At 45.2% G+C, this 57,634-nt stretch overlaps 2 protein-coding genes across 4 annotated transcripts; one reads left to right on the forward strand and one right to left on the reverse strand.

Annotated features, from left to right (window-relative positions):
* Positions 1-1,366: 1,366 nt before the first annotated feature.
* Positions 1,367-25,479, reverse strand: WDR91 (WD repeat domain 91). The gene is given in 21 exon segments (XM_038401583.2): positions 1,367-1,912; positions 2,563-2,760; positions 4,665-4,777; positions 6,749-6,857; positions 7,851-8,019; positions 8,916-8,958; positions 8,961-9,010; positions 11,129-11,247; positions 11,249-11,285; positions 11,656-11,681; positions 11,684-11,763; positions 11,766-11,813; positions 11,816-11,855; positions 13,958-14,116; positions 14,384-14,415; positions 14,418-14,560; positions 17,050-17,182; positions 18,999-19,079; positions 20,908-21,115; positions 21,988-22,167; positions 25,257-25,479. Coding segments are annotated over 21 exon segments (2,256 nt in total). The 5' UTR covers positions 25,380-25,479; the 3' UTR covers positions 1,367-1,747.
* A 2,260-nt stretch (positions 25,480-27,739) lies between these two features.
* On the forward strand, positions 27,740-55,111 carry STRA8 (stimulated by retinoic acid 8). Of its 3 annotated transcripts, none has more exons than XM_043491312.1 (10): positions 27,740-28,135; positions 30,382-30,579; positions 32,462-32,537; positions 34,009-34,096; positions 34,546-34,698; positions 43,567-43,837; positions 46,216-46,295; positions 49,561-49,672; positions 52,675-52,736; positions 54,258-55,111. In XM_043491312.1, the coding sequence occupies exons 2-10, from the start codon at positions 30,388-30,390 to the stop codon at positions 54,289-54,291; spliced, it is 1,068 nt and encodes a 355-aa protein (XP_043347247.1). In that variant the 5' UTR covers positions 27,740-28,135; positions 30,382-30,387; the 3' UTR covers positions 54,292-55,111. The 3 variants fall into 3 exon arrangements, with proteins under 3 accessions (XP_043347247.1, XP_038257525.1, XP_043347254.1); XM_038401597.2 differs by lacking the exon at positions 27,740-28,135 and adding an exon at positions 28,144-28,344 and having other exon boundaries at positions 34,012-34,096; XM_043491319.1 differs by lacking the exon at positions 27,740-28,135 and adding an exon at positions 28,392-28,758.
* Positions 55,112-57,634: the final 2,523 nt, after the last annotated feature.

Here is a 57,634-nt window from a genome sequence, read left to right on the forward strand (position 1 = left end):
GGGCTGGTCTCTGGGCCTCAATTTCTGTGTCTTTTAACTCCAGTGTTTGCTGGTGTGCAGCCCTTTTTTTTGTCAGCCGCCAGCTGTCTGAGTTCCAGAGCTAACCTCTGGGTTTCCCTGGCTCTTTTGTGAGCAGCTTTTTCCCTGGCAATCTGTGCATCAATCTCCATTTGTCTTAATTCCATCTGTCTTTTATGTTCATTTTCCTTCTCAATCATCTGCAACCTGTGCAGTTCTTGCTTCTTCTGAGCTTCACTCTCACTCATTGTTAATTTTCTGCCTCAATTTCCTTTATCTTAAATAAGCAAACAGAAAACAACAAACCAGTAACCACTTTGTTTGTTCTCCAGCCATCAACTTAAACCTCATGTAAAATTATTGCCAATGTCTCAAAGCAATTAGCTGTGCATACATCCTGTTCGACTACGCCATTGTGACGGGTTCGGTCACAAAGACCCCCTTGGGACTGTCACCTGATGTGCTGAAATTACCTCTGAGCCCATTTTTAGAGGAATATGCACAGCTGTTCGCTCCCCTAGGTATCAATCACTTACTCTGGCTTTATTAATAAACAAAAAATATTTCATTAAGTATAAAAAGTAGGATTTAAATGGTTTCAAGTACTAACAGACAGAACAAAGTAAGTCACCAAGCAAAATAAAACAAAACACGCAAATCTAAGCCCAATACATTAAGAAACTGATTACAGGTAATATCTCACCCTCAGAGATGTCCCAATAAGCTTCTTTCACAGACTAGACTCCTTCCTAGTCTGGGCCCAATCCCTTCCCCGGTACAGTCCTTGTTAGTTCCAGCAGACACCTTATGTGGAAGCAGGGGTTTTCTCATGACTGGAAGCCATGGTGTTCTGTTCCACCCCCTTTTATAGCTTTGGCACAAGGCAGGAATCTTTTGTCTCTGGGTCCCCATCCCTCCTTCTAAATGGTAAAGTACCAGATTTAAGATGGATTCCAGTATCATGTGACATTCTTCATTATCCACGGGCTGGCCCACATGTACATAGGAAGGCTTGCAGGTAAATAAATCCATTCACAACCAACTGTCCTAGTCAATGGGAGCCATCAAGATTGCAAGCCACCATTAATGGCCCACACTTTGCATAATTACAATAGGACCTCAGAGTTGCACTTCATATTTCTAGCTTCAGATACAAGAATGCTACAGACATACAAAGAGGAGGAATATATTCATTAGGTTATAACCTTTGTTATGATACCTTACAAGAGACCTTTTGAATAAAGCATATTCCAGTTGTCATATTCATACTTATAAGCATATGTCCCTAAACATATGGAGTGCAACATCACAGTATGAATCTATTGCAGCAATAAGTACACAAGTCAAATGCAAGTGAACAGTTTATTTTAAGAAAAAGATTACATACAGAATACTGTGAGTTTCACGCAGGCATTTTCAGCTGGAGCCATCGTGTTAAAATGCAATTCAGCATTCAGTTTACATTTGTAAGTAACCTCAACCTGCCCTACCCAAACCACATAGAGCTTGAGGCTCTGCAGCTGCCAAAACAGGTCATCTTAGAGTGTCGGTTCTTCAGTGCACCCGCTGTTCCTGTAACTGAACAGGTTCCTATCTGCAGTGATTTGCTGTTTGTAAAAAAGTTTTGGTCCAGGTAATTCGCCTTCTTCTCTTCCATGTAGTTTGTTCCTCTACAGTTAATGCTGAATTTCATAACACATCTGGTTCTTTTCTATCAGTGCTGCTCATTTTAAGGTTTCTGAGCAAGTAAGGTTGTTAGTTTGATCTTCCCATCCATTGAAGCAGTGAGGCAGGTCCCACAATCCATGGCTGTGCACCAGTCCACGGTGACTACTGGGGCTCTGTGTCCTCCTAGGGAGAGGCAGCTCTCCAGGATCTTCTCGTCACTATTCAGCTGCAACAGGGGTTGGGAAGACAGATCACAAGAACTTATTAAAGCAGGTTTCTGCAGCAGAAGCAGCTTGCTCAACTGGGAATCTAAAGCCTGACACAACCTAGGTGCCCCAATAGGCACGTCCTTCAGTTGTATCAGGGACAAGTCTGGGCTTTAGGTAGATATGTGGAGGAGGGAAAAGGACATTTTTCTTCCTTAAAGTACTTTAAAAAGGCACCCAGTAGAAGGAAATTCATACTAGATCCAGCAAAAGCGTGCACAGAGCACATCAGGTAGAGCAAAGGGGCAAAATTAGCCAGCAAAATGCAACTTTGATTGTGAGTTTGGCACTAAGCTATCCTGAGCCTGTAGAAGTCTATCCCATCCAACACAGATTGGATTCTTCCTAGGCATTTACAGAAAGGAAAACTGCTTCAAATGGAGCTTTTGTAACAAAACAATCTACCTGCTGTGCACCCTGTATCCACTATGCACCCACAAAAAAAAAATCAGACTTACCTGTGAGCTCAGCAGGTGCTACACGTTGGTGGTGGCCCTTTACTGGCTCAAAGCACTAACGGATTCTTGCAAAAGGCTGCAATTTCAGCCTCTGGATAAGGAAGCTTTTTGTATCAGTTCCAACAACCCCCTATTGTTTTTCATACCCTTACCTTGTAGATGATGCCCCCAGTGGAGGAACAGGTCAGCATGTAGTTTCCCTCAGAGTCAAAAGCAAAAAGCCTTCCTCGCGGGACCTGAACTTGCTTATATCCGCTGTATCCTGAGAGCACGAAAGGGCCCGTGGCATCCATGGGAAGGGCATACTCAGACACTTTTGAGCCACTTTTGTGAATATTCCACTGAATAAACTAGGACAGCAAAAGAAGGGATAAAAGTTTCCAGTGAAATAGATTCATGGTAGAGGTATCACAGAGTTCAGTACTATTCATAGAGTTTAAGACCAGAAGGAAACATTATGATCTAATCTGATCTGCATAACACAGCCCATAGAATCTGACCCAGTGAGCCCTTTATCATACCTTTAATTTTTGGATGAGATGGAGCAAATCTTGTAAAATGACACCCGAGTGATGGGGAATCCAGCCCATCCCTAGGGTAAGTTGTTCCAATAGGTAATTGCCATCACTGGAACCTGCCTCGCCCCTTAGGCCGTCCTTCCACAACGGAGATCCATGCAGGTCCTCTAAGTGGAACCCTCCATCATACAATAGAGGGAGCTGTTGGCAGAGTGCTCTCTGCAGAGGGTTCCTGGCTCTGGAACTCGCTCCGCATTGGTCAGGCAGCCCTGCAGTGCATTGGCCTTCAGGGCATGTTACAAGGTTTACTTTGATGAAGGGTCTTGGGCAGGGGAATGCTGCTTCAGGCATGGGTTTGAGGCATGAATCATAGAATATCAGGGTTGGAAGGGACCTCAGGAAGCCATCTAGTCCAACCCCCTGCTCAAAGCAGGACCAATCCCCAACTAAATCACCCCAGCCAGGGCTTTGTCAAGCCTGACCTTAAAAACCTCAAAGAAAGGAGATTCCACCACCACCCTACGTAACCCATTCCAGTGCTTCATCACCTTCCAAGTGAAAAAGTTTTTCCTAATATCCAACCTAAACCTCCCCCACTGCAACTTGAGACCATTACTCCCGATTCTGTCATCTGCTACCACTGAGAACAATCTAGATCCATCCTCTTTAGAACCCCCTTTCAGGTAGTTGAAAGCAGCTATCAAATCCCCCCTCATTCTTCTCTTCCGCAGACTAAACAATCCCAGATCCCTCAGCCTCTCCTCATAAGTCCCCTAATCATTTTTGTTGCCCTCCGCTGGACGTTTTCCAGTTTTCCACAAATTGGTCCATTTTCTCTTTGTTTTAGGTTAAACTAGCCATTGCTGTTATATGGTCCAGGTTGTTGCTGGCCTCTATTTATGGTTATTAGTGGCTTTAAATAATGGTTGGACACAATCAGTGTATGATGGCACCTTAGGCCTGGGCAGCCAATATCTTTAGTCTCATAAACCCAAATACAGCGACTAAGACGCTTCCCAGCTTGGGGTCTTCCCTGGGTTAGCCATCCCAAAAGCCACCTGACTTGTTTGGATATTTAACATATACACTGGAAGGAAGATGGGGTTTGGTTGGTGTCTTAGCAGCACAGCGACAAGCATCAGCATTTGTCCATCACTGATCCAATCTCAATTAAAGGAGTATTCCAAGGGGTGGGCAGAGGGGGGATAGGAGCTCTCCACGCTGGGGAAGACATTCAGGTTTAGTGTAGGAAGATACTGAAATCAGATTTTAAGCTCCTTGGGGCAAGGACTGTGTTATACCTCTTTACAGCGCCTGGCACACTGCATGCATTCAATACACAGTGGGATGAACAACTCTTCACCCACCTCTTCTCTTCAGTTGATCAACTACTCCCTCCTCAAACCCACTCATCACTACCTCCTTATTACAATACTTGCTTCACAGCACTTGCACCCACCAGAAATTGCTCCCAGTGTGTATCAGAGGTAAGTGTTCCCCCCCCCCCTTGAACCTCCTTCTCCCGTGTGGACTGGCCTGCCTGTCAAGAGAGAGAAACGGCCCCAGGGATGGAATTGTCAATACACAATAAGAGAGCCTGTCCACTCTAGCTGTGCAGGAAGGAACAGCAAGTAGTACAAAGACAACACAGCTGATGAACAGGGAGAACATGTCACTACCACACCTGTGTAGGATCTCGCTACCTTCTCCTCACCGTGAGGTCACGCAGAGCCTACCTTCCCATCTTCTCCTATGCTGTAAACTGTGTTTTCATCATAGCTGAACTCGACAGAGTAGACCTCCCCATCATGCGCTATCCAGCTCAGAGCACACTCATGCTGCTGCATATCTGAGGGGAGAGCAATCCCTGAACAGTCACTATGCACAGAGGTGGGAAACAGAGAAAGGGCTCTTAAAACTGAAGGCACGGTGTCTTGTGCCTTCCCTCCACGTCGTCCCCCATTCTCCAGCCATGCCAATTTCCCTTCCACCCACCCCCGCCCAAGGATCCCTCACGTGTATTGCTCTTCTATTATACCCAAAGGCCCTGTATCCAAGCCCACTTCCTCTGGCTTTATAGGGCTGTACACCCATTGCTCTGAGCATCACCAGATGAGACAAGAGGCTGCCAATGGCAGCCCAATGGCTTCTCTAGGCAATCCCCTGTCCAGTAGTACAACACACCAGGACAGACCACCCCAGAGAGTGTTATTTAGGAAAACAGGACAGCATTTTTCCTGGCAATTTTCTTATGCAGGAAGATACTAGGTTCTATCACAGAATGTAGTGGTCTTAAATGCCTCTCTTCAGCTAGAGGAAGGTTCTTCCCTGGAGTGTGGAGGGGAAGTGAAACACGAGGAGAGGTAGAACTACCTCTTGTGGAGGGGTAAGGTGCAATGAGGAAAGCTGTGGCGAAGGCTGCAGCCTACCATAACAGCCCACCTGGCTGTCTACACAAATTTGTCACTAGAGCAAAGACACTTGAGAGCATCAAATGCAATTTTGCCTTCCTTTTTAACCTCCAAACTCATTTGGACAGGGAAGGAAGATTGTGCATGCCAACCGCCTGACGCGGAGCCACACTGAGCCAGAGAACAAGTGACCTCCCTCAGAGAGGCCACAGTGCGTTCAGAAGACGATGGCACTCAGTCCTTTTAAACGATCATTTCCGTTATTCTAGGATCCTCACTTCTGCCTAGCATGAGTGACTGACGGTCTCTCAGCACATCAGTCTGAAGGCTTAGCTAGACAAGTGCAAGTCCAATGCTGACAGAGGAGAGAACACTGAGCAGGGTGCGGGGCTTCCACACACACAGGTATAGGCTAAAGCATACAGAGAGAATGAGCTGGAAACAGCCGACGGGAAGGGGAGAGAACAGCTCGCTCGCAGTACTCATCTTTGAACCAGATGGTCATGAACTGATGCCCTACTCCAGAGCCTTCCAAGGGAAGCAGTGGGGGCAAAGACCTATCTGGCTTCAAGATTAAACTCGATAAGTTTATGGAGGAGATGGTATGATGGGATAACATGATTTTGGCAATTAATTGATCTTTAACTATTCATGGTAAATAGGACCAATGGCCTGTGATGGGATGTTAGATGGGGTGGGATCTGAGTTTCTACAGAGAATTCTTTCCTGGGTATCTGGCTGGTGAATCTTGCCCAAATGCTCAGGGTTCAGCTGATCACCATATTTGGGGTCAGGAAGGAATTTTCCTCCAGGGCAGATTGGAAGAGGCCCTGGGGGTTTTTCACCTTCCTCTGTAGCATGGGGCATGGGTCGCTTGCTGGAGGATTCTCTGTACTTTGAAGTCTTTAAACCATGATTTGAGGACTTTAATAGCTCAGACATAGGCGAGAGGTTTATTGCAGGAGTGAGTGGGTGAGATTCTGTGGCCTGCATTGTGCAGAAGGTCAGACCAGATGATCATAATGATCCCTTCTGACCTTACTATCTATGAGTCTATGAGCCTGGGCTCACACCAATGTGATTTTGGTGCTGTGTTAGGGGTAACTGCACTGCTTGAAGTGCCATTCGCCAGATGAGAGTTAAGCTGAGCTTCCACCTGTTCTTAGGGGCCAGAGGGAAGGAGAAGAATCCTACGACATTTCAAGGAGCATCCAACTTTCCCCCCTAAAAACTGGTTCCAATAAATCATGCTTGCCCTGAGCAATAGCTCCCAGACTAGGGGCTGCCACCTCTGCCTTTAGTCACGGCACTAACGATGTGTACCTCATCATGCTGAGGAGCACTCTGGGGACAGTTCAGCTAGGAAAGGCGACACAGGACCCAAGTTGTCATCTGAGACCTCCGCTTACCAAAGAGACGAATTATTCCATCCGCTGCTCCAGTGACCAACAGGTTGCCGTTGTGGTTAAAGGCTGTGCAGTTTGTGGCAATGGGCTCAGGTTCAAGAGAAAACTGGAGCTAAAAGGTAAAGTCACCATTAGTGGATTTCACTCTGTGCTTATGTCCTTACAAACCTCTTCTATGGGGCAGATACCACCAAGGTATCCAGTTTGTTTAGCCAGACTTCAGAGTGACAGCCCTCCCTCCACAATCTGGAATCCCACCCCCTCACTTTCACCCTACCTACGCACCCTATGACCGCCTCTAACTGCAACCCTGGATGGTAGCTGCATTTCATCAGGACGTGTTAGTTGACAGAACCAACTGTTCAGATTGGCTGAGTCAGAACTTTCTTGGTCACGGCTCCAAGACCGCAGAACCAACTTCTGCCAGTTATTAGACAGAGTCTGAACATAGCCTGCTCAGACTGGTCATAAGGACAGGATGACAGGGCCCATGACTCCCCTTTGAGTCTTACCCTTCCATATAAAAAGCTAGGAAACAGACAAGCCAGGAGAGCTATATCCCCTCTGGGAGGCTTTCCCTTACACAAATACATCAATAAATGCACCCAGATGCTACAGGCACTTTAGAAATAAAAAGAATAATGCGTTGTATATTGATCCCTTTATGTTCAGTCTGATGACTAACATGACCGGCCAAGGCTGTGGCACTGAGCGTTCATAACACTGTGGTTTGCTCAGCTACCTCAGCATCAGTGCTAAGTGGAAAACGTGAACCTTGAACGTGTCCCTCACATACTAACCAGGCAGCACAGGGGGTGGCAGGAGCAACCTTACTCTGCTAAAAATACCTCAGATTGGGACAATGGAAGCTGGAGAAAGCAACATTCAACCATGTAAGCCCTCGCAAGGGCTAGGGAAGAGAAGAAAACAAGGGGCTGGGGTATTCTGAAGGAACCCACAAAAATAAGCCTGATTAGTTACTCAGTTGTGGTTTTATTTGGGAAGTGGAGGAGAGTGAGATTACTAATTAAAGAGGGGGCTTGGAGAAAAAATGCTTCCTTGTTCTTAGTGAGCAGATTCAAAGAGTGAAGACACGAGACAATACCTGCTGCTTCATGGTTTTAGTGTCCCACAGAAGCAGCTTCCCTGGAACTTGGTTCATGCCTCTCCCTCCAGTATCAGAGGCTGCGAGGTCCAGCTGGGTTATCAGGCTTGGCGCTGCAGCGGAACAGACAAAGGAAGCGCCACCTGGGCTGCACGCAAGTGAGAGGATCCTGAAATACACAGTACCCACAGTCAGCTTGGTCCCTCTGGATAAGAAACCCAAAGAGGAAGCCCAAAGTGGGCACCATTCCTAGCTCTCCCCCTCATCCAGGTAGAAATCCCCCCTCAAAAGGCTGCTTTGGCAAGGCCTTCAGAGCAGCAGCAGCCGGTGGCCATGCAGGATTAGGACCTATATGTTTCATGACAGCCTGACATGGTAACCACTCCACATCCCCAACCCAAGACAATTCTTGCTGCTAGCAAAAACAATCTGTGCTGAGGGGGTTTGGTGCTGCTAGCCAGAACGCACACACATTAACATGTCTTCAACAGCATATGCTCACCCACTAGAGGAGGGGGTTGTTTCCGTGTTGGGATAGAACTTGATATTGTGCATAAAAAACACAATTTAGAGTGCTGTGCATTAGTCATGGCAGAATAGGGTGGCCACCAGGGTTAGTACTAGTTAAAGGTAATTCATACTGGCCTAATTAAAAGTAGCACAAAAGTTGCCAGACTTCTCAATTTAGGGATATTAAAGCCCACTAACACACTTCGGATTACAATAAGTGTCCTGCTTGTCTGCTGCTAGACTAGACCACATGCAGAGTTGATTTGTCACTTCAATGATATGTCCATCTTCCCGGCAAACATCTATGTGATGGCTCAGAGACTTAATAAGCATCCTGAAAAAACTCTACAGAGGACTAGAAGCAGGTTGCTATCAAGAAGTAGTGTGCAATGCAACAATTCCTGTTACACAAGGCAGTTGTTTCACACAGGACCAGACAGAGACTGCCTTCGGAAATAGGGACTGAGTAACAGAGTCATATGAATGCAGGAGGAAACTTTAAAAGCCCATCTACTCTTCAACACACAGAGGAATGCAAGAGCTTTTCAGGATTACCTGGGCATGTCTTCATCAATGTTAATTTCACAGAGATTCTTCTGGCTTCGGTGTCATAGAGACGAACCGTCCCAACCCCGCTGCCCCAGCAACAGCTTGAAACCAAGCATGAGGGAGAGAAATGAAAAGTAAGGAACTGAGGATGATGGCTCTGCCCCCAACCGCCACACCACATGGGAAGTCTTCTCTTTAGGACACTCACTTCTGACTACATATCAGTCAGAAAGTTTCCTATCCCTTGTAGATATCCACAGGAGACTGGCTATATTCCAAGGGAGTTTACTCTTAGAAAGCCCCTAAAGAGTGGTGTAGTGAGAGGGGTAAGTTTGTGACCACTTTGGAAACAGGACTCGGTTAGGACCCTGGGGAGGAACAAGTCATCTTCCAGAAGCAGGATATACACTGCAGGGTGGTGTGTGGGGAGGAAGAAGAAATGGTGTCAGATTAAGAGTAGAGATCTGGCGTAGAGCAAAAAACGGTCATGGAGCCAACAGAATGAGGGGGGAGACCTAGGGAGACAGGGATGCTTCTTTTGTTCAGGGGAAGGAGAAATATAAATTAATGAGCCAAGTATATACACATCAGCATGTTAATGCATCTGTCCCTGCTTTTATTAAGAAAAAACAGTAATTCGGCTTTGGACTTTCATCTTCTCATGCCGCTGAATCCCACTGGATGTGAACCCATTACTTTTAAAATCCTCAGGCCACAATTATCAGTTGGGGAATAAGCAGGAGAGACTTCTAAGCAAGAAGATTACATTGCATGAAAAGTCTCAGTAAGAACAAGGGAAGTAAAACACCCAAACAGCAGAAACTAGCTGTAATTGGACAGCATTTCAAACCGAGCAGCGAGACATTAGAAACTCCTAATATGAACAACTTTCCCCTGTCACAGGACCATTTCCCTCCCACTTTGCCCAACTGAGATGATGTAAAATCCTATTACTGTGTCCCATAGAATTACAGACAATAAAAGTTACTCAGGTGAATGGACTGCTCAGAAATTAAGCCTTGTCCTATATCCAGTAAGATAAGGAGTAGTGCTCTTCACTTCCACAGGGCCTGTCTTCTGAAAGTCTCAAGCCACTTAATGAAAATTAAATAAGCTTTAGCGTCCCCATGAGAAAGCTGTTATCCACCCAACTCTGGAAAGGGGATAACTGAATTGGCCAAGGCCACACAGCAAGTCAGGAACAGGAGCCAGCACCCCAACTTCCGTCCTTTGGTCTACCTACTAAAGCAGGCAGCATTGAATTTCTGCTGAGTTGTTCCAGAGATACTCCCACCTCCCACTCTTCCCTCTGTTTCAGCTCTTCATCCCCTAAATTTAAAACTCCCTTCAGTGTCATAGATTTCAAGACCAGAAGGGGCATTTGTGATCATCTCCTCTGACCTCTTCTAGAACTCAGGCCAGAGAACTGCCCCAAAATAATTCCAGGAGCAGATCTTTTAGGAGAACATCCAATCTGATTTAAAAACTGTCAATGATGGAGAATTCACCCCTGGTAAATTCTTCCAATGGTTAATTACTCTCAGCTTTAAAAAAAGTACACCATACGTCCAGTCTGAATAGGTTCATATTATACTTTTCACTACTACATTGAAGAGCCCATTATAAATATTTTTTCCCCCATGATTACAGTCCATAAGTACCTGCAAGTTACCCTTTAACCTTCTCTTTGAGTCTATTTAGCTTAACAAAGAGCACAATCTGTCACTATAAGCATGTTTTCTAAGACTCTAATCAGTCTTGTGGCTCTTCTCTGAGCCCTCTCCAATTTATAAACATCCTTCTTGCACCGTCGGCACTAGAATGGGACACAAAGTTTCAGCTGTGGTTACACCAGTGCCAAATATAGAGGTTAAAATAACATCTTTAGTCCTACCTGAGATTCCCGTTTATGCATTCCAGAATCGCATTAGCCCTTTTGGTCACAGTGTACACTTGGAGCTAACATTCAGCTGAATACACCACCACCCCCAAATCTTTTCAGAGTCACTGCTTCCAAGGACAGAGTCCCCCATCCTGTAAGTATGGCCTACATTATTTGTTCCTACATGTATATGTTGACATGTGACATTATCCTGATTTTATTTTAAGTTCAGTTAGCATGGATACCATATGATATACAGCAGAACATGCCCATGGATGCATAACCCCTATTTGCTAGGCATCAGTAGCAACTCCGTAGTACACAATAGATGTGCTACTCACCAGCCTGTCCCGTTTTGGTTGCCCATTCTAAAGAGAGCAGCGGAGATTTGGAAATAGATGAAGCTTGGGTCTGCATCATGGGATTAAAAGACCACACCTTGATGACCCCGTCTACGGTCCAAGCTGGCCACCCTCCGCCCAGAGCAATCCACCCTATGCACAGAAGAAAACATCAATGAGCATTCTCCTTTTTATGCTCATGGTTAGAACATTCTCCCTCTAAACACAGTTCAACAGTCTTCCTTTGCTAGAGCGACATGCACCCATTTAACTGAAGGTGCTGAGATATCAGGTGCAGTACAAGAATCTGAACAGAATTTCAAAGTGTGATGCCCCTTTAGTGACACCCTTCTGCTTTCCCATGGATTTCATTCTCCTGTGCATCACCAGCATTCCCCCTGGAACAGAGGCACTCACACTATGCCAGCCACCTTGAATGCTACCTTGGTGTAGCTCTATACCCCCTTCCCAAGGGGATAATACTCCTATCCCACCTCCACTGCATGAAAAGTGCCCCCACTACCTGCAGTGCATGATGGAGGAGTGGTGTGCTCTCCATATTCTTCCTGGCTCAGGACAATGAACGGCTGCTCCTGTCTGACACCTCCAGCGTCTGTGCTGAACACGGAAGCTTGGTTAAGGTTTCCGACTGCTCAATATGCAGCTCAGGTGAGGGTTCTGCTCTGTAGCACCAGTCTCAGTCTTTTTCTCAACACTCGGTCCCTAAAGCAAGGAAAGAACCCTATAGAAAGGACAGCCAGGCAGCAGTACTGGGCTAAGAGACTCACATCCATCCTGACAAACTAGAGAACTGAAGAGCTGTGCTACTAGAGGCACAGGTGCTGGTCAGTGGCTAAATCCTTTTGCAATAAATAGAAGGTTCTTTTGGAAAGAACAGCATTATTACAGTCACAGCATGTGCCTCGGGTGCCTTCCACAACTGCCCTTGGGAAAAAAGAGCATATCGCATGGTGTGTGTGTCAGAGAGCTTTTATAAAAAAGGCTGGAGTTCTAGTTTTAACCTGATCTTTTTCTAATGAAAGCTGTCAAAGTGGCAGATTAACCAGACAACTTTGTGAAGGTCTTAAACACCAATGCAGATACGTCACGTTGTGTTCCTTTTCACATCCAGTTCTGCCTGGCTCATTTTTATCAATTATCCAGATCATTGTTATATTTGGATTTATTGTATGCAGGCTCTAATCAAGACTGCAGCCCCATGGTGGGAACACATGGGCACAATACAAAACACTTAAGCCAAAGAGCCTATAATCTAAGATGACGTGATAGAGAGAGAGGGTAGGAGAAATATTATGCCCATTTTACAGATAGGGAGCGGAAGCATGGCGATTAAACAATACACCTATATTCACACAGAAAGTCTGTGGCAGTCAGGAACTAAACTAAGGTATCCAGAGTCCCACAAGGTCATCCCTCGTCTTGTTACAAGATATGGAAAGCAGCGAGCTGAGATCCCTGGAGACAGCATCTTGTTACAGCATTATCTGGAGAGGTCAAGATATTCAAAAGCATAACTGGGGATTTTTTTTTTTTTTTTTGCATTTATACTATGGGCCTGCTTTGAGCAACAGGAGAGAATCAAATCCCATCTGCAGTCACGTGATTGCAAAGAGCTTGTGAAACAGAAGTCTCAGAACATCACCCTTGTTCATGTCACTTAGCGTGGAAGGGAACACTGCTGAACGCCTGTGAAAAAAAACACAGCATCACCTTTCCTCTTTACCCATGCACATCAAGAACACATTAACCCTAAAGCAACCAGCTTCCTGAGAGCTGAACAAAACCAGGGAAAATAGGAAGGCCAGAGAAAACTTGGTGAGAAACCTGGAAGGTGCACCCAATACTGCAAGGTTCACATTGTGGTCTGGATGATCTGGCAGTGCCACCTCACCCAACGAAGAGCCACCTGGAAGGACTGTTAAGCACTGCTGTCCCTACCATGTCTTCATAAGGGCCCTCAAGCCAGGGTCTCTAAGATAAGCAAATACAAGTTGCTGCTGTCCTGTCCCTTTTACAGTAGGGTTTGCACCAACAACACAAGGCTGTTTTATGTGGCACTACTGACCTACAGGTTTTCTAAAGCCTAAAACGTAGCTTTTCACTGGGTGGCTCCTGTTCTGCAACCTGCCTACCCACAGCAAATCCACTCTTCTGTACAAGACATGTGCTAACTAACTCTTACAGGTGAGGCCTCAAGCCTCTGCATTTCTTCCCAGGAAAACCTGTCAAACTGTTCTCCACAGCCCAGGGTGTTACAGTGAAGAGTGGCACTGGAATAAGAGCTGCTAGCTTCTCTGGGACAGCACACTTTTTAAAGATAGGATTTTAATTCTGGCTAACAGCTGGTCACCAGCTTGTACTGAGGCTTGTCTATAGGTATCACTGCTGATAAAGTGAGATCAGAACTAAACATCATGCATTTGAAAAAGAAAAGGAGTACTTGTGGCACCTTAGAGACTAACAAATTTATTAGAGCATGCTCAGGGGTCGCATAACTAGATGCCACAGCTGGGGCTCACTGAAGGTGGTGGGGACAGGGGAAGAGGGGGGAGACAGGAGAGAATTCTTCTGACTCCTGCTTTACACACAGATCCTCCTCTACTCTGCTAGGAATCTGCAGAAACTACTATGAATGGGAAAAAAGAGTAAACGATTAGTTAGAATAACTGACCTTCATATAGCCAGAGCGGCGTTAGAATAGCATGCTAGGATTTTCCAAAGAAAAAGTGCAGCTGCCTTATTAAGTTATACCTGCACTGTACAACAGTACAATGCCAAGACCACCTGTGATTATCGCCAACTACCTGGGAAGTTACTTTCGATAAAAGCTCCTTTCTTTCCTTCCCATGATCCTGCAGACGCCTCTGACGCTGCGGTACTGAGCTAGGCTCGCTTGCTGTAAGCCCAGTGAAGTGACTCTTTACATCCTTGCAGCCTGTTGCCACCTCCTTTCCTTTGGTGCTCTGGAAGGCAAAGAGAAGATCTGTAAAACCTGAGCCCTGTGCCAGACCGTTGAATAAAAAGCAAAATGGGAAGCAAAATACCAGCTGCTCTCAGACCAGTGCAGCACTAGAATGACTGCCATTCCATCCCGGGATCCAGATGAGAAGAAGATGGTAGATAGTAGGAGGGGTTTTCCAGGTTCAAGGATAAGCCAATAGCAGAGGTGGCACAAGTTAGCTCCTTGGCTATTCAAGCATCATCTTACAATGAACCCACTGAAGAATTACCTGATGGTTTGATGGTTCTTTCTTCCCTAACCATATCCACCAGCCTGCGTTGGGGAGACTCCAGTTGTCAGAGCTGGTCTAGAAGGGCCCTTCTTACCCTGAGAGAGCAGAGAGGATAGGAAGCCCCCTCGGGATTGAAGGGAATGTGCGGTGCTCCTCTGGCTGCGTGTCATATCACTGGTTTAAAAAATAAAAATAAGACACCTGAAAGGGGTGTAACCAGAGCACCAACCTGGACAGATCTAATAACCGAGGGGTGAGGGACTACATTGCTTCTAGTTTCCAAAATACAGAGATTCATTCCCGCGGGCAGATCCATCCTGTGCTAAAATCAGGTTTTAAAAACAAAAACAAAGCCTCACCATGTCAACACTCTCAGCCCATGGGAATTCATTCAGAATTCAGCCAACAAACTAAAGCTGCCTTTCAAAGACCCTGGGAGGCACTGGGCCCATTGTCAGGTTTTCACTGAGGTGTTTTCAGGGCTGGGGAAACCTTTAAGAAGATTCCACTCAGGTAATTAAGAGAGACCTCTGGAAACACTAAAGCTCAAATTATCAGAAGTGCCCACTAATCTTGGATCTCCCAATTTGAGATGTCAGTGGGCCTTCCCAGCAGTGCTAAGCACCCCAATTCCAACTGATTTCCCAGCACTTACTGATGTTCTGCAGTTCTGAATGCAGGCCTCAATCGGGCACCAAAAAATAGTGAAGTTTAGGCCTCAGTGTTCCAAACCATCTCCACTCCATACAACCCCTTGCCAGAGACACAGCATGAAAAGAGGAAGCCCAAGATGCTAGCTGCTATACTACTTCCCAGTGTCTGACTTCAAGAACTGTACCCACTGCAGTGTTATAGTTAATGACACAATACTTCCATTCCAGCCACTTCAACTCATTCAGCTTGCAGGCTGCAATTGCCATGCTTAGTCTCAACCCAAGCCTGTATATTTGTTCTAGAGGAAAGTGACCAAATCACTTTAGTCATTGAGTTCCGCAGATAAGAAAGCCACGGATGCTGTCAGTTTTCCTCATACAGATACACAAAAGCGACATTGGGAAAATATTTTTCTTTTTTGCCCCTTTCTTTTCCTCAATACAGCTGAACTTTAAAACTTTCCATGTGGCTCAGTACTCAACGCATCAATCCCTGGATAAAATTCTATGGCTAAAAGTTATGCAGGATGACAGACTATAGGATCATAATGGTCTCCTATTCTGCCCTCCAAATCTATTAACTTGATAAGCTCAACAATGAAGCTCTAAGCAGTTGAAAGCTCCTTTTCTGTGCATGCACTCAAAACTACCACAGCTTTGTTTAGATCACTGCCAGCAAGCATTAGGGATTTGTTCAACTCTGCAGTGCCTCAACTCATACAAAATAGATGCAGGGAAAGTCCAAGTCCCAGTAAAATTAATAAATAGCTCTCATGGCCAAATTTATGTCCTAGAATTTATCTTGTAAATGTAGACATGCAAACTAAATTCAAGTTTGAAGACTAGGCCTCACAAAAATAAGAGTTTAATTCAATACACGTCAGCCAGCTAGACAATCTGCATCATCACGTGCATAGCCATACTCTCCACTATGGCTACTGGTTTCGGACCTGGGCAACAGGCACACACTATAAAATAGCGTTTCTGGGAGCCAGCTCATTGGTCTGGTGGTTCTGAGTGCCACTCTGCAGCACGGAAGAGAGTCTTTTGCTCATGTTAGCAAATGCTGCGAGAACTGTAAGGCAGTGAGGTCACCACGCTGCAGCAGGGAAGGTCTTAAGAACATAAGAACAGCCACACTGGGTCACACTAAAAGTCCATCTAGCCCAGTGTCCTGTCTTCTAACTGTGGCCAATGCCAGGGGCTTCAGAGGAAATGAGCAGAACAGGTAATCATCAAGTGATTCCATCCTCTGAAGCCATTCTCAGCTTCCAGCAACAGAGGCTAGGGACACCATCCCTGCCCATCCTGGCTATTAGCCATTGATGACCTATCCTCAATGAATTTATCTAGTTCTTTTTTGAATCATGTTATAATCTTGGCCTTCACAACATCCTCTGGCAAGGAGTTCCACAGGTTGACTGTGAGTTGTGTGAAGAAATACTTCCTTTTGTTTGTTTTAATTTGCTGCCTATTAATTTAATGGGTCACCCCTAGTTCTTGCGTTATGAGAAAGAGAAAAGAACACTACTTCTTGCTCAACAGCAACCAGAGTCACGTAGGAACAGCATTTATAGGTAGGTGCCAAAGGGTGTCCCCAGCTAGTAAGATAGGAAGATGTGAGGCAGGAAATCCACCCCTCAGAGACTACAGTCATGGTCCAAAACAGCATAGTATCACTGAGGTAAGATGTGGTTTTGGACCATGACTATAGAAAAGTCATTATTTAAGGGCAGAATGGCTGCTGGCATGGGAATGTCAGAGCTCTGACAGGGACACAGGATAATGGGCCCCCACCAAAAGGGAAGAACAGGAGAGACAATCTATTGCATCACACAATTCATTTATGCGAGATGAAATCCTGCCCAAGTGGGATTCTATAAGAAATTTCATCACTTCACAGGCTAGGTGCAGAAAAGAGGGAAAGGGCTTTCATCAAAGCACCAAAGCACAACAAAGTTTAAGAGGCTGTCATCCCCTGTAGCTGCCTGACCCTACCGAGACACTCACAGCTCACTGTCCCCAAGTCGATCCATGTTGGACACGTAAGCAGGCAGTTTGTGGTGGACAACTGACTCTTCCTCCTCCTGCTGCTGCTCCTCTTTCTTCATTCGGTAGGTCTCGGCCTGCAAGGCAAAGAGCTACAACAAGGGAACAGAGCGGAGTTAGTTGAGGTTTCACTGGATTCCCCTCCACGTCAATGACAAGTGACACCACCACCATGTGCCATTTCTTAGCCCAGCAGCACTAGTCAACAACTCTACTAGGTTGTGGAAAAAAGTGGAGTTGCTCTGACTGGCTCAATGTTGAATAATTATTCAGAGCAGCAGAGAACAATCAATGGTTTGTGCACATGAAATCACTGCCTGCTAAACCCCCTCACTTTTTCTCCACAAGCATCTGTTCTAGTGTTGCTTTCTCCTCTGCCAGCAAGAGCTATGAAAGCAAACTAGCTCGAGCGAGTCAGTACTTCATGAGGCTTCTGGTTTTTCAGGTGGAAGAGGGACATAGATAAGACTCATTTAATTTCTCACCTATTAGTAACATCCTAAGTGACTGAAATGAAAGGACTTTAAGAGTCTAGTTTTCTTATCATACTGTTCACATTATTGTACTTCACTCAGCCTGGACAGTGAAACCAGAAGGATCCAAAAAGAAAGGAATACTTGTGGCACCTTAGAGACTAACAAATTTATTAGCGCATAAGCTTTCGTGAGCTACAGCTCACTTCATCGGATGCATTTGGTGGAAAAAGCAGAGGAGAGATTTATATACACACACATCTCTCCTCTGCTTTTTCCACCAAATGCATCCGATGAAGTGAGCTGTAGCTCACGAAAGCTTATGCTCTAATAAATTTGTTAGTCTCTAAGGTGCCACAAGTACTCCTTTTCTTTTTGCGAATACAGACTAACACGGCTGCTACTCTGAAACCTGTCAGAAGGATCCAGATTCACTTCTTACTCCCCATAGATTTTAAAGGAAAGCTGCCATTTATTCACAAAATGCAAAAAGAAGGGGAAGAAGAAAAAAAAAAAAAGAAGTATTGTTTTACCAAGTACAGTTTGAAAGTTGACACTACATTCTACAAACAAAGCCAAGTAACATGGCAAGGATAAAAGACAGCTTCAGTTTGGCTGACAAAAAAAAGTGAATGATAGTATGAATTTTTAGATATCAAACTGGAAAAAACACCTCTATTACTCCCTGCAAAGGCACTAGCCATCTTCACAGATTCCTTACAGCAAAGGTTTTCAGCCCTTGCACAGTGCATAGACAGAGGTCTTCCTGTCCTCAGTAATGGCAGATAAAACAGCATGTCAAAAACTACGTTTGGCATCCTTCGGAATCTTATGATAGGCAAACAATACAGTAGATCAGTTTTCAGTAAAACAGGATATGCATTTCAGGAAGTGGAACATCGGTTCATAAAGTTTTTGTGAGGCAGAGGGTAAAGTTTGGAGCTTAAACTCCTACATTATGCTCCTTTAAAAACTAATTTTAAATTTAGCATATTTTGGGAACTAGACTACACTAAAATCTTGCAACACAAGAAAGGTTTAACTTAAGGTGTGATTTTAAACCAATGTAGTTGAACTGGTGCAAAAAGGCTATGTGGACACTTATTTCAGTTTTGCTTAAATTGACTGGGAACAGGTTTAAGCCAACCCAAAATAAGACATTCTAAGTCAAAATAATAGTACTCAAGTAAGGGCTTGCAATGGTTTAACAGAACTATTTTTTTAAAAAAAGTAAAACTGGTGAAACTTTCTCAGATAGGCAAAGACTGAATAAATCTTTTGAAAGCCAGAATCTTGTCAACAAGAAGCAAAGTTAAATCGAAGCAACGGTAGAACAAAAGCAACAAGAGTCCATTAACCAAACCTCAAAATAATACATTCAAGTGTCTGATTTTGGCATCCTATTAATACAATACACACATACACACCCCTCTGACCTTTGACGCAAAATATCATTTTCTTCCTGTATGAGAGCGCTCCTCTGACATTCGGCATCAAAGTTCAAGATTACTGGGACAGGTAAGGAAGGTTAAAGAGAAACCCAAAACAGTATTTGTACATCCTATTTAGCTAAGATATTTCCACATAAGTTAATGCACAGAACTCATCCGGGTTTTGCCTTATAGGCAAGTGGTAGACAGAGCAAGTCTGACTAGTCCTTGGAGCCAGCATGGATAGCTAGGAGCATGGGTAAAATCAATGGATTGTTAATGGGTTTGTGGCCTATTCAATTACACCTACTCTGTACTTCCGCAATACCCTCTGTCTTGGGATCTGTAAGTGTTTTACAACCACTAAAGAATTAATCTCACAACATTTATGCAAGGTAGTAGTATTATTATTCCCATTTTTTGATGGGGAAACAGAGAGCCACTGAGGTTAAGTGACTTTCACCTGGCTCAAACAAGTGTATGACAGAGCTAGAAGCAGAAGCCAGCTCTCCCAACTTCCAACTCTTGCCAAGGCAAACCTTCCATCGCTCTATGAGGTAGACTGGGACTGTAGCTTGTGAACTGTTTACACCTTCTCTCCCGATGAGCTTTTCCAGACAATATAGTGAGGCTCTGCCTAGACCAAGATCCATAGGCATTTCTAGTTTCGTTATGGGCAAAGACCACTCTTTGCACATCTATTCATTTGTTCAAGGTTTTAATCCCATGCACACAGGCCCTAACAACTTGTAGGAGTTTCAGTGGTCTCTTTCCAGACTGAGGCTCTCTCCTTGAACAGTTTAAAGACCTGTTTTCCAAAACCAAAGATTGTCTTGATTTAAATGTGGATGTTTGCTTGGAATAGTCTTAAAATGATGGCCAAGAGTCATTTCTAATAGAACCCCTCAATCCTGCAACCTCTTCTCCATCCCCCCACAGAACTGTTACGCAAAGAGACACACTGCTAATATACAAATTGGAAAGTCACTTACAAGAACAAGCATGTAACATCTAAACTAGGGGTTCTCAAACTGGGGGTCGGGACCCCTCAGGGAGTCGCGAGGTTATTACATTGGGGATCGTGAGCTGTCAACCTCCACCCCAAAACCCGCTTTGCCTCCAGCATTTGTAATGGTGTTAAATATATTAAAAAAAAGTGTTTTTAATTTATGGGGGGGGTCACACTCAGATGCTTGCTATGTGAAAGGGGTCACCTGTAAAAAGTTTGAGAACCACTGATCCAAACTATCATTTTTTTCTTCTGTATAAAACGGCCCTCAGCCTGACGACATGACACAATTTTCTTCACACTGGAAAAGGAGTGGATGGAACTCCCCAAAAAACCCAAAGCCACATGAGCACAGGGTTATACATCCTCCTAATGAGCCATCATGAATCACCTTGCAGTAATGCCAGCCTCTGCTGATCCAGAAAATGAGGGAAAGGGCTCAAGAACAAACCCTGCATCTCACAGTAGTTCGGTGGTCACTACACCAAAGCCACTAACACTGGGCTAACCTCAGCCCTGACTAAGTGGGAGTTACTTATGCGAGGGCCAAATTTGGCCCTGCAAGTATAACATTAGCCTTCAATATAATATTATATATATATATATATATATATATATATATATATATATATATATATAAAAAAATCAATATAACACTAGTCTTCAATTTGTTTAATGAAACTATCAATTATCTCTCCAACATCCATTGATGATCATCAAAGATCTGGATTATTGATTTGGATTAGCCTCCACTCTTAACAACGGTCTTAGGCAGCATTTAAAAGTATTCTATGCCATTAGATTCTTGGCAGTGTGCTGTAATAAGCAGAACATCACTTTTACCCACTTGAGGAGATATGAGACTAGCTACAGAACAGCAAGTATTCTTCTGAAGTTAAAAGGATATGCATGCACTGAAATAAGACGCTAAGGAAGTTGTGCAGAGACACGATGAACGTGTCTGCCCACTGTCGTGAGAAATATGTGGCAAAGGCAGGGTTTGAATCTGGAGCAGGGAGGAAGGGCAGAACAAACCAGTCCTTCCACTCCACTTGGTTCTGGAGTTGTGAGGCCTGCTTGAGAAAGAACTCCTGTGCTTTGTCGTTCCGGTTTGTCTGAAACATATGAAGCAGAATGTGACTTGAGTTTTACCTCTTCCTAGTACAAGAAATCCAAAATATAGTTTCCCTGGGCTCAGAATAGACAGCAAAACCATATACTCAGTCGTACCATCAAATGGAGCAGTGGAAAAGCAACTCAAATTAACACAAAACAAAATGGAAACTATCATGTCTAAAGAATCCCAAATCCATACACTAAAAAAATGCACTGAATCAGATCTCCTTTGTTACAATCACTAAGGTCTTGCCTACGAATGGTTGGGTTTACACCCATTTAATTAAATTAATTTGAGTTAAACCAGTGCAGCTTGTGTGTTTAGACAAGGTCTAATGGCTTAAGCCACTAGGGCAAGGAAGGGCATGCCCCGAGTTACTCAATACCTATACCTACACCTACAATTGATGGAAACCAAAGGGAATCTCATCCAGTTCTCTTCACCAGAAGGATGGTGCCAGAACATATGTCCAGAGCAGGGGATTGGAGTGGGGAGAGAACAGGTCTTCCAAAGACTGACTTCCCCCCCAAATCATCCATTTAGCCTACTGACAAGGCTCCTCATGCATAAGTGATGTAAAGTTCCTGGTGTTGTCAGACAGAGTCATAGGGAAAGTGTCACCTGTAACCTAAATCATGAAAAAAGCACCCAGATACTATAGTGATGAGTGCCACAGAGATGCTTGTAATAAATAAAACTCACCCTTCTACACACTGACTCTGTCTCATTACTGACCTCACTCAACTCCTCCACAACTAGAGCCCAAACACCAGGGCCTCTGAGTTATTGGGCCAAATATGGTAATTACTCATTTTATTTGCATGAACACCATTTAAGCAGAATCTTAAAAACAAATGGACTAATATATACCTGAACAGTGTAGACGAGGTAGTAGCGGAATAAACTGGTTTTCAGCTTGTTCACCGTAGGCCGGTATACATCCTCTAAACGACTGAAAAGGCGCCGGTCAAGATAATTCCAGTAATCCCGAAGGGCAGCCAGATCATAACTCTGAACAAACTGCTGCAGCTGTTCCACTATTTTATCCACCTGATGAAGAAAATGGGGAACCAAAAAGTTCGCTTGTTTGATTCAGTCATTTGACAGTTCCACTTACATAAGAATAGATAACACAGCTTGATGCTTGAGGTTTAACCACAAAAGTACAGTTGGAACCAAATAATTTTTTGCATTAACTATTTAAGTCAGTAAATAGATAAATGTTTTCGATTCTATAGTAACATTCTCCCATCTACAGTATCTTTCAATTGCAGAAGAGTTAAAAGGGATACTGCCAATCTTTCGGTTAAAGTTCACATTTTGTAAACACATGCTTTTATAAAACCTATGGCCATCAGAAATGTTTCCACACTTTTTAAAATTTCATTGATAATGTTTTTAAACAAAAATATTCCCCTATAGTTTGAAATACAAATACCTGAAAATGAAACTAACTTTATTTATCCAAGATAAGAAAAATGCAAAAAGTGAACAAAGAGCATCGTATCTCCCATCGACATAATTAAGTCACCCCCAACAAGTGGCAATAGCTATGTTGGCAGGAGAGCGTCTCCCGCTGACATAGCACATCCACACTGGCACATTTGTTGGTGTAACTTAGGTTGTTCAGAGGAGTGTTTTTTTCAACCCCGCCGAGAGAAATAAGTTATAGAGACAAAAGTGCTGGTGTGGATGTAACCTTAGGCCTTATCTACACTGCCACTTTACAGCGCTGCAACTTTCTCGCTCAAGTTTCAGCACTGTAAAGTGGCAGTGTGGACAGTGCACCAATGCTGGAAGCTGCGCTCCGAGCGCTGGTAGCTAATCCCCTTGTGGAGGTGAGTTTTTTTTTTACAGGGCCAGGAGAGTTCTGGTGCTGCGACTGCACAGACATGTTAAAGCGCTGCCGCAGCGTTGCTCGTGAAGACATTCCCTTAGAGTGCCACTGCTAAATACATAGCTGGAACAGAATTTAGCATAAATAATTAACACGCATTTCAAGGAACCATTCAAGGTAAACGATTTCAAAGTAGCAGCCGTGTTAGTCTGTATCCATAAAAAGAAAAGAAGTACTTGTGGCACCTTAGAGACTAACAAATTTATTAGAGCATAAGCTTTCATGAGCTACAGCTCACTTCATCGTATGTATACAGTGGAAAATATAGTAGGGAGATTTTATATACACAGAGAACATGAAACAATGGGTGTTACCATACAGATTGTACCAAGGGTGATCAGGAAAGGTGAGCTATTACCAGCAGGAAGGAGGGGAAGGGGGAACCTTTTGGAATGATAATCAAGGTGGACCATTTCCAGCACTTTACAAGAACAGTAGGAGGGGAAATAAACAAGGGAAAATAGTACATCCTCTAGCTTTCATCCAGATCATACTACACAATCCATTGTCTACAGCCAAGCTCTACGATACAATACACTGTGCCTGGCAAGGCACGTAGAGTGCTCCGACTCCCTGGATGGAGCGCTCCTGGTACTACATCTCCCCGAGAGGATTAACACTGTTGCGCATTGGTGGAGACGCTTCAGTGTAAATGAGAAGTAACATTATTACACACTGATTGACCTCCAGAAACTCCCCATAATCCTTTTAACTGAAGCGTCCTGTCTTGTTTTGTTGTGAACTCCAGACGAGGAAGTTCCGTTTTCAAAGCTCTGTTTTGGGGGCTGCTTATCAAAAAAACCAAACACAGCTACCGTTTCCTCTGAATGAGTGAAGGGCAGGCAGGGGGGGCTCCGTTTGGAGTTCTGACAGCTCATGTTTGCTTGAAGAGAGAGGCGGCATTGGGAGCAGGGGGGGTTGGGTCCATTTCCACAAGCGGCTGCTTATCTCGTCTATGAGGAAAAAAGAAACAGCGGCCCTTTGCTTTCAGTGAGTGAGAGATAGAGGCTGGGGAGGGAGGGGGGGTCTGTACTTACAAGATAGCTCGCTGACACACTCTCAGCACCCCAAAACCCATGCTCTCATCCCGCCATGCTCTCTGTCACACTCCATCCCCCCCATTTGAAAAGCACATTGCAGCCACTTGAATGCTGGGATAGCTGCCCATAATGCGTTGCTCCCAATGCAGTTGCAAATGCTGCAAATGTGGCCAGGACAGTGTGCTGGCAGCTGTCAGTGTGGACAGACTGCAGTGCTTTCCCTACTCAGCTGTACGAAGGCGGGTTTAACTCACAGCGCTGTACATCTGTAAGCGTAGCCAAGGCCTAAGCAGAGCCTCTACCAGGGAGCGAAGAAGAGTAGAAGACTCCACAAAGTCCATTTGGGATCTCATTGTGCTGATTTATTCATCTCTAGCATTTCAGGGAAGTACTCAGGCACTGCAGTGATAAGAAAAGGAGTACTTGTGGCACCTTAGAGACTAACACATTTATTTGAGCATAAGCTTTCATAAGCTACAGCTCACTTCATCGGATGTATACAGTAGAAAATATAGTAGGGAGATTTTATATACACAGAGAATACAGTTATTCTTGCGAATACAGACTAACAAGGCTGCTACTCTGAAAACTGCAGTGATAGATGCTAAAAAACTCTAAGATAGATAATGATCTCCCAACCCTAAATTCCTCAAGTGCCACAATCCCACAGCAGCAGCAAACTGCCATGGGTCTGGCCTACCCCTTACTCATGTAACCCACCTTGTGGTAGGGCACAAGGCCACCCATCCCCTCACTAGCATTCCCTGATGCCCCGACACACCCACATCTTGCACCCATCTCTCGCACTCATTACAGAGGGCACATGGCTAAGTCACTGTTATTTATTAAAAAGAAAAGGAGGCCTTGTGGCACCTTAGAGACTAACAAATTTATTAGAGCATAAGCTTTCGTGAGCTACTCACGAAAGCTTATGCTCTAATAAATTTGTTAGTCTCTAAGGTGCCACAAGGCCTCCTTTTCTTTTTGCAAATACAGACTCACACGGCTGCTACTCTGAAACCTGTTATTTATTACAAAGCGTTCAACCTCACACCAAACCGAGAGGGTCAGGCACAGGGCACGCTGGGTGCCCCACATTCAGGAGCGAGGGTCTCAAAAGGCTTGCTCACGTCCCCCGCACACTGTACCCCAGCCCCCTTCCCATCTGCTCCCCCCCCCCCGGCGCCCCCAGGCGGCCTCACCCGGAAGCCCTTCTCCTTGTCCGCCTTGATCTCCGCATCCAGCTGCTTCAAGGCGCCGGTGAAGCCGCGGAACAACAGATACTCCCGCACCAGCTCGTCCGTGCGCTCGGCCGCCGCCGCCATCAGGCCCCTGAGCCGCCCAGGCAGCCGGGTCACGGCGCAGAGAAACCAGCCCAGGCTGCGGCGAGCCGGCGGCGCCGGACTGCACGGCCCGGCCCCGCCCCTCCGCGGGTAGCCCCGCCCCCTCGCTTCGCCCCGCCCTCTCCCCTTCAAGTTCCGCCCGCCCCTTTCTCCTCCTCTGCCATGCCTTCTGCTCCCTGAGGACCCTGGCGGGAGGGGCTGGTGGCTGAGCGAAAAGCTGGCACTGGGCGGCAGGATGTGTCACCTGATAACTGCCCTGTTCAGTTCTTTCCCACTGAAGCATCTGGCCCCAGCCGCGGGGAGATGACAGGATACTCGGCTGGAGGGACCACTGGTCTCTGACCCAGTTTGGCCAGTCTTATGTACAGCCCCAAGGGGTAGTTCCATGGGGCCAAAGAGCAAAATCAATAATTTATGCTTAGAAACTTGACATCCTTCATTAGTAAGGCTATGTTTAGTCATGGCTATTTTTGGTAAAAGTCATGGACATGTCACAGACAGTAAACAAAAATTCAGGGTTCATGACCTGTCCATGACTTTTACTATATACCCCCTAACTAAACCTTGGGCCGGGGGCGTGGGTGCTCTTGGGGGGAGGTTTGGGGGCACCACGGGGGCTGGAAGGGTTGGCCCCTGCTGGTGCTGTGTGTGTGTGTGCAGGCAGCAGCGGGCGGCCCAGGGACCCCTGCTGGTAGTGGGGACGGTGGGGGGGGGGTTGGCAGGGCTGGCAGACTCCCTACCCCGTTCCCATGGGCATGTCCCTGCAGCTCCAAGGGGGAGGGGCAGCCAGGAGGGCTCTGCACACTGCTTTCGCAAAAAGCACCAGCTCCGCAGCTCCCATTGGTCAGGAACAACAGCCAATAGGAGCTGCAGGGGTGTTGCCTGCGGACGTGGTCAGTACGTAGAGCCCCCTGGCCTCTCTGCCTAGGAGCTGCAGGGACATAACAGTGGGAACTGGGGACCCCCCCCCTTTTCCCTCTCCAAGGTAAGCGCCGCCCCACATCCCAGTCCCCTGCTCCAGCCCTGACCCCACACACCCAAACTGCTGCTGCTGACTCAGGGGCTGCCTGACTTAGTCAGCCCGTGAGCCAGCACCAGCTGCAGCAGAAGTCACGGAGGTCACAGAAAGTCACGGAATCCATGACCTCTGTGTCAGACATGCAGCCTTACTCATGAGCAGTGGAACGGAGGAGACAGGAGCTGAGCAACATCCTTCTCCAAACTACTCCTGACACTGTAACTATGCCAATGTATCTGCGGGGGCTGAACGCGACCCACAGAATTCTAACATAGGGACTAACCACCCTCATTTCCAGTAAAGAAGTGTGGCCTGTAGAGACTACAGATCCCAGCATGCAATGCTCACAGCTGGCTGCCACACTGCATGCTGGGATTTGCAGTATTTGCTGACCACACTTTCACACAGCAAGCTGCTCCGCTAATGCGAGTTCCGCACACCCTTACAGATCCCAGCAAGATGGCAGTGTGTCTTTTAGTGGGACAAAGCGTGGGCATCCCCTTTCATATGCCACATCCTTCAGCGGATCACAGTGGCCCTCAGGAAGAAAGAATGGGGCACTAGCCTTTTAATTATTGGGCTACCTGTAAAATGAAGAAGGGAGCCTTTGACAGCTCGAACAGGGCACAAAGGAGCACATGGGGGTATTCATTGCCCCCCCCCGGCCAGTTGACACCCAAACACACAGCCCTGGTGTGCACAAGCAGAGCGATGTACACAGCCACAGGGGGCCGACAGGAGACGTGACCACACTGAGCTATGAGTGGGATGGTGGCACAGCTCCTGACATGTTCACACAGGCTCCTCCAGGTGCAGGCTCCCTACTTTGTATGCACATACACCCCTACTTTGCGCCCCACTACTGCAGACACTCCAACAGACCCCTCCTCATTACCCTTCCCCTCCCCCTGCCCCCCTACACCTTTCTCTTCAGACCCCCTTCCAATCCCCTTTCCCCTCTGACCCCCTCCTCCTACCTCTCGCCCCTCTCTCTTCAGACCCGCTCCTCAACCTCCTCCCTTCCCCTGCCTCCTCCCCTTTCTGCTCCGATCCCCCTCTCCCCTCGACTCCTCCTCCCCTCCCCTTTCTCCTCCGACCTCCCTCCCCGGCGCTTTCCCGCGTTTTTGTTGCCTTCTCAGGCAGTCGCTACAATGTCAACGTTCTCTCGCCCGACCCCGGCGCCTTCCTATTGGCCTGAGGAGGCTCCCTCCTGAGCTGTGATTGGCTACCTGCCACGTGCTGCCGGTGTTGCCGGGGCGTGGCGGCAGCACAAACGAGCTGGCTTGGGGGAGTCGCAGCAGGAGCCGGGCGGTGGGTACGACGGGCGGGGAATGGGCGGGCTATAGAGCCACTCGGGCCGGAGGGATGCTCCGCAGAGAAGCCTGAGGCCTCCCGCCGCTCTCCGACTGTCTGTAATTGAAGAGAGCTGGGGAGGAAACCGGGAGCAGAGCCAAGAAGGGGGACGGAACCTACGGAAGGGGGGCAGAGCTCCCAGGAAGGGGGCAGCCCCTATAGAAAGGGGGGCGGAGCTCATAGTGAAGGGGTAGCGTCCGGAGGAAAGGACTGAGCCATAGAAGGAAGTACCGAGCCCAGGGAAATAGGGGGCAGAGCGCACAGAAATGAGAGAAAGGCTGGAGCCTGTATACACAGCGGCGCAGGACCCAAAAAGGAAGGACAAAGGCCATAGAAAAGAGGAGCCAGAGCTCTGAAGTGTTCGAAGGTTGTTGGTGAACGGTTCCTAGGGGGCTCTTGCTATGCATTTATATGATTTAAAATAATCTGAAGAGCGGACAAAAAAAATCCCTCTTTGATTTTTTAAAACGTCTCTTTCTGTGGGTATCTGAAGGACGAATTCAGGCTTTTTACAGCGACAGTTCTGTTTGATCTGATTTTTTTCTTTCAGTTGCAGAACCTCTGGAACCATTAGTGGTAATAAATAATTATTAATAATCTCTCCCCCCCCCCCGTCTATAATAACAAAATGTCATCAAGATTCGAATCAGGATCTTCACCCAGAGATTTAAGGGAAGGGTGAGGGCAAGGGCAAGCTAGTTTCCCCTAAATGAGTGGAAATTTAGAAATTACCATATACATAATTTATGATATTATTTTAAAATAATTTAAAAGATGGAAGGAGATTTTAAGGAACAGAATATGCAGGGGTATGAACACGTGATGCGGTTGGTACTTTACAGACTGCTCAGAAAGTATGCTAATTATGGCTCCAATCTGGCAGTATTTAGAGAGGGAAAACTTCTAATGACTGCCAATAGTGTAGTAGTTTTGCCTGTGTAAAGATTGAGGAATTGCGCCATATTAAATTGCCTAGTTCACATTTCCAGGGTAATTGCATTCAGACTTTTTTCTGGAGGATATGTTATGTCCTCATTATGCTTATTTCTGTGCCTAAATCCATGTGTGGAAGTCATTGATAGTATCTGGAAAAGAAAATGTGAACTGAGTATTTGATATTCATTACACATTAATTTTTATTTATCTGGCTTTTGCCATGATTGAGAAATTCATACAAATTCATTACATCAGAAATAATAAATGTGTACATTAAAGCATGGATACCATTCTGTAGTACAACACAAAATCAATGTACCAGATATTTATTCCATAAGGAAACCAATTACCTTAAATATAATTTCCTATGTGTCAATATTATTTGTGACCACCCTAATGCAATTTTAAACTATACTATTCTATTTTACCAGCATAGGGTCTGCTCCAGCTTTCACTGAAATCACTGGGTTTTTTTCCAGTGATTTCAATGGCAGTTGAATTGGGCCTTTAAAAAGCAGATAACAGTATAAAAAAGTCATTTCTGCTTCCGTTTAATATAATTTCAGTATTTTCCTTTTTTTCTTCACTACTAGCATTTAGCTTAAAAGGGTATTTAGGTGACTTTAAAAGGTCTGCTTCTATTGCTTATTCTCCCACTCCCACTTAACATCATAATTTACTGTGACATACCACTTGACTGAGAAAATGATTATGATGTCACAAAGAACTGTGTCTTCTAATGACTTCAGTGGGAATTGAGAGCACTCAGCACATTGCAAGATGGAGCCCAGTGTATGTTATGGAAAAAGATTAACCACATCATTTCAGGGCAAGAAATAACTGCCTGCCTGCCTTAACTTTTAGTGTGTTTCAAGCCACACTGTACAACTAGCCCACCATTGTGGTAGATCAGCAGTTCTCAAACTGTGGGTTGGGACCCCAAAGTGGGTCATGACTCCATATTAATAGGGTCACCAGGGCTGGCTTAGACTTGCTGGGGTCCAGGGCCGAAGCTGAGGCCTGAGCACCACCGCCTGGGGCTGAAGCCCAAGGGCTTTAGCCCTGGATGTCAGGACTCAGATTACAGGCTCCTGGGACTGAAGTCCTTGGGCTTCAGCTTTGGCCCCTCCCCACTTGGGCTCCAGCTGTCTCAGGCTTTGGTTCCCCCTCCTGGGGTCATGTAGTAATTTTTATTGTTGAAAGGGGGTCACGATGCAATTAAGTTTGAGAACCCCTGTGGTAGATCAGGGTTTACTACATATTGATAAAAAGAAAAGGAGTACTTGTGGCACCTTAGAGACTAACAAATTTATTAGAACATAAGCTTTCGTGAGCTACAGCTCACTTCATCGGAGTAGATCACAAAAGCTTATGCTCTAATAAATTTGTTAGTCTCTAAGGTGCCACAAGTACTCCTTTTCTTTTTGGGAATATAGACTAACACAGCTGCTACTCTGAAACCTACATATTGATAGTTTGCTTTCACAGGGAGAAGAGAAAACTATTTAACATTCCCTTCATAACCTCCTGCAGGAAATGAGCTGGATTGTTCTGCTTCAGCACTCTCAACTTTACTTGTTCATCAGCCCACCAAACATACTGTAGACTCGCTCTGTTTTTAAGTTCTTTTTAATTAATTCATTTATTTATTTACTGAAACTTAATGTTCCATTGCAGCTTTTGATGGAGACATCTGGCAAATGTAGCAGCCCATATGTCAGGGTGACTCCTGGGTTCCTGACACATCTGCAAGATTTGGAGCCCCAAGTGGCAAGACGACGCTTATCTCAGGCACGACACCGGGCTACGTTGGCAGGACTCTTCAACAACCTGCGGGAAACTGTGTTTTCTCAGTCAGACAATTCAGCATCAAAGGTATGAAGGAGAAAATCTTATTTGTTTATGGATATATATTTGCAAAGACAAAGTGTAGTTAACCGAAGTAGTCGTTCTGATCACAATATCTTTTGGGGTTCATGTATGAGTGTAATTTTATCATGTGCAACTTTCCCTGTGTCTCTTCAACTTGTATAAATACTCTCTTCAGAACAAGAAAACTAAGTGCCTTCTGTTGTTACTGGCAAGGGTTTATCATGTGACTCGTCTCCGCTTTGTAGATTTTGAGCTTCTTCATAATGGCAGTATTTTGGAAGCTAGTAAAGGAATACCCCATGATTAAATTTCATCCTTGACGTACAGCTGTGAAATCAAAACTAGTAGGTTGTGGTTAGAAAGAGGGGAAAGTAGTTCATTCAACCTCATGAGTTAATTTATATGGGGGAGAGGGACTGGGAAAGTATGTAAAAATAAAAAATCAAGCTGTACCATTTCCGGTGTTTTACTAGTTTTAGAAATTGTTTAAACAAAATGGACTATATAAAAACAAGTGAAACAGCACTAATTTGGCACTTAAATGCTACCAGGGAGGAAGAATGTTATCGTGTTCAAGGCACGGGAAAGGGTATCAGGAGTCTTGGGTTCTGTTCCTAGCTCTACCACTGACTCCCTTCAATAAATCATTTAGGTTATGTGTGCTTCAGTTTCCTGGTTCGTGAAATGGGGATGGTAATGCATATTTCAAAAGGGTATGTCCTTGTAAAAAGCTTTGAAATCCTTAGATGGAAGGTGCTTGAGAGGTGCAAAGTATTATTATTTAGGAACTTCACTTGTTTGGACTCTTTAACTGTAACTTAGCGTGAGGCAGGAGCTCTGCTTGTTAAGTTCTGATGGAGATGCAGCCGAAGCTAATAATCATCCTGGTCTCAGAAGCTAAATCCAAAACATGATTCTTTGTTTTGTCTAACAAGACTTACCTTTCATTTATTGTTGCTTGGAATGGAGGACTTCTGACTCCCTTTTAGAACTTTGATGAGTCCCATTGGTTTTTCCCAGCTTTACACTGCTACCTTTGAAAGTATCACATCACAGCCATAATCCTTTTGGGTAAAGGAAGATTGGATTTATTCAAGGGCCTGCACACTTAGGAAGTCATTTCCTAATCCTTGTCAGTGAGTGATTGGTTTATGCCCTGAAGCATTGGGTTTATATCCCCTACAAAAAAAATCTCTTTAACATTCTCATTAACCATACAAATGTTTAATCCTTTCTTGTATCCTCTGAGTGTTTAGTCACAAGTGGACAAATTCTCCTCTCATTTATACTGGTATAAACCTGGAATAATTGCTGTTAAGTTACTCCAGTTTTAGATCAGTGTAACAGAGCAGAATTTGGCTAAAGAGGTCTCCTCACATAGTTCCCACTGAAAATGATCAGGAAAAATTTATGCCTACAGTCAGAAAACATCCAACAGTAAGCCATAAGGCATAAAATTATATCAATTATGTTTTATTATTCATTATTAATTTATTATTCAGTAATTATTATCATTAATCATAATAAATATAGCACCATTGATGTACATGATATTTTACAGATATGCCTCAAAGAGCAAACAGTTCCAAAAGGAAGGAATTCTAGAAAGGAATTGTTGACGGTAGAGAATTGTCAGAGTAAACCCCAAACCTGTTTGTGAATAGGCATAGCATATAAATTAAAATCTTGATTTGTATTTGCCTTGATTCTTGGTTTCTTCCTTTTTTTCACATTCATCAGTGCAGTGGGCTGCTTAATTGTTTTTAGGGGGACATGGAGATAGCTAGTCAGCAAAAAGAAAAGATGTAAAGACACTTAAGGCATGTTAAAATTTCAGTCCAATCAGAACACAGGAAGATTGGTTCTGTTTTCTCTTTGTATTTAGTGTCAGGTTTTGCGTAAAGCTAAGAATTATATCCAGGAGCTGGAGCAAACCTTGGGTACCTTGCTGAAGATGAAAGGTACTGTATGGAAATATATACCTGAAAAAGTTTCCCTGGGCCTGCCTTTCATTTACTTGTTAAATAGGGACAGCTAGCCAGGTGGCTGAGCCAGTATTAAAGGCAAGATGGGTGCCTTTAGGCATAGCACCAAGCAAGAGATAGTGCATAAAATGTATCATCCAGGAATAGCCCAAGGAAGCACTGTGCTTCAAAGATATTCCTCTGACTCTCAATTTCTTCCCTGCTTCCCCCTTCAACTGATGGATGAGGGAGGGCAGATTCAAATAGTAGTTTGTTGCTGGCCTGCATCAGCAGCAAATTAAGGCTGCTTCCTCCTTTCCTCTCCCCACCCCATTTATTGCTGGCTCATCTGCACTGGCAGTGGACTGGGGAACTTTTCCCACTCCTCACGCACATATTCCAGGGGACAGTACAGCATAGAGTGCCTTCTTACATCTATGCACCCAAAATCCAGCTAATTAACAAAAGAGTCAAAGGGAAGTTCTTCCTCCCCTTATCTTCTCTGCATAGGTGCATAGTTCAACTCACAATCTGGCCCTAAGTGTACAGCTTCTTGATTCACAAACATAGTTGGAGTCCAAGTTTGGACTGGAGGGCACTGAGAGAATCTATTCTGGGGTAAAAGTAGGGAAGGAGGGGGACAGAAATCCCATTCCGGGTTTCCTCACAAAAATGTAGAAAGTTAGAAGTTTTAATTAAGAAGTTACTCCAAGGGAAATGCTTAAGACAAGTAGTGGTGAGTTTGATAGTTTTTTGTTTTTGTGGTTTGTTGGGTCCTCCACACATACTTTTCCATTAGCCTGTCCCAGCACTCTGAAACAAACACATTTTTTCTTCTGGATGAGGACAGTACGATATGACTCCCTTCAGTACCTGTCACACCCTTTAATCAGCTGGATCAGTTGCTGTTGAGTGGTGTGAGGTTCTCCCTCCTCTAGGGCAGAATATGCTGCTTCTACAATGTTCCCAGCCCCATTTCCTTACTTCCTCACCTGACTGAGGACTTAGGAACCAGAACTAAAAATCAAGTATGTTTTCTGTTTTCAGTGGTAGAGATTTGAACTCCATGGTGATGGTTTAATGCTGTTGAACACATTTTTCATGTTTTAAGTGGTGTCAGAAAGACTCCCCAAAGCCCAAAATATTAATACTTCAGAGAAAGAAAATAACCACAAAATATTGTATTGACTGGTAGTTACATGGGCTTTGGTTCACTGGCTGTTATTACTGAAAACCAAAGTTATCAGTTCACTGACAAGGCCAGCATTATGAAGATATCAGTGCTCATAAACTGCTAATACAGCTGGTCATGTTATAAGGAAGGGCAGAATGTCCCATCCGGTATCATTTTTGTCTAATCAAAAACTCTGTGTGACCATTACTGTCACCATTACTCTTTTTGATTGGGACTGATGGTGAATGAGATGCCAAATGCTCCAGTCTGTGACAGTTATCTTTCTGCTGACAATAGAGTCCTTCAATCTGGAGGATGGGAACCCATCCAGCTTGGAGGAAGTCAAGGAGGAATATGTCAAGATGTACTTCAGCGATCACTGGTAAGGACTCACACAGATCAAGAAATGATAATACTTTGCACTTGCTTCTAAAGTGAAAAGCATCTCAAAGTACTTGGCAAATATTACAGAGCAGAGGTTGTCTGTCCCTGTGAAGGAAGGAAATACACAGATTGAGATGAAGAGGTTTTACCTGGCAGGCAGGAAAAAAATTATTAAAATTGGACCCTTAGAGCAGCTCAGTGCAGGTAAGCTCTGAGCACGTTGCTGGTCTCGTTCCCAGTCAGTGCATGTATTTGCTTTTCTTTCCCTGTGTAGATCATCTCCGCTTAGGGGCTTTCATTAGCCCTGCAAAGCAAAAAAAAAAAAAAAAAAGAAAAAAAGCAAGCTCTAAAAGAATCATTGAGACTGCCAAAGTGTTCCTGGCAGGGACCGTTTTTAAATTGGTTGGGAAGCCATGCATTTGGCCTTGTCCCGTGTTTTCTTTCCAGTACTGCATCCCCTTCAGATGCCATGAGTGAGAGTGGCTCTACAGTCTGGTATTTGATTCAAGAATATGAAAAAAACTCAGTGGAAGAGGATGAGAAGCCAAGACCTATCCAGTCCCCAGCCACTTCATCTCCTGATCTGATAGAGTTTGAACGGTAGGAGTATAAGTGTGTAGTATTTTTGTCACTGCATATCATGTAGCTTTCCTGGGGTCTGACTTTGGGTCCCAGGATCCCCAGACCAGCAGAGATATCAATCTCAGCCCCTGTTGGTGGGGAAACTGATCATCTTCCATGATTCTCAATTGATTCTCTCACTCCTGGCTGGCACTAGGAGCCTGAATACTGGCATGTCCAGCCCTATTCAGCCACAGGCATCTTCCCGTTTCACAAGTCTTTGAAAATCTCTGAGGGTCCCCCATCCTCAGGAAAGAGATGTAACGTTCTTTCAAGTACTGTATGTCAGTATTCTAGCGTGAAGCATAAAGGTTAATATCCCTTCTAAAATGTTATAATTAATTATGATAATTCTGAGTATTCTTGTTATCTATGTAAGTGTCTGTTCTTTTCTGAATCTTTAACCTTCTGCAATCTGATCTCACTGTCATGTTGTATTGGCTTTTTATAAAATTTCCTGTTGTTGCTGATAATGGTTTCATAAAAATGGGAATGCACTTGTGGCAGCAGGTGTGGCACAAGTCGTCTGCTTTCATTCTACAGTATTATCCTTTACTCCTTCTGTAAGAATCAGAAAAAAACAGTGCTTGTAGGCAGGTAGTGTGTACAGTACCTTGAAATATGCTGGTTAAAGATTTTTGTGGAATAGTGTCATTCGCTCCTCATGGGTTCCCCTTTCCCCTCCCTCACTGACACATGCAGAGCAAGACCTTTGCAGCAGTATTTAGGATCTGTGACATTTACCTTGAAGTTTCATGGCAGATTACAACTGCTGTATATTGAATCCTTCTCATGGGATCTCTCCTGTCTGACACAGCCCAGCAGTGATCTGTGCAGTAGGAACAACTTCACCCCTTTAGTAATGTGATACTGTAGCCATGTTTTCCACTCAACACCCGGAATCACAGCCATTTTGAATAACTGTTTCTGTCTAGCAGCCGTGTTAGTCTGTATTCGCAAAAAGAAAAGGAGTACTTGTGGCACCTTAGAGACTAACAAATTTATTAGAGCATAAGCTTTCGTGAGCTACAGCTCACTTCATCGGATGCATTTGTGTCTGTCATCTAAGTCAGCTAAACTGGTCATCCTGGGCTGGTAGCAGCACAAAGTACTATCCCCTCCAAAATGCTATCAATTCTTGCCAGCCTCAAAAGAGATTAGAGGTCCAGGATTCACACTTAGGTTTTTAACACAGCTGCCTGATCCTAGTTCATCCACTCATAAGAATCTACACCAGCCATTCCTTACCAGTCAGGATCATTCTGTTAGGCACTGGACAAAGGTATAGTGAGGGACACAGTTCCTTCCACTTAAATCACACAATAATAGGCAAAGGGTAGATGGGAAACAGAGGCACAGAACAGTACTATATAGCAGGCTTCCATGCCATTTGAACCCCAGCAGCAGCTACTTTTAAGTGCTTTGGATCAAATATCCCTGTATAAATTGTGCATATAAAATAAAAAAAACACTTGAAACATATTACAATATTATACGGTGGTCTGGATGGTTCAATGTCCGTGGTTGTTTGAGCAGATACTATGTGATTTGGTGGCTAGGGACCTGTAGTAGGAATCAGAAGACCTGGATTAGAGTCCTAGTTCTGCCACTGATCAGCTGTGTGACCTTGGGCGAGTCACTTCACCTCTCCATGCCTCTCTCTCCCTGCCCACCATTCACCTACCTCATCTATTTAGACCAGAGGTTCTCAGACTTCATTGTACCATGACCCCCTTCTAACAGCAAAAATTACTACGCGACCCCAGGAGGGGAGACTGAAGATCGAGCCCTGCCGCCCCAGGCAGGGCGGGGGAGGGCAAAGCGGAAGCCCAAGGGCTTCTGCCCTGGATGTGGGGGCATGTAACCTTAGCACTGAGCAATGGGGCTTGGGCTTCAGACTTGCTGGGGCCCAGACCCAACACCAGCCTTGGTGACCCCATTAAAATGGGGTTGCAACCCACTTTGGGGTCCCAACCCACAGTTTGAGAACCCCTGATTTAGACTAATGTTTTTGATGCAAAGACTGTCTCATTGAGGGTGTGGATGCATACATATATATGTTATCAGTGCCTAGCACGATTAGACTTTGATGGGGCCTCCGGTCACTACTGTCAGGAACTAGGTTGTGGGCAGTCACACTTAGCAATCAGGAGCTGGGAAACAGAACCAAGGGTCAGAACCAGAGAGTCAGAAGCTGGATGCCCGAGCCAAGGGTCGAACCAGAGTCAGAGCCAGGAATCAGAGCAGAGCACCAGAACCAGGGTATCTGGAGTCAAAGAAGGCAAGAGCAGATCTGGGTCCAAGGCAGGAGCAAGGCTGGGACCGGGCGAGGAAACAGGAACCAGGAACAAGGCAAGGATGCAGGAACAAGGCAGGGTCTGTCTCAGCAGCAGGTCAGGGATCTACCTTGTTGCACAGACAGGTTTCTGGAACTCCCTCCATGCTTAAATAGTGTGTCTGAACCAATCAGATGTTACAGGGGGTGCTGCCAATAGAGTTTCCATAGGCGATGCTTCCCGTGGTGCCTAGTCTCCCAGGGTTTGCAACTCATTGATCATGGCTCTGCCATGGCTTCTGGGGGGTGAAATGAAGGCACTGGTCATCAGGTGCCCTCCAGACCTGTATTCTAGCTCACTGGATCCTTATATCGCTCCCCCCACCCTTTAAGGTGCTCCTGGGGCATTGTTGGGCCTTCTGCATAGGCTTTCTGCATAGGTGCCAACTCTGTGGGTGCTGCGGGGCTGGAGCACCCAGAGGGAAAAATTATTGGGTGCTCTGCACCCACCGGCAGTGAAACTGCCTCCACCTACTCCTTGCCTCCTCCTTCCCCGAGCGTGCTACGTCCCCATTCCTCCCCCTCCCAGCGCTTCCTGCCCGCCGCCTAACAGCTGTTTGGCGGCACTTAGGACTTTCCAGGAGGGAGGGGAAGAAGTGGGGATGTGGCGCGCTCAGGGGAGGAGGCGGTAAAGAAGCAGGGCAGGGGCGGGGACTTGGGAGAACAGGGTGGAATTGGGGCGGGGGGAGCGAGCACCCACGTGACAGAGGGGAAGTCAGCACCTGTGCTTGTCGGGGTTAGGGTGACCAGATGTCCTAATTTTACAGGGACAGTCCCGATTTTGGGGTCTGTCTCTTATACAGGCTCCTATTATCTCCCATCCCCATCCCGATTTTTCACATTTGTTGTCTGGTCACCCTAGTCTGGGTGGTCGCTGTGAAAGCTCTGTCCAAGTTCAGGTGTGTGAACATTACTAGCAGATTCCCAGAACTGCTCCTAGTGGCCACAGCCTCCCCAATCTTTGTGGTACCATAGCCTGCCCTGTTTCAATCTGGAATCCAAAATGGCATGGACTTCACATCATTTGTGGTCTTGAGCTGTTCAGAGGTGTGCTGGGCCTTGAGTGACTAGACAAGTTTGGCGGTTTTGCAGAAGCGGGCTGGCATGCGGGCTATTCGCCCCAAGAAATATGGCATAAAATTCTGATAAAAATTTGCAAAACATAGGATGCGTTGCATCTCCTGAGTATTCCAGGGTACTGCCCAGTTGCAAATGGCTTCCACCTTTTTTTTTGGAAAAAGAAAAGGAGTACTTGTGGCACCTTAGAGACTAACAAATTTATTTGAGCATAAGCTTTCGTGAGCTACAGCTCACTTCATCGGATGCATTTGGTGGAAAATACAGTGGGGAGATTTATATAGACATACAGAGAACATGAAACAATGGGTTTTATCATACACACTGTAGGGAGAGTGATCACTTAAAATGAGCCATCACCAGCAGCAGGGGGGGGAAGAAGGAAAACCTTTCATGGTGACAAGCAAAATAGGCTATTTCCAGCAGTTAACAAGAACATCTGAGGAACAGTGGGGGGTGGGGTCGGAGGGGGAGAAATAACATGGGGAAATAGTTTTACTTTGTGTAATGACTCATCCATTCCCAGTCTCTATTCAAGCCTAAGTTAATTGTATCCAGTTTGCAAATTAATTCCAATTCAGCAGTCTCTCATTGGAGTCTGTTTTTGAAGTTTTTTTTTGTTGAAGGATAGCCACCCTCAGGTCTGTAATCGAGTGACCGGGGAGATTGAAGTGTTCTCCGACTGGTTTTTGAATGTTATAATTCTTGACGTCTGATTTGTGTCCATTTCTTTTTTTTACGTAGAGACTGTCCAGTTTGACCAATGTACATGGCAGAGGGGCATTGCTGGCACATGATGGCATATATCACATTGGTAGATGCGCAGGTGAACGAGCCTCTGATAGTGTGGCTGATGTGATTAGGCCCTATGATGGTGTCCCCTGAATAGATATGTGGACAGAGTTGGCAACGGGCTTTGTTGCAAGGCTAGGTTCCTGGGTTAGTGGTTCTGTTGTGTGGTGTGTGGTTGCTGGTGAGTATTTGCTTCAGGTTGGGGTGCTGTCTGTAAGCAAGGACTGGCCTGTCTCCCAAGGTCTGTGAGAGTGATGGGTCGTCCTTCAGGATAGGTTGTAGATCCTTGATGATGTGTTGGAGAGGTTTTAGTTGGGGGCTGAAGGTGATGGCTAGTGGCGTTCTGTTATTTTCTTTGTTGGGTCTGTCCAGTAGTAAGTGACTTCTGGGTACTCTTCTGGCTCTGTCAATCTGTTTCTTCACTTCAGCAGGTGGGTATTGTAGTTGTAGGAATGCATGATAGAGATCTTGTAGGTGTTTGTCTCTGTCTGAGGGGTTGGAGCAAATGCGGTTATATCGTAGAGCTTGGCTGTAGACAATGGATCGTGTGGTATGATCTGGATGAAAGCTAGAGGCATGTAGGTAGGAGTAGCGGTCAGTAGGTTTCCGATATAGGGTGGTGTTTATGTGACCATCGCGTATTAGCACCGTAGTGTCCAGGAAGTGGATCTCTTGTGTGGACTGGTCCAGGCTGAGGTTGATGGTGGGATGGAAATTGTTGAAATCATGGTGGAATTCCTCAAGGGCTTCTTTTCCATGGGTCCAGATGATGAAAATGTCATCAATGTAGCGCAAGTAGAGTAGGGGCATTAGGGGACGAGAGCTGAGGAAGCGTTGTTCTAAGTCAGCCATAAAAATGTTGGCATACTGTGGGGCCATGCGGGTACCCATCGCAGTGCCGCTGTTTTGAAGGTATACATTGTCCCCACATGTGAAATAGTTACGGGTGAGGACAAAGTCACAAAGTTCAGCCACCAGGTTAGCCTAACATTATCGGGGATGCTGTTCCGGACGGCTTGTAGTCCATCTTTGTGTGGAATGTTGGTGTAGAGGGCTTCTACATCCATAGTGGCTAGGATGGTGTTTTTAGGAAGATCACCGATGGATTGTAGTTTCCTCAGGAAGTCAGTGGTGTCTCAAAGGTAGCTGGGAGTGCTGGTAGCGTAGGGCCTAAGGAGGGAGTCTACATAGCCAGACAATCCTGCTGTCAGGGTGCCAATGCCTGAGATGATGGGGCATCCAGGATTTCCAGGTTTATGGATCTTGGGTAGCAGATAGAATACTCCAGGTCGGGGTTCCAGGGGTGTGTCTGTGCGGATTTGTTCTTGTGCTTTTTCATGGAGTTTCTTGAGCAAATGCTGTAGTTTCTTTTGGTAACTCTCAGTGGGATCAGAGGGTAATGGCTTGTAGAAAGTGGTGTTGGAGAGCTGCCTAGTAGCCTCTTGTTCATATTCCGACCTATTCATGATGATGACGGGTCCATCCTAATGCCTTCGGGGGAGAGGATGTACCCTGAAAACTCTGTGGCAGTTTGGACAAATATACCATTCTCTAATTTTGTATATAGGCTGTGCTGTCACAGCCTCTTCAGTACATATTTGTCAGGGCATTTGTGCTGCTCATGGTTTTTTTGAAAAAGATAAGTAAGTCACTGAGGTAGATGACTACATACTGGTCCAGAATGTTCCTAAACACATCATTAACAAAGGTGTAAAGGTCGCGGGGGCATTAGCCAGTGAAACAGCATCACCAAATACTCAAAATTCAGGTCCAGAAGTATGCACTTATCCCCCGCTACTTTGCTTAACCAAGGGAGAGGCCTGATCCATGCTTCGCCTGGCAACAAATTGAGTAGGTCCAGGGATGGAGCATAAGAAGTAGATGGCCCTGTTTAAGGGGTCTCCTGAATTTTTGGCAGTTTCCATCCAAGCATTCAGGTAGGGGCACCTCAGGGCCATGTTCAGATGGAGGGGCCACCATTCGTGTCCAGAGGGCAGCATTCTCCTCTTGCAAGTGGGCCACTTGTTTGCAGAGGGCTTGGTTTTCTATCAAAAGTTGCATCATCCAAGCCCGCAGAGCATGGGCCTTGGTCTGGAGATGGATGACCCACTTCTGCAGATCTGGTGCCTCCTACGGTATGCTAGGCCAATTGTTCTCAACCAGAGAGCAGGTTTCCGAGGGGGGCACTGCCAAGCTAGGCTGTCATTATACTTGCTGGGGCCCAGGGCAGAAAGCCGAAGCCCCACTGCATGGGGCTGAAGTCTGAGGCTCCAAGCTCCGCTACCCAGGGCTGAAGCCAAAGCCTGAGCAACTTAGCTTTGCAGGGGCCCCTGTGGCATGGGGCCCCAGGTAACTGCCCTGCTTGCTATCCCCTAACACTGGCCCTGGCTTTTATATGCAGAAAAAAGTTGTTGTAGCACAGGGGGGGTGTGGAGTTTTCATAGCATGTTGGGGGGGCCTCAAAAAGAAAAAGGTTCAGAACCCCTGTGCTAGGCAACTGGAGACCTGCCCTCTCCTTGTTGTTAATGGGGCATCGTCCACAGAGGGGTCAGAAGTAATCTGTCAGGAACCAGGATGTGGGCCTTCGAGCCTAGCGGTCGGAGCATGAGTAAGGAAACTAAACCAAGGGTCAGAGCCAGGAATCAGAGCCGAGAATCAGAACAAGGTATCTGGAGTCAGGGCAGACAGGAACAGAGCTGAGTCCAAGGCAGAAGCAGAGCAGGGACAGGGCAAGGACACCAGAACAAGGCAGGAGCTGTCTCAGTAGAAGGTCAGATCTGCCTTGTTACACAAATGGCTTCCTGGAACTTCCTTCAGGCTTAAATAGCATACCTTGGCCAGTCAGAGGTCACGAGGGGTGCCGCCAATTGGGTCTTCAATGGGTGGCACTTCCAGTGGTGTCTAGTCTCCCAGGGTTTACAGTGCGTTGACCACAGTTCTGCCAGGTGGTGGCATACAAGTGTTGGTCACCTAAAGACTTGGCTTTTAGCCCACTGGATTCTTATAACTATTGCAATACATAATAATAATATAGTCAATTCCTTCTTTAACCCTCATTCAAATTCAGCTCAGGTGAATAGTCACTGAAAGTTGCTACCAACAGGTGGCTGTTCAGTGCTTATGTCTCTCTAATCTATCTAGACATCTACACCGAGTTCATCACCGTAGTATGTCTCATCCCTGTGCCTACATGAAATGAGTTTGGTGGTGTTATTTCAGATTCCAGTAGACAGGTGTCCAAACAACCACCCTGTTAAGTGACCATCTTATTGGCAGTCTAAGCAAAAACATCAAGGATCGAAGGGACATGGAAACTGAACTCCCTTTCATCTGTAGACTGGTACCTCTTGGTTTGGTTAAAGAACACCTCTTTGGGAGCTATTATACCCGTCAGTCTACAGGGCTGGCAAACCAGCATTTTCTAAGAGCATAACAAATTATGTGAAAAGACCCCAAAATTGTAAAGCCGCTATAAGTACTGCTACCTTCAGGAACAGTGGAACAACCTCAGACAGTTGAATGATTGAACACTGCTGGTCTTAGGTTTTGATGGGTTTTTTCCCTCAAGCTTTACAATCTTGGCTCATGAAAATAACAATTTTTAAAAGATTGAACAGCTGGTTCTCAGTCCCAGTATCCCAGCCCAGCCTCCCCCTTGCTCCTCTGATCTCAGTCTCCCTCCCCTCCCACCCCGCCCACCCAATCGCCTACTGGCTCCCACCTTATCCTCCATTTTCTTCCTCAGTTCCCGGTCTCCTTGTCTAGCGAGCTGCAGTCTCCTTACCCAGCAAATCCTAGTTTCCCCCCGTCCCACCAACATCCAGTTCCAGTTCCCTCTCCCATGCTCTTTGTCCCAGTGTTCTCCTCCTGCTCCTCCCACAGGTCCAGCTCTTGTCCCCTCTGCATGGGAATAAGGTTGTTTCCTCCTACACACAGCTTAAGCCATCAATGAGCACACAAGAGAGGCAGGCTTCCTGCTCTCAGTTCTAGTGCCCAGATTTGGACACAGCAGAGCCTGCAGCAGCCCACAGCTGCAATAGCAGGGAAAATCCTGCTCAACCCTGGACTGGAGCATGCCCAGTGTGGATGGTATCTTCAGGGAAGTTAGCTGCTAACATCTGATTCCCTACCGAGACTCATAACTTAGCCAGATTTGGGCATATTTTCATGGAGATGGCAAAGGCCAGACCTTGCCAAATTTCACGCCCCTGCTCCAAAGCACAAAGGGACTAGAGTCTTTCAAAGAAAAAAGTTGCCAGAATTTTTTAACATGGCCAAAACAATGTATTTTTCCCTAGTCTTGTTCTCAGAAACAGCTGAATTGTTTTGACTGAAATTTTCCAAAAATTCAGCCTGAAGCAGACACGCAGCATGGAAAATTTCAGCCCAGTTAAAATTTGACAAAGTAAGCAGCAGCTGAAAACAGTGTCTTATAATAGTGAATATTGGGCAACCTTAATAACAAGTGGTGCTTCCAGCCCCACCTGTATTAACAATAGTAATTATGTAAGGTCCCACTCTGAGTCAGCAGCATTGGTTGGAATAGAATCTAAGACTTATTACCCAATCGCTTGCTGGTCTAACCGCTAGGCTGCCCCACTGTAAGCTGTTTTTAAGAGATGTCTCCCTTCCTCTTGTTACAGGTACCTGTATTTTTATAAACAGACGGTGGACCTGCTGGTTGAGAATGGGATTGTGTGCACTGAAGAGGTCACTCTTCCTGTGGTCTCCACAGCTGTTTCCCACCTATGGCAGAATCTGCCAGAGGAAAGGAGAGACAGCGTCTTGCAGTACTGTAGTCAGAGACAAAATATACTGCCAGATCCCAAGGCAGTCTGCACTGAAGGTAGTGTGAGGAACAGCAGAGCTAATAGTCAGGAACCCAGTGGTTCATTGGTATCCACTCCAGAGGAGGTAGGTGGCAATTACTACTAGGCTTCTTGCTTCAGAAGTTCCAAACCACAGAACAGTTGCTAGCTACACTAAGAGCGTGCAACTCTTAAAGGGTAACACATTACTTTACTGAAAACTTTCCATAAACAGCATAATATACAAGTGAGTATCATTAACAGCATGGCGGTAAGTGTTTACATTGAATTCTTTCTTACTTCTCAGCAGATCCCAAACATTGCTCTCCTGTGGCTGCCAGTTTTTCAGTTTTGCTAAGGTATCCCTAAGTACACTGGGCTTTTAATGGCAGTAGTACTGCTGATCTGCACTGAAGTGAGGACTCTGTCTGTAGGTAATGGTTACGTTTGCTCCAACTTATGAGAGAGGGAGAGGGGCATCAGAGTTCAGGGCAACTGCACTCATATTCCCCCTCTGTAGTGTAACAAGGCCACACACTCATGGGCAGCACATGAACCAACCGTTGGGGGAGGCTAGCCCCCGGCCCTGCCCCTCCCCCACCGTGGCCACTGGCCCTTCCACCCCAGCCCTGGGCCACCCAAGCAGCCCCGGAGTCGCGGGTGGGTGGCACGGCCCCAGCTCTGGAGCACAGGGCGAATGGCGCAGCCCCTGCGCCCCCATCCCCAGTGCCCCAGCCCTAGAGCACCAGGCAGCGTGAACATCGTTCCCAGCCACAGGCTACCCTAGCCCCAGGTCAGGGGAAGGGCAGGAAGCCAGAGGCGGTATGGGGGTGGAGTGTGGGCAGGGCCACACCAGGCCGTTTGGGAAGACTTAGCCCTGGCCTGTGATACCCGCCACCCATGCACGCACTGTAGGCTCTCTGCTCCTCAGGCGTCACCTCTCTTGGTTGAAGACCCACATCTCTCTCCCTCCTGACTGGCGGTTTTCCATGCTGCACAGTCCCCTGCCTGCACTGTGTGATTCCCACCAAGCCAGACTAACTAAAAACAGGCCATCACCAGTGCTTTGCTTTCTCCTCAGAGAAATGTCCCACTATAATAAGTTACCACACCCCTCTTTCTCAGCAAAAGTTCCTATATGCATACTACAAGCTTACTAGTCTTGTGGGGTCTCAGGAGGCCAAAGTCCTTCCAGCCGTTCTCAGGAAGGATTGGGGATGCCCTTGGACAGAAGATCCTGTCCATTTGCTAGATCAGAAAGCAGGCCGAATCAGTTTAAACTCAGGCCATATGTCCAAAAGTCCATCCTTTGTTGGCCTCTGGAGAATCCAGTCTTAACCAGTGTATGTGGGCCTCTCTGGTGGTGGGACTTCTCAAGAGATGTTATAGCCTGAGTGAAATTGCCTAATCACCCCCACTGTTCTTAGTTCCTGAAGGGCTGTGATCACCGTCCCCCAGGGAATTACATACAATCCCTGGCCCATAATGATACATAAAATTAATCCCAAAGATATTGCAGGAAATGGCCATATCTATCAGGGGGCGTAAGGATAAAGATGACATACACCTACCTTCGCCTCACAAGCCCTGCTTAGAACACAGCTATGCTGGACCCAAGGATCAGCTCCCAGATCTTAAGGGTTTTCTTTATAATAGTGTTTTATAACAGAGGGTAATAAAACTGGACTTAACTTTCATACGGCAGCATCCTCACTCCAGTGATAGTCAATTGTGCAATTGAAACTGCCAATCCAGTGATCACGTGATGGCTGGAATTTTTTAAAGAGAATAAGCAGAAGGTAATCGATTGTAAACATTTGTTGAAATGGTGTTTGAGTGCTCAGCTGCTCAAAGAAAGGTTGGGTACTTTTTTGTGGTATTTTAGTAGTATTTACCTTTAATGCATAAGTGCATTTCAGCAATAAGTCCTCTCAATTGGAAGGAAGTTAGGTCATTCATGTAACTGACCTACTTACAAAATGGTATTGGAGGGTTACATGTACACCAGGAGTAACAACTAACATAGCAGGGTGGGTGGATGATCTCATGGAATTCTACAATGCAGTGTTGGAATTTGGAGCAACCCAAGCTTCATTACAAGCTAGAGCACACAGCTGAATGAGCTTGTGTGGGCACTGGTTGATACAGCTGAGATCTTTGGCTGAGCACATCAGTAAAACGGCTAGCAAAATAGTCTGGGAAGCACTTGTATAATCCCTGCTTTTCATTGAGGTATTTGTAAACCATCGGCCCAAATCCAATTCCTGGAAACTGAGTCTAGATGGAACTGATGGACCTTTTGCCCCATTGTGTAGTAATGAAAGTAATTTATTTCTGCCTTTACAATATATTATTGGTCCAGTCTAGAAAATAAGCATACTGTCTAAGGGGAAGAAAGATTTAATTATTGAAAACTGTCATAGACTGGGTAACATTGTGCAGGATGTCTGATAGTTTTGACATCTAAAATATTTTCTTTGGTAGATACTATTTGAAGATGCATTTGATGTTGCTGCTGGTTTCCTTGACAGAAATGAGACTCAACAAGCAATGTCCAGTCCAGGGTAATTATAAACACACCCAATTTGCTAGCCAGCATCCTTGTCCTTTGATGCACATTAATAAGGCAGCTTCCATATTTATGTCCTCCTCCCTTAGGTCTGTTAAAGACAACTGCTTACAGCAACTTGCTCATGATCATACCATTTGTTAAGGTGTAATAATTGGTAAGCTTGTATTTAATAGACATTTTACATTAGAATGGAAAGTACCCTCTGTGTTAATCTGAAGAATGCCCAATTAGTAGTAGATATGGGATCTTTTTGATTTTCTTCATCAGCATGTGTAGTCTTCTCCACTGTCGTAAAGTAGGATTCCTAAAGCTGTCTGTTGTTCCCCTCACAAGATGTAAAGAGTCCAGGAGATGTCCTCTGGATAAGTTAGCTAATTTTGAACTGCGTTCTCCTTCAGTGGAACAAAAAAAAGTCTTTTAGTAGGACTGTCGATTAATCACAGTTAACTCATGCGATTAACTGGAAAAAATTAATCACTATTTAAAAAATTAATTGCAATTAATCGCAGTTTTAATGGCACTGTTAAACAATAGAATACTAATTGATATTTATTAAATATTTAGGATTTTAGACATTTTCATATATATTCTGTGTTGTAATTGAAATCAAAGTGTATATTATTTCAAGTATTTGCACTGTAAAAATAATAAATAGTATTTTTCAATTCACCTCATAGAAGTACTGTAGTGTAATCTTTGTCATGAAAGTGCAACTTACAAATACAGATATTTTATTGCTACATAACCACTAAAAAACAAAATAATATAAAACTTCAGAGCCTACAAGTTTACTCAGTCCTACTTCTTGTTCAGCCAATCGCTCAGACAAACAAGTTTGTTTACATTTACAGGAGATAATGCTGCCCTCTTCTTATTTACGTCACCAGAAAGTGAGAACAGGTATTTGCATGGTACTTTTGTAGCTGGAATTGCAAGGTATTTATGTGCCAGATATGCTAAACATTCGTATGTCCCTTCATGCTTCGACCACCATTCCACAGGACATGCTTCCATGCTGATGACGCTCGTTAAAAAAAGAATGTGTTAATTAAATTTGTGACTGAACTCCTTGTGGGAGAATTGTATGTCCCCTGCTCTGTTTTACCTGCATTCTGCGATATATTTCATGTTATAGCAGTCTTGGATGATGATCCAGCACATGTTCATTTTAAGAACACTTTCACTGCAGATTTCACAAAATGCAAAGAAGGTACTAATGTGAGATTTCTAAAGATAGCTAGAGCACTTGACCCAAGGTTTTAGAATCTGAAGTGCCTTCCAAAATCTGAGAGGAACGAAGCGTGGAGCATGCTTTCAGAAGTTTTGAAAGAGCAACAATCCAGTGCGGAAACTATGGAACCCGAACCACCAAAAAGGAAAATCAACCTTCTGCTGGTGGCATCTGACTCAGATAATGAAAATGAATATGCGTCAGGCCGCACTGCTTTGGATTGTTATCGAGCAGAACCTGTCATCAACATGGACGCGTGTCCCCTGGAATGGTGGTTGAAGCATGAAGGGACATACGACTTTTTAGCACATCTGGCACGTAAATATCTTGCGACGCCAGCTACAACAGTGCCATGAGAACACCTGTTCTCACTTTCAGGTGACATTGTAAACAAGAAGTGGACAGCATTATTTCCTGAAAATATAAACAAACTTGTTTGTCTGAGCGGTTGGCTGAACAAGAAGCAGGACTGAGTGGACTTGCAGGCTCTAAAATTTTACATTGTTTTATTTTTAAATGCAGTTTTTTTGTACTTAATTCTACATTTGTAAGTTCAACTTTCACGATAAAGTGATTGCACTACAGTACTTGTATTAGGTGAATTGAAAAATACAATTTATTTGTTTTTTTACAGTGCAAATACTTGTAATAAAAATATAAATTGAGCACTGTACACTTTGTATTATGTGTTTTAATTGAAATTAAAATATTTGAAAATGTAGAACACATCCACAAATATTTTAATAAATGGTATTCTATTATTTAACAGTGTGATTAATCGCAATTAATTTTTTTAATCACTTGACAGCCCTACTTTTTAGACTAGTCTCCTTCACCCTTTTTTAGTATTCTAATATAATAACAAATATCTTACACAGCAGAAATATAGTTTGACCTGAATAGTAACATCAGAGAAAGGAAAGATCTATTACATCAAGTTCCCTGTGCAAGGGCTGTGTATAGTCCATCAGGAGAGGCTAAGATCATGTCATCACTCTTGATCTCAGCCAGTAGCCCTAGCAAAGGCAAGGATTGTATTTCTTAATAGAAAATCCATGTGGTGACTCAGCTCTGAAGTACTTTCGCTGCAGGTTTTGTCTTGGGTGGGATTTTCTCTCCCTGCAAGTTGTAAGTTTAGGAAATGGTAATTGTCCATTTAGAAGTCCAGTTTAGAAGGTCCTTTAACATGTGAGGAGTGATTTGCACTTAACTAAAACTCCACTTCACACTGCTTGAGCAGTGTAAGTGAGAATCAGTCCTTTTAGATTGTTAACCAAAACACACACAAATATATAATAAAACTGAATTAAATGTGTACCAGTTAAACAACAAGTGATGGTTTTTTAAAAAATTAGGGGAAGCATTCAGGCACACTGAGTTAGTGCCCCATCTGCACATGTCCCTAGCCAGCTCCTACTTATAACAATTGGGTCTTTTTGTCAGTCTGTGGTTTCAAGCAACTCAGGCCCAGAATAAAAAAGATTTGCTATGTGCATTGGCAGAGCTCTGTGGGAGCTCAGGAGAAGATGCAAGGCTGGAAGTCAGGTTCAAGATTGGCAGAGCCTGCCGGGGAAGTTGTCCAGCATATGGCCACAGTGTGGCTGTTGATAGTTGATATTCTCAGTCAACTTTTATGACAACATAAAGCTGTCTCATTCACTCAAAATGTAACATAAAAAATAAAAGGACTTAATTTGAACAAGGTGATGCAATAAAACATTTAGGCTGCCAGATAAATATGACTGTTACTTTGTATTATAATTAGTGTACATTTTTCTGCTGGAATAATATCACATCTACCACATACATGTATCTCTGAATTTTTTTGTTTTGATAATTGTTTCGTGTATCACATTTCTATATTTGTATCATTTTATTGTGTAATGATATCCCCATTGTTCAGTTGTTTGCTTTTATTTTATTAATCCTGAAAATAATTAAGGTTTGTAAATAAATAAAAAGGAAAAGAAGCGAGCAGGAGGAGACAGGAGACTGGAAATTAAATATAATTTGTTTCAATTTTCAGCTCAGTGTTCGCAGGCTGCACCTCAGAAAATCCAGAGGATAACCACCGGCTCTACTTGCAGATCACTGGTTTCTTAAAGGGTCTTTTCTTTGCTAACACACAGTTTCCCCAGGTAGGCCTTGCCAAAGTGTTTGTTACAGATGAGGCAGTGTATTCCTCTGAACAACAGATTGGGATTTCCATTTGATGTGCCTTTGCTCATATTCCTCAGGATCATCCAACTGGAATCTTAGGCTTCATTATTTTTTTAATTCCTTCCATTCCAAAGATTAATAGACTCACCATTTAGGGGGAAGGTTCAGTTGTTTTATTTTAGATGCTACAAAAGACATGGGGGCCAAATTTAACTCTTGAATAACTTCACTGATATCATTGGAGCTGGCTGGCTCAGTGGACAGAAAGTCATTCAGATTGCAGGTTGTTTCCTCCCCCTCATATCCCTGTACTTGACAGGGAGATTGGGTCAGCCTCTGAGCTGCAGAGCTTGCATGGGATGTGGGGGCCCAAGGGAGTCCCTAAGTAAATCCTGCTTATGGTCAACGTCAGCTGCTCTGATAGTTGCTGTTAATTCTGCCTCCTAATTTCTGTCACTTCATCATCCGTGATTTAAGAGATGAGGAAGGAGGGGGAAAGAAGAAATAGCTGCAACCAAAATACATATTGTCTTTATTGCATGTAGCTTGTGGGAGAATAAAGATGCATAGCATTTATATCTGCCTGTATTAGGTAGTCACAATGTGCTCTCCCTTTCCTTTCTTCAAAACCCTGCTATTAGAGCGTGAGTGATTTTTATCATGAGTCTATCTCACTGCACCCAAACTGGGGAGGGTGGGAAGAGGTGGTGTGACATTCAGATCATGAAGAGACAAGCAGTGGGAATAAGAAATGTAGTTAGAGTGTGAAAGACAAAAAGTTTTGTAGTATGAGAGGAAGCTATGGATTAACCTGTAGGTGGTTGGCTGACGTTGTTCGTAATTCAGCTGGCATAGCCCTCAAGATAAATCCAATGGGCCGTGTCCTTTCATTCCTCAGGAATACCAGGTTGTCAGTTGACAGATAATTAGAAGGGAATCCAAGGAGAAATCGCATAAAAATGGATATAAACAGGCAAATTACCCCTGGTATTGGATTTAATGTAGATAACAGCAGCACAGGACACCTGGGGAATAACACTACAAGGCAAAATACAACCGTCAAGATTCTTGGTGTGAGAGCAGATATGCAGCTCCACGTTCCAGTCGCCACAGACTCTCCATTCTGCCCCTGGCACAGTAGCTCCTGCAGGTTCTCTGTTAGCTCAGGAAATGGGGCAATGCTGATGGCATAAAACACCCAAAACGGATTAACTGGTGGGTCCTTAAGGTTCATGCATATGGCAAAGGTGGGGTGGCAGATTTAACTGTAATCAGGATGCGCAATGTGTAGCTGGTTGAATAATAATATACAGCCCATGGTCACCTTTCTCTCTAACTGTGGGACAAGAACAATACTGATCAGCTGACTGATTTTATAGCTGGCCAGTACAAACTAATTAGTGCTGCTTCCACTACCCTCTCAAACAATTTACAAATCATATAATTTATGACTGTGACTGTTTATACACACATCAAATGCAGCTGCTGTGGGCAAGTTTCTGGTCAGGTTCTCAGTGCTGCTAAGGCACCCCACCTGAAAAAATACTTGTGAGAGAACCAGGCAGAAGAATGGAAAAAACTATGTACACCACAGTGCAAAATGGGAGGCCTAAAACTGAGAACGGGAATGTTTAGATTATATGGACGGAAAATATTTTTAACAGGGAGATCAGTTATGCAATTATATAACTTGTCCAGGGCTGCTGGTTTGAGGTCTTGTTGCAAGTGTTGCTCAGCTGCAGATAAGATAAAACATTATTTTAGACCTAGGGTAGAATTTTCAAAACTGTTAAGTGAAAGTCCGTGGGTGTTAGGTCCCTAACCTGCTTAGGTGCTTTTGTAAATTCACTAGAAACCTATCTAGGTGCCTAGGTATGTTTGAACATCGAGCCCTTAGGCGCCTAAGTCACATTGAAAGTAAATGGGACTTAGGAACAGAAGTGCTTAAGTCACTTTTGAAAATAGGACTTAGGCTTCTAGATCGCTAAGGTGCCTTTAAAAATGTTAACTCCCCCCTCCTCCCAGTCTACAGAATCTTGCACTGATGCGGAAGGAGGGTCTAGATGAATTATGGGTGTGTCTAGACTGTAGTGTAAACTCAGGCTCAAGCCATACCTTCCTTCTGTCTGCACAGAAATGCGTCTGACCTCAGCCAGCAAGCCCTCAGCATCCATGCCCTAAGATGGGCCTGAGTCCCATCCAAATTGTACCATTTTGCAGCGTGGATGCAGTTCGGGCACCAATCTGCCAAACTCGCATCCTGAGAGTCCGCCAACGCGGTCCCACAATCCCTTGTTCCTAGCCTTTCTATCTCAAGACTAGCCAATCAACGCCCAGAAAGCGGAAGCAGTCCCCTGGTTCAAGTTCAGCTGCTCAGCACTTAACCCTTCCATTTTATTCTGATTGCTGAAGTACAAAGGGAGTGAACCATCTCCTGCATAAGCTATGGCCACTGAACAGAAGTCCTTGTCAAGCGCACTGCTACCTGGTCATAGGCCCAAAATCAGCTTCTGGTAGATCTGTGGCGTGAGGCAAGCAAGATGTTCCACTCCAGTAAGAATCCCAGAAATGACGGTGTGTACCAAGAAATAAGCAGACAGTGCTGGGATTCAGCGGAGTGATGACCATAAAGGGAGCAGATTAAACAGCTGACGAATGACTACCGGAAAGCCAGGGGTGAAAATGCACACCTCTGGTAACTCCCCGTCATCCTGTCTCTTTAAGAAGGACTTTGACAGGGTGCTGGGTACTGAGCCCCCAGCAGTTCACGATAGGCTGGTCAGCTGGGATGGCAGCCTTCTGACCCCCAAATCTAGTATAATGCTGGAGGGGAGCCAGCAGACGCCAGATCTGGTGACTGGTGCTCATACCAGTCCCCGAAGAGGTTTTGCCTCCAGAGCAGACACAGCACATTCTGGATCCATACTCAGAGGAGCTGTTTATTGACACCCTGCACCCCCCACCTCCCCACCCCCCGTAGGAGCAGCCTGCCGTGGAACTGGCAGCAGAAGCAGAAGATGCAGAATGTAGCCCCGGAGCTTGGTAAGTGTTTGGCTCCACATTTGTTGGTGTTGATATGCCCATAAGAGGGGTTTCTGGGTTATGACCCAGTGCAATTTTTATTACAAGTTGTGGGTAGCTGTACGTGTCCACTAATGGCAAAATGCATGCCAGCATCTTGGCATCAAGGTGTAATTCAGCCCCATGTGGTGAATTCAGAATGGAGACCGGAAAGCGCAAACAATTAAACAAGCATTTAAGATTAAATTTTTACTAGATACTCACACATTCTTACAGAGATGTGCTGGGAAGTTAAAAGTAAGAACCGTTTATTTCTTTCCCTTTAGTACATCACACCGTACAAATCAGCCACAACACAGCATAGGAAGCCGCCTGTAACCAGTAAAATGTACAGGGAAATGTAGTGCATGGGTGATGAAATTAGTGGCCAAAATACGGCAGGGGATTGTATGTAGTCAAGAAATTGCCAGGGAAGGGGGGGGGCTGTCTGTTCAGTTTTATGAGAGTCTGTATTATTGTGTGGGCTTACATGTAGTCCATAGGTCGATGTCATTAGAGTAGGCTGTATCATAAGTAATAAGGAGGCAGTAATCCATGTGGATGCTAAATTAGCATCCTGTTGATTCCTCCTATGAATTGTGACCCAATCTCTGATGGTGATAGCTGCAAACTTTTCCTATAATAGGAACTCCAGATAGGGGAAGAGCATATTTTCCAGGCCCACCTTTATAGGACACCAGCTCACACCACTCATAGATGTGTTGCTCAGTCACAATAAGCTTGAAAATATGTGGCATACACTGGTGACTTGCCACTAGTGGCATGGACTAGATCAGCAGTTCTCAAACTCTGGGCTGGGACCCCAAAGTGAGTCAAGAGCCCATTTTAATGGGGTCGCCAGGGCTGGCCTAGACTTGCTGGGGCCCAGGGCCAAAGCCAAACCTCAAGCCCTACAGCCAAAGCCCAAGGGCATCAGCTCAGGGTGGTGGAGCTCAGGTTACAGGCCCCCTGCTTGGGGCTGAAGCCCTTGAGCTTCATCTTTGGCCCTGGGGCTGAGAGATTCAGGCTTCTGCCCCCCCACCCCGCCCAGGACTGTGGGGCTCAGGAGGGTTTGGTCCCCACTCCTGGGATCGTGTAGTAAATGTTGTTGTCAGAAGGTGCAATGAAGTTTGAGAACCCCTGGACTAGATACTAGAATGTCTCCTTCATTCAGGACCCTCCAGGATTGTTAAATCCTGCAGAATGTGGAGTGCCTGAAAGCACTGACAAACCCCCAAGCTACAGTCGTCTGCATTTTTTAAACATACAGCATTTTAAAATTACATCTTACCATTGTGTGTCCGCTCTTTTCACTCTGCTTAACTGAGTTGCGTCCATGGAGTTTCTGAGGAATCAAAGCATTCCGCTGAGAATATACTGGAGCTGAGTTTTACAAACAGATTAATTTTGGCCTTGATATTCCACAGACACTTTTTCTGAGGATGCACCAAAGCTTTTTTGAAGTACTGAAACGATAGTGTACTGTTTGATGTCTGCTTTCAGGCCCTTCAACCTCAGCAGCCCAGCCACAGTCTAGTAAGCGCCTGGGATTTCTAACAGTCACAAGTGGTGAAAGAGGAAGCATTGCCATGATGAACTTACGGTGGACATCCTGGAAGGGCCTGGCAGCAGGAACAATACCAAAGGGAAAAGGATTCACAACAGATGGAAAGACACCAACAGGTTGCAGAGCACAAGGAGAGAATTGCAGCATATGAGGAGAGACTTGCAGCACAGTTTGTGGAGCAAGAAAGGCCCTTGAGGGAGGAAGATAGAATGCAGCAGAAAGACCTGTTTGAGAGGCTGCTTGCGTCAATAGTCACAAGACTTCAGGCTCCTGCCTCACCCACACTATGTCCTTCGTGCCCTCCATGCTACCATGCCCTGCAGACCAGGAATGCATTAGATAATACCATGGTTGGGTGGCCCATGCAACCAGGACTGAATGCTAGTTGGGCAGGGCAAATGTACCCCCAGCCGTCCTCCACACTACTGCAGTCCTCCAGCCCCGTGCAGTAGCACCAAGTGCAAACTAAACAAGCTAGAAAGGGAAAGGAGAATGGGCAGCTGGGGACACACAGAAGTTTTGTTTGCACTGATTCCACTTGTTTGCACTTATTTCACTGTTTTGCACTGTTCAGTGTTTGTGTTATGCACTTTATTTTATCACCATTTTTGATGTTGGTTTATTACTGGTGTGTTAATGGCAGCTGGCCTGCCTGAGAATATTGATTTTTGGTAATACTGCCATGTTCACAAATGAACACTTACTTTATTTTAAAGTGTATTTCCATCACTGTATCGCATCATACAATGTGTATTTCAGAGAATAAAGACAAGACATAAGGCACAGCTGAGAAGTTGTGTTCAAGCACAATTTATGACTATATCTATTCAGATCAATCCAGAATGAAAATCCACAGTTCATGCCACACAAGCCTCCGTCCCCTACCCATGTTGTATAAGCAGTATTCTCCTCCACAATTAACAATTCATGACAATCACACACACGCCCATTCATAGTGTACAGCAGCCATACTTCATTTATATACAAATTGCTATAGAGATACATCCATACATGTACTATTCTCCCTCTTCCATTGGTCCAGGCAAGTCCATAATGTGGGCTCATACAGCATCCCTGATTTCTATTGCCCGGGTGCATCCTGCTGCAGCTGTGACAGGTGCACCTTCTCGCTGAGTATACCAGTTCAGCAATCCATTACTGTCATAGGTCCACTCACATGCGGATTCGCAGAGATTGTGAAGAGCATAGAAAGGCACAATAATGGAGATAGCATTGATGCCACTGTAAACAGCACTGGTGGATTTCAGTGGAATTCGCTGGAATGTGGGCACAGCTTCTCTTCCTCCTGATGTCACTGGCTTACTTCAGCTCAGTTCACAGGGACCGAGTATGGATATGTATGTTATTGGTTTACAGGAAGTAAACTCCAAGATCATAAATTTCCTTTCTGACTTTTCAACCACCATTCTGCAACTACTGAGAGTGTAATTAAACCTTCTTTTGCCAAGGCCTTTGAGATCAGGATACAGTTTCATAAGCCAAATCAAAAGGTGGTACACGGAATCCCCTAGAACAACAGTGGGGACAAATACTCCATATGACAATGTCATTTTGTGGCAATAATGTCCTGGCCTGTCCATGAAGACAGACTTCCAGTTGGGGGAAGACCCTAGCATCATTAACTTTTCCGTGCAGCCCACATTGGTGTCCATACATCAGCCTCTGTGGTCCACAAGGGCTTGCATAACAATGGAGTAGTACCCTTTGTGTTTATGTACTCGTGTGCTTTTTGAGGAGGGAAAAGAAGTCCCTTCAGTGGCCCCAGCACAGTTTGGAAACCCCATTCTCTCAAAACCAGCAGTTACTTCAGGGACATTGTTTATGTCTACCACCTGCCTGATTGCCTCAGAAACCTCTGCCACCACTTTACTCTCAGTTGACTTCCCAACACCAGCCTGGTTAGCAATGGAACTGTAGCAATCTGGAGTAGTCAGCTTCTAGATTATTATAACAACCCACTTCTGGACCAGCATGGTCACCCTCATGCATGTGTCATAACACTGGAGGGTCAGGACAAGCTGTTCACAAACACTCAAGAAATGTAGCTTTCTTCATGCAAAAGTTCTGTAGCCATTGCTGGTCATCCCAGCTCTGCATGACAGCGTGCTCTTACCAGTCTGTGCTTGTGGTCCTGCTCTGAATATGTCAGTCTACTGAGGGGGAATCCGAGTCACATGCAGCCTCAGCCAATGTGAGTCTGCCATGTCTGTATCGTCCAGATCCTCTGACAGGTGCCTTTGGTAGTTCAGAAAACACGACCAAAATGTCCACCCCCTGTCTCATGGATGCTGTGCCTGTTGCTTGAAACAGGAGTGAAAGCCGAAGCAGGACACGTTCTTCAAATGCCGATGCCTTCATGTTTCTGGCTCTGGTTACTGGGGGGAAGGAGGTGTGGGGAAACCCAAGACGGCTTAGCTCGATGAGTTGGCAGGCCGTGACAACTTCCTGTAAAGTGCCATGGGAAGGAAAGTCATATTTTCCCACAGTGCATCAAGAAGAAGAAGCTAGAGTGGCTACAGCTGGAGAGGGTGCTAAGAAGCCTGGGCTGGGCTGGTTTGACTTGGGTCTGAATATTGCAGTATGGTCATGTGTGCACAGGTGTAAGACCCAGGTGCAGCTATTCTAAACCTAGGAGCAACAGTTAATATGGACGCTCAGTACCAGGCTTACAAACACCGAGCCTGTGGGCTCGAGTCCCGCAGACCCTGGGCTCACATTGCAGTGTAGACATACGTCAAAAGACTGCCAGTTTTTTCATCTCTGCTTCGCTCACCTCCCAAGAGAGACTCACTCTCCTTAGTCTGTGGAGGAGAGGGACTCATCCATCTCTTGAGTTAGGGGAAGTAGGGCCTGATCCTGAGCTATTGAAGTCGGTGGGATCCACAGAGCTACTTAGGTGCCTTAATCCCACTTTTAGGCAACACTGCAATCCACAGAACCTCACTCAGCTGCTGCTTATCCCTGTAGGTGCCTAAGTTTTTACTCTGTACGTGCACACTACAACCTCATGCTAGACACCTGGCTACTGCCTGCACACGGCTGCCTCACCACAGTGTCTGGACAGCCAAACTCCAGCGGAAGTCACAAACTGGGAAAGATTGTCTTTTGGCTGCCTAAATTGCCTGCAGAGACCCAATCTTGATCGCAGTCTCTGAGCATACCTACCAGATTGGGGCCTCAGGCGAGTTCACACAAAACAGGTGGGGGGAGGGGGAAGAGGAGAGCATCAACCACTGTTACAACTTTGTGAATAAGGTACTTAATCAGGCTCTGAATCATGTCCCCTCTCCCC

The sequence above is a fragment of the Dermochelys coriacea genome, chromosome 1 (genome assembly GCF_009764565.3).
Source record: "Dermochelys coriacea isolate rDerCor1 chromosome 1, rDerCor1.pri.v4, whole genome shotgun sequence".
Lineage (NCBI taxonomy): Eukaryota > Metazoa > Chordata > Testudines > Dermochelyidae > Dermochelys > Dermochelys coriacea.

Bases quoted from the DNA above. Each gene is read 5' to 3' on its own strand.
- STRA8 (XM_043491312.1), top strand. From the start codon at position 30,388: ATGGAGACATCTGGCAAATGTAGCAGCCCATATGTCAGGGTGACTCCT. The intron at 34,097-34,545 runs GTAAGGACTCAC...TTTTCTTTCCAG, and splicing joins ATGTACTTCAGCGATCACTG to TACTGCATCCCCTTCAGATG. The intron at 46,296-49,560 runs GTAATTATAAAC...TTCAATTTTCAG, and splicing joins CAAGCAATGTCCAGTCCAGG to CTCAGTGTTCGCAGGCTGCA.